Below are 68,049 nucleotides of genomic sequence, written 5' to 3'. Positions count from 1 at the left end.
TTAACAGTATTCATATGAGGAATTAAATATTCAGCCTTCACAATTACTACGTCTTTATTTGTAACTTTTACCGTTGTTATAGAAAAATCTAAAATATGGAATAGTCGTCCCACTGGCAGCTCGTTTGGTTAACCAATTCATTGGCCAAGTCATTTTTGTAAAAAGGATTCACTAAAAAGGGTCACTTGGGGAAAAATCCTTCAGAGTGATCTGAAGTGAGGATAAAACCCAGAGTTGAAATCACTTTTTCAAAGCAAAATTCCACTGTAAATGTCCAGCTCTACAAATTGTCCATAAGCCTAAGTACTGGGCATAGCCACATCCTGTACCCGCATACTGAGGGCCATCTTGTCCTGCCCTCTATGTTTCTAATTGCCATTTAACCAATTCCACAAAACATTTGCTTAGATTAGCCTCTTGTATGATACCAAAACCTCCCATCACTGCTGTAGAACCCAAGACATTTCATGGAAGAGCTCACCCATTTTACAGGTTGAACCACAGTTGTCTTTTCCAGACCTGTCTCAACACCATCATCCTTAAACATGTCACAAACTTCCCCAACACTGGTAAAACAAGTCCCCTTGGACTGTATACATGACCACACTACCAAGGCCCTCCTTTGCTACATACATAGCCCATTTAGTGATGTGCCATTGTGTGTCGGATGCGCTTTGTCAGCTCCTTTAGGAGACATTCTTTACGAGGCACTGGCCTTTGAATATTAACTGTGTGATCACCCTTGCCACACAAGGAGGCTCCTCTGAGCCCTCAGTCAAAATAGGCAAGCTTCAGCCAAGCACTCTGCTTGGCCTATTGTGCTCCCTCTGAAGCCTGCATGGTTAATTATAAAGGAGTCCTTGAGTTTACTCAGTGGTCTGCAGCAAGCTTCAGTTTTTCTGCTTCTACCATTGTAAAAAATTACATTTTATTTTGGCAGATGTTAGATTATGAGCAAGCGGATAATACATCAGATTAATTAAACTGGATATGTATTTGTGTGATATTATATAATCCAGCCAAACAGCCATAGCAACTAGGCTGGGAGGAGACTTTCATGTTTCTAATATATGAATAGTCCAATAATCCCTTTTACCGACATTCAGGAAATCCTAATAATAAAAGTTGGAAGCATCTTGTCAGAACCAGATGTGCTAAAGGAAACATTTTGGAGACAAAGGCAATAGCTCCTTAGGGTATACATGAAAAAATCTCATCACTGTCATACCAAAAACATTAAGTTCCCAAATTTTTCTTTTTGCAGCCTTTGGAAATCAATCACTAATGTATTATAATTGTATGAATTATTCTATGTCAAATCTTCTAATAAAATATGTGACTCTGTGTCAAATTTTTTATATCAATACAACATATGTATTATCTCTCTAATTTGTTGTATGTCTTGCACTGTAAATCTACATTTATAGGCTCTGAGGAAAAGTCTTATGTCCTTTATTAGGCAGGGTCACATGAAGTGTTGAATGACATATAATAGGTCTTAAATATATGGCTATTTTTCAAAACAGAGTACAATACACAAGAGTCTAAATGACTTTCAAGGACTTCTAATAAAAAGGATGTATATTTTGGACACACAAGCATCAGGTGATGCTTTTTAAAATGAAAAAAAGTGATCATTTTGTGACAAATGGATGGCAGTCCAGCAAAACGAGGCATGCCAGATCTTGTTTGTAAAAGTGTGGGATATAATGCCTGTAACATCTGTGGCACAATAGGGAGGAGAATAGGAACTCCTTCTTTATCAGCAACATGACTCTGGGCTTTGGGCCAAGAACAGCTTAGTAGAATAACAGCCGAGTATGAAAAAGCTACTAAACACTGAGGGATTGGCAGATTCTGAAGCCTTCTGACGTCCCAAGCATTTTGGTCCTTACTTCGGCAGCAGTGGTTTATTTGTCCAGTTGTCTGTCTACTGTTCTCTGGTATTGAGTCCCTCCCTATATATTTGTATCTCTGCCTGAAGGCCTGTCTGTGAACCCAATAGTGACTGTTGATTATATGGTCTTTTATATCCACAGTTTATATTTGTGCTATACATGAGGTCGTAAAGTTTGTAGACCTCTGCCTGATGTTTCTTATGGAATGTATTTTAGCGATTCTGTCCCTTCGGCTGCAGTAAATATCTACTCTTCTTAGAAGGTTTATTGCTAAACACCTATGCTAACACATTGCACTGGGCATTTTGACATAAAGTTGCTTTTAATAGCTTATTTTACCACCTCACATTATCTCTTATTTTGTAATTAGTTACTCACACTTTACAATAAATATGACTGATTACAGAGCAAGACTTTCCATTAGTTAATTATATGTGAGGTTTTTTAGAAGGTACTTACTAACACATTTACAAAATCATACACTTCCAGGGAAGTCCTGTTCCCAACAAACCCAACACAGAGGGAATGTAGCCCAAGATGGAATCCAAACAGCCACCAGAAGATCAGCTGTTTTACATTTACTCCTAATGTGATTATTCTGATGATTCTCAACCCTCATCCAAGGGCTTTGATCAGGCAAGCAGCACAAAGCACAAACTGTCTGAATTGAACAGGAATGTGTTTCACCTATGCTAAGGGGCAATTATATATGCACAAATTTTCATCGTTTTCAATTCCTGGGGTTAAAACATGCCTAATAATCATCTTCTCCTACAGATCTCTTTTAAGTTAAAAAGGCTTTTCTGTCTAATATCTGTTAGCTTATCCAGTTATGGGTTGCAGTGTAATCACTGGGTGTGAAGCACTAACACATTCCAGATGGGGCACTAGTCCTTTGCAAGGCATCACGCACTCACTCACACATTCAAACCTACAGACACTTTTGAATAACCAGTTCACTTACTAGCATGTGTTCTGGATTGTAGGAGAAAACTGGAGCATCTGGATGAAACCCACACAGACACTGGGTGAATACACCAAACTCCTCACAGTGACCTGACATAACCATGCTGAACCCCAGAACCCTGGAGCTTGTGCAGCTTTTCATGGTCTTTGAACAAGATCTAGGGAACTGTCACCAATTCTGCAATTTGTGATTAGTGGGTGCTGCTTTGGCAGGGTTGTAAAATAATTACATTTAGCAGTAAGACTGCTCAATCAATACTCATAACTTACTAACGTTTTATCTAATTACAACAGTGGCTGACAGCAATTCTTCCTGATTGTCTTTGTTTTGGCCTGTGTCACCATTTAAAATTGATAATGTGTAAACCAATGAAAAAGGTGACTTAACTGGAATAACCAGTTGTATCGTTAGCAACGGATGTTCACTCTCTTACGCCCTCCCTCTACTCTTTCTGTCTGTTTTTCTTTTCTTTCTTATGACTGATACACTGCAGTGGGTCTAAGGGGCATTAATGGGCTCACCTTTATATAACCCTCCCAGTACTTCAAAGTGAGATTAAGATTTCAAAAGAGCTGCACTGGCGTAATCCACTGCCCCAGACCCTGAAAGGCAGCCTCTCAGGGCTAAGTCATTGGCCACTTAGCCACTATGTGCGTAATTGGAGGTGGGAAAGTTGGGTTCTTCTCCAAAAACATTCTCACGCTCAAATGGTTTCTCCCACACTCGCAGTGTGCCCCTCTGACTGCAGGCTCCCATCTCTTACTTTACCAACAGCTTGCAGAGAGTCGTCATTATCACTTACACCAAGTACTGTTTATACCCGAGCGCTTGGATCAAATAAAAGAAGACATTAACTCCTTTTCACAGTAACCATAACATGCAATTTTCAAGTGTGTTGGGAATTATTTTTTAACATTGATACAATATGATTAGATAATTAGAAATGTATATAATATAGAAAACTGAAAAGAAACTACTTCTGGTTAAAGCTCATTTTTCTGGCAGCTATACCTATATTTTAAAGGCTGCAGTTTGCTGCGTCTTTTATCTCGACATTAGCCTAGGGAGCTATGAACAGTGTTCACAGCAGAGAGTTTTACCACTCCCATTTGTTTTTAAAGTTAAAAAATTAAAAATTAAAGTTGCAAGGGATATATAGTGTATATATAAAGGTGTTTACTATAACTGTATTTTACAGCTAAGAACCAGTTTGGGACTTTTATTTTCAACATTTTTTGCTCATTGTTTTGTTCAGTAGGAACCACAAATATAAGACCCTCAGTATCTGCTGCTGACTACTGAACTTATTAGTGACTGTGTCCTAATTCTAACCATATGTGAAATGCAATGAAAGATTACTTACTTCACCACGGGTGCAATGAAATGATCAAAGTTGTACTAAAAAAAAGATATTTTTAAAACAAATTTGTTCAAATTGTTATGATCCTGTTGCTGTAGCCAATACTAAACACTTTTTCCTCAACTCTCTTATTTCCTTGCGTTCTGAGTACAGTGGCCTAATAGAAGAGATGATTAGCATAAAATATGATAAAATATGTTCTGGCACTTGTGTTCTAATATCTTTATATAAGAGAGTCACAGAACTGAAAGACACAGGGGCATGACCTTATTCTGTTGATGTGACCAAGTATTTCAATCTGAGAGCTAAGCTAGCGTGGCACATTCGCACCTCCAGTGCTTTCAATGAATAGACTGTGTCATGACTCAACACTTGCACTGTTATGTGATAGTTTCCCTTGTCCACACTTTGCTTTATATCAGAGATCTTGGCTTTCCTAGGCTTCTTATTTCTCATGAAATATCTCGAGTTTGAATGTTTCTCATTAGTTTCCCAGGATCAGACATATCTGATACTTAAATGACTCTCATCACAGCACAGATCAAGGCCTTCATCACCAGAGAGGAAAACTGCAGGCCTGGTTTACACTGATAAAGCTGAAAAAGAACCTCTTAGCTGGTTGAGTGAAAGCTAATGATCTTCTCATCGTGGTTCCTCCATGGACAAAGTACAGCCTGTTTTATCATGCATGGGCATTTCAAAGTTAATACAGACATATGTTGACAGTAAGACTGATAAACTCTCATATGCGTAAGACCACATAAGAACATGGTGATAAATTAGTGTCGAACACAGCAGCACTACTGGTGTGGAGTGACAGACTTTGAAGAATTTGAAGGGTGTGTGTACTAATTAACCAGGCCTTTAGTTTTGCCCTTGTGTTATTCTCACAAAACATGACATTTGGACATATGTACATTTCTGTTGAAATTAATTAATTTATTCTTTTTAAATATATTCAGTTTGTCACATTTTTCAAATAACCAAAATGAAGCAAATTTTCATTACTGTAGTAAAGTGAATTAAAAACGTATTTAAATAGAGCATTTTACAACCTGAAGCAGCTTACAGAAATCAAAATTAAAACAAAAACAAAAGAACCCTATCTGAGCAAACTAAAGGCGAAAAAAAGGCAAGGAAAATTCCCCTCACAGCTGGAGAAACAACCCTTGGGATCAACCAGGAAAACTTCTATATCCTATTTATTCACTTTTTTTTATCTGTTCTGAATGGATGCCCTGGATTGTGACTAATTCAGAAAGTAGTGTAGGGTGAGACATACTCCTTGTAAGTTTAGCACAAATGGGAAGGCCAAAACTGCTGAATACACCAAAACACTGATGTGGAATCCTCTATATTTATAATCTCTAACATTATTGCCTCCCCTTGATTCTACAATCATTGTCCATTCTGAGCTTTTAATCCTCTCAGAGTCACTGCTGGACTAAGAATTGTCCACCAACCAAAAATATCCAGCCAAAAGCATCCTGTGGGCAAGATGAAGACTAAAGTTGTATAATGCTACAAAGCAAAAGCTAACTGGCAATTGCTCAGTGTCATTATTGGTAAAGTATAACATTTCTCAAATTAAAATATTAAAGAACTTGGGTATTGTAGATGTAGTTTAGTTGTAATGATGTTTGTTTTTGTGTGTGTGTGTGTGAGTAGGTGGTTGGTGTGGTTAGAGGGTGTGTGAGCCTGCTCACCCTTTTCTAGGTGTGTGAGGTGAGGGATGAGGCTCACCTCACTCTTGCTGCACAACCATGCTAATCTGTTGTGTGTTTTCTTGCTCACTATACTCTGTTAAGTGTTTATTTAAGACCACACTAAAGCACAATGGCTTTATCTCTAGCCTCCTTCGTAGATGCTCACTACAGTGGTGTCAGAAGTGGGATTGTGTCCCCTACCAGTCCAGAACGTTATTTCTGCTAACCTGGAAGAACAGTTACAGCAAAACAGCAACACCTGCAGCATTGGAGGAAGATGGAATAGACTCCTGTAAGAAATTAGCTTTAAGCCACGGTCACACTGGGTTTTCTCCTTGAATTTGTGCGTGTGGAATTCCATTTATTTCAACAGGATTTACTGTGACAGGCAGATTTTGCCTATAAAAGAATTTACCAACAAATACATTTCGCCTGTGAAATTGTGTCAAAATTCACCAAAGATGAACTAGAATGTGTGTCCTCGACAAACTTTACAGCATCTCCAGCTGTGTGGCCTTTGATATATTTGTACTGTCTCTGGTCTTTCTGTGCCAACATGATGGAAGCATTGACTGTTGCGGTTTCAAAACAGGAGTTATTATACAACCCTTTGGTGCACATCACAAACTACAAAAAAGAGAGAGTAGCAGTAACAGTTAGAGATAACTAAATTCTTTCCTAAAAACTCCTAATCTTCACCACTGTTGCTACACAAGTGCTCTTCAGATATGAACAGTTGAACCAAAAAGGAAAACCGATTTCCCTCCTTTCCCAATTACACGAGGCAAAGCAAATGCAAAAACCCAGTGTGATTTGAGCTTTCAGCACAATGCAAGCTCCTAACCCAGCCAAGTGAAGGACTTCACTGCAAAGGAACAATGCTCAGTGGCAAGAACACACTAGCAGGGCTAAAAGTGGGGTTTATATCAAGCCAAGAATGGGTAGCATTGTAGGTTGTGCATATTTGTTTTGTTGTAACAACATTTGTGTTTGTGTGTGTATGTGAGTGGGTGGCTCGTGTGTGGCAAGAGTGTGTGTTTGAGCATGTTTATCCTCTTATAGGAGTGTGAGGCATCGGATGTGTCTCACCTCTCTCTTGCTGCACACCAGTGCTCCTGGTCTGTTCCCTTGTTTACTCTGCCCTGTAAAGTGTATACTAAAAAGGACCTACCAGAATGGCTGTCTTTGATTGTATACTAAACTATCAGTGGATTAGGAACACCTACCCTATATCTGCACTTATTTTCAATTTTATCAGCTCCAATTACTTTAGTCACTTCGTAGTTCTACCGTTAAAACTATGAGGGCAAAAACGTTTTTTACAAACTGACAATGTGAAGAAACACTCTGGTCTCTACGATTTTAGGAGAATTAAATAGGAGAATAAGGAATAAGGTAGGGGTACATTTCCAAATATCTACGGAATGGCCCCACAACTGAGAAAAATCTGAAAACAAACCTCTCTCGCTCTCTCTCTTTCTCTCTCACTGTGCGTTCGTTGTGCGCGTGCGCGTGTGTGGAGCGCGCTCTGATGGTCACCGGCCGTTTTTTTTGGGGGGGGGAGACTTTCCCCTCAATTTCTCTCAGTACAGAAAGAGAAAGAGCACTCGGGATTCAGTGAGACGGTAAACCCCGTGATTTCTGGATTTCTAGAGGAACGCTGGCTTGAAGAATGCTTGGACCTTTACGTATCAAAGCGTGAGTGTGTCGTTTTGAGTTGGTTGTCTTCTGTTTTTAGACGTTTTGGGAAGTTTTGAGCCGTACTTCATTGAAAACTTCAGTAAGACGTTTGGGGTGAGAAATTCGCGTTTTCGTTTTAAGATAAATGAAAACTAATTTTAGCATTTGCTCAACGTTTAATGTGTTAAATTGTAAACTGAACCTTGAAGACCCTTTCCATTACAATTAACAGTGCCACAGGGATTGGTGAAACAAGTGTTTACTACTAGTTATGAGTTATTTTCTCTCAACCGTCAATATTAACATCACATTTTACCGGGAGAATGCGATCAAAAGTTCAACAAATTCGCGTCTTTTGTTGTCTATGACTTTTCTTACGATTTGTGGAGTTTTCCTATTTCATGCAGTAACCTATTTAAGCTCTGAACATTGAGCTTAATCATTAAAAAGTGTTACTCTCTTTTAATTGATGAAGCTTCGCTTTTCTAAATGAAAAACATATTTTAAACATCGCTGTTCCTTCAGTCGGGTTAGCGCCCTCCTGTGGAGGTTGTGTGTGTTTGGCAATCCCCCTTTTACGACATATTAAAGTTGCATTAGGCAATAACCATTACACTGTCTAAAACATAAACTGTAAAGTATGAAGAATCTGTTTTAATCATTTAAAAAAAGTAATTTTAGTAATGACATTAAAACACAGTGCTCTGTGCTTGAGGAAAAATGGTTGAAAAATGACACTCTGGACCCGAACGGCTGTCTTTGTTGTTGTGGTGTGTCTTCTTTGTGGCTGGAGGTCCACTTGACAAATGCACTAGTCCATTGCCTGGAATTTGGGATGCACAAACTTCAGTAACACACACAGGCACTCTGGTGAAACTGACTCTTGTCCTTTCTAAAGACTCAAGATATTTAATGGCCTAAAGGCTATTAAAGTGAGCTATGGGCCAGAAGGTTGCTGTAACCTTGACTGTCAGGAAATTGGGGGTGGGGGCAGTAAAAGAACAACACTTTCTTTTCCGTCAACATCCATGGCCGAGGTCCCATTAACCAAGGTACCCATCAACCAACTGCTCCCTAGGCGCTGGGATGTGTGCTCACTTTCCCTAGTCCATAGGTGGGCGTGTGTCTATGTGTGTTTTCACATCCACAGATGGGTTAAATATGGAGGTATATTTTCATTGTAAGTTACAGAATGACAATAACAAGCATGTATACCTTTTTTCCCTTCATAGGCAGTAACCTCATTTCCACTAAACATGAAATTCTTTTTTTGCATTACTTCCATTCAGGCTAGCAAAAGTATAAATGTAAAAAAAGCAGTGGGACTTCTTGTGCAGAAATCAAAGGTACAGAGTCATGTGCAAGTTGCATTCCACGAAACGACAGATTTTTATGTCAGTGTTGGCCGTTAACAAATCTGATCGCCTGTGTATAAAAGCTGTTCCTGAGTCTTATGGTTCTGGATTTCCAGTTCTGTAAGCATGTTTAGAGATTGTGTGTGAGGTGGGTTGTGTCCCTGATATGTGCTTTTTGAGGAACCTGGAGGGGTAAGTGTTCTCCAGTCATTGTAAGGCTGTTCCTGTGATGTTTCTAGCAGTCTTCACCCCTGAAGAGCCTTGGAGTCCTGTGTAGTACAGTTCCTTACACATAGTGCAGACTCACTCATTGCTATGAACTATATTTATTTCTCTATGATTATTTTATAGGAATCAAATAATTGCAATGTAAACAATGCAAATTTAGCCATTTCTTATACAACCCCAAGTCAAACACTGAACCTACATATATTTATGTAATGTTTGTAATGTTAATATAGTGGGAAATCATACACAGAATTATACTGAGTGTGATTTTAAAAATGTATACATACCTTTTAATAAATATATTTTGCAAAATTTTTGTATAATTCTCTTTGGATCATTCCATCAATATGTGAGGCTTCACTATTATTCCCTTAGAAGTCATTAATACAGAAAACATTAGTGAAACTACCTATCCTTCAGTTTCTTCCTCTGGAATATTTCAGTAGATTATTGTCCATCGGAAAAACAAAGCTTTGGTGTTGTTTAAAGTTTATCAGTTTCCGCTCTGCTGTTGCAGGATTCAATAGATTTTTATTCCCATCTGTTCTGGTCTGAGCTCATTCTCTTCAAACCTATTGTTTATCAAATAAGCTGTGGAATTCCTAATCTCTGCCAGAAAACTTCTGAAACTGTGTCAGTAGACCATTTATCTGTTCTCTTTCACGTTAATTAAAGAGCAGAGTTGGGAGAAGGCACTTGTCTTAGTAGAACTGAGCAGGACTAAACACGCCACTGAAAGAGGGGAGCATGGGGTCTGAACACTCTCCCTTGTGCTGTACATTCTCCAACACCTTGAACTTCTCAGAAAGTTTAACCCCAGGTGAAGGAGATGGAGAGCTTGATCTTCTGCTGGCTGCAGCGTGAGGCGATACATGTGTACTCATTACTGTTCCTCTCATCCTAAATTAGAGGAGAAGAGTTGCCAGGTGTTGGAGCACTCCAGGCAGCGTCACAGCAGTAAACAACCTGAATGGCATGCTGACCTTTACTTAGAAAACACACAGGCAGAGAGCATGATGTCATCTCTACTCTTTTCCAGGCTTTTGTTCACTGGTAGTGGTAGTTCATTACAAACTGGCTGTAAACAAATCCGGTCTTGATCTGTCTATAGTGAAACGGCTGCTAAGACAGAAGGGGGAAGACTGGATTATTCTGTCATAGATTTTATGTAACACAATTTGATATCTGTCTATTTTGCCAAAGTTCTCAATCTCATGCTCTCTTACCCTTTCAGATAAGCATCAGAAACTTAATAGGAGACAGCCTCAAAGAGAGAGCGCTGTGTAGAGTTAGCGTGGAGACACTGGCTGCTTTGTGAGCCCCTTCAGCCACACCAGACCTCTATGCGCATCTCCCTCTGTGTGGACCCCAAGGAGTCTCTGGCCTTTCATGGAACGCTGTTTGGCAGCATTGGCAGCCAGGCATCGGAAGTGACAGCCATGAATGCCACTCCTGTCCCGGCACCACCACCAATTCCCCCTCCTCCACCCCCACCTCCCCCTCCTCCGCCCCCACCAGCCCCTGCCACCTCCTTCAGCCAGCTGGACTCAGCACGCCGGCAACGTCTCCGCAACCTCAACTGGGAACGGATACCCAAGGAGCGCGTGGAAGGCCGAAAGAGCGTGTGGAGCTTCTCTCCAGCTGACGATGATGACTTCCCCATCGACTTACACTCTCTGGATGAGCTCTTTGGCCAAAAGGAGGCTCGCAAGCCGGACAGAGCGGACAGCTTCAGGCACAGCCTAAGCCGCAGCAGAACCCCTCAGGAGAACTGTGCTGACAAGGTAAGAGGATCAATTTACTATTACGGTAATTCATAAAGACTGTGACCTATGGCTTTTTATACAACAGTTAGTCCTGTTCAAACATTAACAGCACATTTTTTTCACAACCACGGTATCACAAAATTCAGGGTGGTCCAAATGGGAGTCTGTGTACTTTTTGGTGAATTAAAGCATTCAGGATATCCAACTAATCTTAATAATTTTGGACCAACATAAAAAGAATCCTCCTGTTACAACATGTAGCGGTATAATCAGAGTGTGGCATTCTGTCAGTTAATGTACAGTACTAACCCTATTCACAATCCATAATCCCCTGTGAGATCATTCAGGATTATTAGGATTAGCTGTTACATAGGTTTTGCTGACTTTCAAGAGTCAATGAAATCTGAGAAATCTATCTCAGTGACCTTTCCCGTAAAGGCATAAGCTGCCAGCTGACGTAGATTTTCAAATGTCTAAAGTCATTGATAACTGTATCTGTCAGTGAATATTGAGCTCAGTAACAAATGACTGTAGATTAAAAGGATTTGTTAGGATGAAGTGACTCAGATTAACTGATGTAGTAGCCAACATGCATAGTGACTCATTGGTTTCCTGAAAAAAATCTTTTTTCTCTCTGTCTGTCTATTTGCAGGTGACCCTGCTTGACTCAAAGCGTAGCATGAATGTTGGGATTTTTCTACGGCAGTTCAAAATGTAAGGATGCAGTTTTTAACACCTTCTCACTTCAAAATGTTCTCAGACCTTGAAAATACAAACTTTAAATGTGAAGGTGGTCATGTTCATTCTGCAAGAGTAAGAGGAAATGGAGGTGTCCCGTATTGCCCTATAAAAGGAAGCTCTTAATACTTCCTTCACTGGCAGCAGAGCTTTCTGTTTATTTTGGGTTTTGGATTGCCCTCTTGAGGAGAGTTGGGGGTGTGAAATGTAGGGGGTAGAAGGGAAGAAGTGGACAGCTGTTGAGGGGAACAGCTGGCTTTAATGGCCAGTGAGCTGGTTGAAGGTCACGTCTGCTTTAAACACCAAACAGATTGTCTGAAGGGTCTGCTCCCCTGCAGAGAATAGCAGGAAAGTTGTAACCTGTTCATTAAGCAGCTTTGAGAGTTTTTTGCTATTTGTCTACACATAATGTCCAGTCCTAATAGTTATGAATGTCTGTGCCTTCAAAGAAATTAATCTCTCTATTTTGTGTAAGTGCTGTACAAAACTCAACCCAAATTTAAGTCAGCACTGTCACAGGAATCCATGACATGATACGACTCACTGTAGTAATAATGATGTGGCTTTAATGGCATGAGTGCATATAAAATCGTTAATTGATTATGTACCACATAAAGGATATTATATTCCAGACCTAATATTCAACCTGTAAAATAGATGCCTAGGAATTTTTGAATGGGCATTGTTAAAGGCTAAGCACTTGATGGACCTTCATGAATATTTCACATTATTTTAGTTACTGACATATATAAGTATGAATTAAAATGACAATAGCATGTTTAATTTGGTTTAAAACTGACAATTTTTTTAAATTGACGGAAAAACCCGAGCTCGCTACGGAAATTCTTGAACGCAGCCGTGACGTCACTGGTGGACAACAGCTGAACAACGCCGCAGTAAGCTAAACTCAAATTTAGAGGTACCGTTATTCTTGTAAATGTGATCGAAGTCGAACTCGAATTCATCCGACACTATAAACCTCCGTAATGCAGCTACGTAGCCGAGTATAATCTGAGCCACCGAGTTTAGCTAACGTTAACTAACACCAACTAAAACAGGCGAAGTGAGTGTCCTTACCCTGTTTACCTCCATGTTACAGAGGACTTGAACACCTTTCATTGGAGTCCTTACATGCCCATATTGTTGGAAAAGCGCCAGTGAAATGAGCTACAGATAACGGAGTGAGCGGAGGGTCCTTTCCAAAGTGCCCGTTTAAAGTGGACAAATTTAGTCAATTTTCTGGATATTTTGGGATCTCTGGGCCATTTGTGCACAGATGTCCCACTGTACATTGAATTATTGCAGCCAAACACAACACACCTTTTCGTCATTTTGCGTTAAATTAGTAAGAAATAGCATGTTTTCTGACTATCAAACACAAGTTAGGAACTCAAATTCCACTGTATTTATTTGTTTGACACTTTCATATAGCCGGTGCTTAGCCTTTAATGGAAGTATGGGTGTAGCATAGAGTGACTCTATTTTCACAGAAAACTTCTAAGAGTGATAAACTTTACATTTTTATACCTATGTAAATAGCTCATTTAAAACACTTGCTATTGATGTGGAAATGTTTATTCTTGAAATGAAGCAATTACACATACTTATTATTTAAATTCAGACCAAAGACAGAATTTTTAGCTCTATTACTAGTAGTAATGCCTAATGACTTAATGCATAGTAATGGTAATCTTTTCACCTGGGCCTTCACCATCTAGACAAATGCTGGCCTTGGAATTGAACAGTAATGGATCAATGGTTGTACTGTCAAAAAGGTCAATACTCCTATTGGAGGATGTTTTTGGGCCAGTAGTGACGGGCCGTTGTGAGTAGTAGATATTGTGAATGTCACAGGGCTTCATGTATATTTATTGTTATAAGCTTGTGTGCCTTCATGTCAGCACTTGTGCTCTGAATGTGAATATGGTTTCAATTGACCACGTCAAAGCTTAAATGAAGAGCAACTTACTGAGACTGATCTCTGCCAGAACTTGCTCGAAGTAACATTGTGAAGGAGTGCTCGTGCCGTCCAAAACGTTTGTTTCCACTCTGCCTATTTATCTACCGTGACCGCACAGAGTTTTGTGTAGCAAAAGTTTTTTGAGGAGGGGAAGTGCTATGAATTGCATTCACTCATAACCAGCAAAAGGCTCTTTTGTATTCTGTTCTTGTACCTTTTCATTATTTCATATTACCGGCTTCTTGGGGCCAGCAGTATTCTCTTACATAAACAATTACAAACAGGGAGGTAAAAAAGGTGAGCTAACGTCTTTCAGAAGTCTCTGGGGAGCAAAGCAAAAGAGCCTCTTCTATGTAGTGCACCATGTAGGAAATTTTGTTAAGAATAAGACTAACTAAAATCCTTTGGCAAACCTATGGTGACATTTCTCTAGTGTTAAAATTTAATAAATGTTTTAATTTAAATAGTTTTTTTTATATCAAGATGGCTGCTCAGTGCCCTCTCAACTTTGCAGCTTTTTTGTTGTGTCCTTATTCACACATCATTGTGAAGTCTGTCGAGATATTTGGACAGGAAACCTTTTTTTGTTTGTATAGTACCGGTATCTTCTTTTTAGTCGCCATTGTGGCGTCTAAGAGCTTGTTTGCATATGCCACCCAGATAACTTTGATAAGTCTGTCTGGGATCCGAATAGAACAAAGCGAGTGAAATGTCAAGGTGCTATTTTGCCTTTTTTCATTTAGCTAGGTCTATGTTGTGCTTTTTTTGCCTCTTGATAATACTTGCTCTGAAGGTTGAGATAGTGTCATTATCCTGGGGTTATGGGCAGAACTGTAGAGTGCTCAGTTTGCAATGACCCCTGCTTTGATACTGCAGCTGCATAAGATTGCATGCCTCAGGGATATTGTCAAAAATGATGTCATTCTTACGTGGGGTGTTTTCTTTCTCCACAGTCCGGCCAAGGATATTGTGGAGGATGTGAGGCATGGGGCCGGAGAGCGCTATGGGTCCGAAAAACTGTCTGAGCTCTGCAAGCTGCTGCCTGACAGTGAAGAGGTGAGGCATTGTCATTTTCTGTCCTGTCTGCCATGTGATATTCTCACAGCAGTCTCCACTTTCTACTTAGTTGGTGTACAAACACACACACATTTACTGTCCAGTTTTTTTTATTATTATTCTATTAGTTTTACTAGTCCTATTAGTGACTTAATTATGTAAGGGGTGGATGTAAACAATTATTAGATATTCAAATAATAGTGGGGCAATAAAACAAACACAAACTACAAAATGTTAACGAAGGGGGTAAGAAGAAAAATGATAAGATGAAAAGAAAGTAGAAAGTAAAGACTGTAGTTCATCTGTTGCTCTGCATACCTGAATAATATTATGGTTGTTTGGGAAAATATATATATTTTGTATCCGTTATTTTTTCCCAGGAAACACGGTTGAAAAATTTTATTGGAAAGCGTAGCATGCTTGGAGAACCAGACCTCTTCATGCTCCTATTGGTGGAAGTACCAAAGTAAGTAATGAAGTCCTCCAGACTAGCTATTCCGGTATTCCTCTTCCCCATCGTTAGCACATTCTTGCCATTTACCTTAGTAACTGTATACCCCTCCCATTAATTGCAATCTCTTGTGCTCCTAGCCATCTCATTTGACTCTTTTCAAGACCCCCTCCCCAGTATAAACAAAGGCAAAGTAAAGGCACATTGCAATGACTGCTGATTGATCAGTCCTTCTTTCCTCCCATCGTTGCCTGTCTCCATTAGCGTTCGCCTGCGTCTGGATGCCATGATCCTGCAGCAGGAGTTCGACCTTGCTGTGACCTCTCTCTGTGTGGCGGCCAGATGTCTGGGGGAGGCAGCCCGAGGTAAAACCATCCACAGGGGGGCTACAACTCTTTCCTTTCAACACACTCTGTTTGCTCCTGTTGCCACTTCCAATCACTTTAGCTTGCCTCATAAATCACCTTCTCGTGCCCTTCCTCATCACAAAGCATCAGAGCTGTTCTCCACTATTATGTTCTTTGGAGTTGCAATGATGAATGCATGGATACAACCTTATAGAAGAAACATTTCAATGTGGCTAATTTGGTGCATACGTTTTTGCAGAGTTGCTCAGCTGCCACAAGCTTCATTCAATCTTGCGTCTGGTGCTCAAAGCAGGGAACTACATGAATGCTGTAAGTGTTTGCTGTTTTGTCCGTCAAAGCTTGCAAAAGTGTAGAAATGTTTGAGGGGTGTCTTTTACTGTGTTCTAGTGCTGCTCTGTCAGCATAATGACTGTTTGTTTAAGAAGTCACTCACAATGGAACAAATTTGCACTGACCTTACTTGTGCCTACAGGGAGGTTATGCAGGAAATGCAGCTGGGTTTAGGATTGCTTCTCTCCTTAAGCTGGCTGATACCAAAGCCAACAAACCAGGAATGAACCTCCTCCATTTTGTGGCCATGGTACGTATCATACGGTTTAAGATGCTAGCCTACAAATGTCCAACACTAATTTCAGTGATAAATAAACCTAGATAAGGAGAGCTTTCATTTTTTAGTGTGTTATAACACTTCCATGTATCTTAATGGAATTTACAGGTCTATATATATATCATACTTTTTATTTAAGATTGTTGCAGTCGTTTTTAGTAGATATTGGGGTTTTGGTTTTTTCTTTTATTAATTTAACATATTTTTTTAACTTGAACTTACTTATACAAACTCGCATTTTGTGTCATCATTAACAGTTGAGTCCATTCATATTTTTATAGATCACCAACTGAATGTTTCTAATTTATGCTCCTTTTTAATTTATGCTGTTTTAGGAGGTGGTAAAAAAGGACGAGGACTTGCTGACATTTCCAAGCCAGTTGAGTCATGTCAGTTCAGCCTCAAGGTCAGAAACCTGTTAATTATAATTAACTCCAGTTAGTTGTAACAGTTTGTATGCTGTGCATATTTTCACTAGTTTAGTATTTTATTCTGCTCATATATTTACTTTGCTTTAACTGTCAGAAAGAAGTTTGCTTTTGCAGTTCAATAATAAAAATGATTCTCAAAATCAGTATTATCAATAGCTGTTTTTGTTCTAAAATGGTTGTACTTATTTGTGCCTTAATTAAACATATTTTATGTTTTAAAAAGGAAGCTTAAGCCTTGCTAAATATATATATATATATATATATATATATATATATATATTAGAGGTTGTTAGCTATACACCTATATACCTCTTTAATTTATTCTCTGCAGATTATTGTTTAGTAAAGCAAATTATAATCAGATTAATTTATTATTCTAATTACATAAGAAATCACAGTCATAAAACATTTAAAAATGCTTTTCTTCATGACAGTCAAGGTATTCCTGCCAATGTACAGTATACGCTCAACTTTTGTGGCTCTTACTTTTGGTGCAGTGGCAGCAGGACAGATTTTCAGGTTTTCATTGGTTTAAAAGAAACAAAATTGACCCACAAAAATGCACTGAATGCAGATTTTGTTTGGTTGCTTACCAACTTGACATATAAGCACCTTTCACACGTGCACGGTAAGCCAGAAATTTACAGAAATTTACCCAGAGGAGCAGTATGTGTAAATGCAAATTTTGTCCTTGACTTTACACTGATTTTATCCTGCTAGCACCCTATTAAAATCTCTGGGAAAAGTAAGAGTATCTCTGCACAGGAGCTAGCTCATGCCTACAGCATGCAGCACATTTCCCACTGAATACAATGGCAGTATAAACATCTAGATGCTTTACTCTCCTTGAATGCCTTTTTATGAATAGTAGGGTTGACAAAGTCATTACAATGAACATGTTGAGACTGCATCAACAGAGGGTTAAGTGTAGTTTGTGTAATATGGAATTTGCAATCAAATTAGGCCCAATGGGATTGGGGCAACTTTAACTAGTTTTTAAAACAATTTAAACGAGTCTCTGAATTGAATTTAGACATGTTTAAAAAGCCTCTGATGTGAAAAACATTTGAACTTCCACGTTTAATATAAAATTAGTTAATCTATTCTTTTTGGAAGAATACAAATTATATTCTGATGTCTTTTTTAGGCTATCAGAAGAGTCTGTGCTTGAGGATCTGTGCAGGTTACAGAACCGAGTAGAAGCACTGAGAATCAGCGCTCAGGAGGATGCTGAGATTGAACGGCAAACAAGACGTTTCCTGGAGGTTAGTGCAAGTTCATTATTATTTGCTCTTATTTCAGTGTTTCTCTTAACAATATATGTAAAGTAATGCTATACATTTATGAATGATAGCAAATGATGTATTTAAATTTGTTCTCCATCAGATTGCAGCGGTGAGGCTAAAGGAAGCTCAAGATGAAATGGATAGTTTATGTAAGACTAGCCAGGCTTTGGTGGAATTTTTCTGTGAGGATGAAAAATCTTTCAAGTTGGCAGAAGCCTGCAGCATCTTTCACTGCTTCTGCTATCGCTTCCAAAAGGCTGTGAGGGTGAGAGGACTTTGTAACAAAATTTAATTACATGCTGAAACTGGATTTACTAGTTTTGTTGTTGTTATTGTTGTTATTTTTGAGGGAACTTTAAAAGAAGTTTTTCTATTTTATGGACATTTCTGTCCTAAACCAGCTTGTATAGACAATTTTTGTTTAACTTAATTAAAGACCAGACTTACCTGGATAATTCTAATGGTGTATTCCACAGGAACATTTTTCAATCTTTTGTTAATTTGCATGTCCTGTCCTTCAATGTGTGTTTCAGGAGAATGCTGAACGGGTGCGGCAGGAGCAAAGGCGTGCAGAGCGAGAGCGGGAGAACGTAGAGAAGCGGCGTTCACTGGCTCTGTGTGGTGGCCCTGAGCTGGGTCGACAACCTGATGATCTGGAGCGCACGCTGGAGAGGAACCTGAGCTACACATGGAGCCGTCGCAGCCTCCGCAGACAATCACAATATGTCCTCAACTTGGAGTACAAAAGCTCAGACTCAAACTCTCAGAGGCCTCTTTGTTCTGAAGGACAAGAACTTCAACAAGTCCTCGGTTTAGAGGATTACAGTAGAAACTCTGTGCTTAGCAGGAACAAACTATCTATGGACACTGTTGAGAAGTCAAAAAGCCTGAATGGAGTTAAAATGGATTGTACAAAAAGAGAATGTGTGTTAAGGACGGACTCAGCATATGGCAATCACAAAAACACAGAAGTCGTTCACAACAGTGTGAATAGCCAAGCTGATGCTACTGTGAGGTTTAGTCAAGGGAGAGTGCCCAGTGAAGATGCACTTATTTTTTCAATGGAGAATACTATATTAAAGCAACAGGAGGCAACAGACCTCTCATCTCTCACAGGAATGTCTCCTAAGAAGGTGTTGAAAGTTGAGAGGCAGGTTCATGATGTCTCTGAAAGGTTAGCCGATATAAAGACGAATGTTTTAGAAGAAGTAGAGAAGCAGGACAGCGCCGATGCTGCTGAAGCTAGGTCTCAGCCTCATCTCTGTGAAAGAAACATGGCCCCTGAGGCAGACGCTAAGACACTAGGTCGAGCTACAGAGATTTGGCTGGGGTCCTGTCCTCCTGATATGGCTCCGCAGCTTGGACATGAACCTGAGCCAGCCAGCCCGGATAGAGAGCGTGTATATCCTCAGGTGGGCGAGACCGTAGAGTGTCACACTCTAGTTAAAGGCCTTAGATCGTATGATTCCCTTTCTCCAACTGGGCAACGGCCAGCACCTAGTCACTGCTCCAAGTGGAGGAAAGAGCTGGAGGCTGAAGAGAGGGATGGAGCTAGTTCACCTCAGGCCAAGGAAGAGCTGCGTGCTGGAAAGAATTTAACGCGAGGACCCAACAAAAGAGGGATGACACCCCGAAGTTTGCTCTCTAACAACACTGGTGTTACAAAAGTGCGAGCCAAAGCTGAATCAAGCCTTTCTGAGGGTTCTTCAACTCCTCGTACTTCACGCCTAACCCCGCCACGCACCTCCTCGGTGCGTCTGTCGCCAATCACTCGGCCCATCAGCATCCAGAGTGAGCTAAAGCGCAGTAGCAGTACACGGGACAAGGCCAGTGGTCAGTCTGACACTCTGGTAAAACAAAACCGCCGACCTGCAGAGAAAGCCAGTCAGGAGAAGGAGAAGGTGCTTCCCATTCATGAGCCTTTTGTCAGGGGCTCCCCGTTACGAGTGTCCAAACGGCTTGCCTCCAATTTTGAGTGCCAGACTCGCACAGTCCATAGCCCAACAGCAGCCACTAATGCAAAGACTATTAGAACTGCTGTCATCAATGCAGCCAAAGCCAAAACTGCCAAGAATGCAGAAAATGTCTCAACAAAGGTGACACCAGGCTCGAGAACAACAGGCCCCAAAATTCCACGACCTGCTGCTCAACCAATGTGGAGATGATGTTTGATCACCTGAAGTTTTTTCTTAGTAGACGCATCTCTGACTTGTTTGTGTATCTATATGTGTGTGTGCATACATGAATATTTAAGGGCATTCCTAGGGTCTTCACCAGCATTTGAATGAATAGTGTAAAGGGATTTAAAGTGCCCATATTCCTTTTTTGACTGAAGTTTCTTTGACAAGTTTTGTTGTGTAATCCATCAATTCAGTCCTATCACCTAGCTCTGTCTCCGTCCAGAATGCCATTAGATAAAAGGGCCTTTCATTCTTGTTAGCTAGAAAGGGCCTGAGACCAGGGCACTGAAATGGATCCTGAGGAGGACAGCCACTCCTCTCAGAGTCTTCCACTTGGTAAGGTATCACAGTGCAATTTATCCTTTTCAAATCACTGTAACTGGTAATGATGTGGAAAGCATTCACAAAGCTGGATGTAGCACTGCCTTAAGTTTTGGACACTACCTCTGCACTAGTGTGTTCTGCAGGCTATAGAGCACATCTGGAAGAAAATCTAATACAATTCCTGACAGAAACTATAATATATTAGCCCCTTTTGGACACTACAGCTTTGTTCTTAACTTTGCACCTCTTAATTTGGAACTTCCTCATTCAAAGTGTCCGTATGTTTTATTTTTAGTGTATCACGTGACATTACGAAAATGTTGAGCGGTCAAAATGAGACAAGGCACTTTGGTGTAAGGACCTGCAGTGAGTGAGTTAAATGTATTTATATGTCTTTGTCTACAGAGAACATACTGCTGTACAAATGGTCCTTATACCAGTTGAAAGTGACTGAGTAGTTCAGATTAGGTACAAAGACATTCCTTTAATATGGAACAAAATCACTAGCCTAGGTTATTTGAAGTTGTATGTAGGTCTTAATTCAAAGTCAAAAAGCTTTGTGTGAGATATACCGCCATGTTAGTGATTTTATAATCACTGTCTATGGGTACGCAGCTTGCCTTTTTTTTATACATGTTGGTTCTCCTCAACCTGATGCACTTTACAGACTTGAGAGATTAATAATGTCTGCTGGATTTTGTGTTTTGTGTTGAAGAAGAAAATTTTATTTAATGAATATGTCCATTGTCATATTTGTAAATATAATATCATGAAATAAAGGTTAATATGACTTGAACATATATTTGTTTGGTGTAAGACGATTTCTGTGGTGAATGGGAGTGGAACATTTCCCTACATATCGTGTAATTATGGAAACTGAAAATACATGGCTTTTATTCAGTCAGTCAGTCAATTTTGGTTACCTGTTATCCAGTTCAGGGTTGTGGTTCTGTCTAAAGCACACTCAGAATCACTGGGTGCAAGGCAGGAGCTCACTCTGGATAGGGCACCAGCCATGGCTTTTTATTCTCATGTGTATAAAGCGATATGTATTACTGATTATAATACTTAATGCAGATTGTAACATGACATAGAATCTAAATTAAAATGTGTAATTTATGTAAGCCCATAATAACCCCTTCACTGAAAATATTGCTACCTCCTTCCATCAGAATCGGGAATGAAGAAAAGCACACTTCTTATACAAGTAGGCCTAATAGCTTGGGCCTAATGTTATTTTGTGGTTTGTGCATAATTTAGAAAATAATTTACAATACTGAATGCTATGATACATTCATGCATTCATTCATTCATTATCTGTAACCCTTATCCAGTGCAGGGTCGCGATGGGTCCAGAGCCTACCTGGAATCATTGGGCGCAAGGCGGATTACACCCTGGAAGCGGCGCCAGTCCTTCACAGGGCTGCTATGATACACTATGAAAATAAATGTTTAGTATAATATTTTAAGGCACATACAGTTGAATATTTTTATATTTGAAAATATGCTTTGTTGCATCCCTTTCCAAAGTACAGTAGGTGTTGATAAAATTTAATGAAATATTTGAATAACTTTCTTAAATTTTGCAAAAAACTGGTCAGCTGATAGAGCAGACTAATTCATTTCCAAATACCTTAGATTTCTTCTTTCATGGTCATCTTTTTTCATCAGCCTTCTGTGCGTTGCCCTTCAGCTCTGCTCATCATCTCCTTTGCTCTCCCCAAGTTCTACCTCCGTACGGTGACCCCCACAGTTACCCCCTGAGTTGTAAACGTTCCCATGGAGATGCTCGGGCCATTATGGAGAATCTCTCCCCTGTAGAAAAAGGGCTGAAGTCAGGCGTCCCAGTGGGAAAGTTCCTTTTATAGGACAGAGTGACGCCAGATCTCTTGGGAAAGGCAATAAAACCTGGTGCCTCTTTGTGTCTCAAAGCGCTGTCATCAGTCAGTGTGTTGTCCCTGGTTTTGAACGGTCTGACAGAAAGTGAATGGAGTATAATGATGCCATGGTAGACAAACATACTGTTTTGAATTTATAGAACCCTGAGTTATCCACGACAGTCCTGGCACTTTAAGTACAATGTTGTGAAATTGTTGAGGTCATCCATATACTGATCCAGTGTAAAGTATACTTACTTGGAGACCAAAGTATGACATTGTTAAAAGATCTATGGAGCCTGTGACTGAGAACATAACATCTAGACTTCTCCCTTTAAAATACCTTTACAATGTCCTTTAGCAGCAAGGTGACAAACAACAGGACAGTTTTAATTTTTAATAGTATATCAATTTTTACTAGAGACCAGGAGGTCATACTATAGTTTTTGCATTCTCAAAGAAAGAAAATATGTATTACAGAATGGGATGACTGCCAATATTACACCAGAGGTTATCAGTCTATAAGGGGTCAGTATACTTAGCACATTTTGGGGCCATTCATAAAAAAAACCCCACTTTATTCCACTTGATAAATTAATTCACCTTAGTCTTATGCTAGTGATTTGCTACACAACATTCTTGGTTGGAATTAAATTTGTAATCATATAGACACTTGCAGGAATGATGGGCCTGTTGTAAACAAATATTGCTAAATGATGTGGATAGGCTAAATGACTGTGGCACAGTGGTGCAGCAGGTAGTGTCGCAGTCACACAGGTCCAGGGGCCTGGAGATTGCGGGTTCGATTCCCGCTCACAGACAGGTGACTGGGTGACTGTCTGTGAGGAGTGTGATGTGTCTGCATGGGTGTCCTCCGGGTGCTCCGGTTTCCTCCCACAGTCCAAAAACACACATTGGTAGGTAGATTGGTGACTCAAAAGTGTCCCTAGGTGTGAGTGTGTGTGTCGCCCTGTGAAGGACTGGCGCCCCCTCCAGGGTGTGTTCTCACCTTGCGCCCAATGATTCCAGGTAGGCTCTGGACCCACTGCGACCCTGGACTAGATAAGAGTTACAGATAATGAATGAATGATGTGCTGTTTTGTGGTCAGTCACCTGGGTAAATTATTTTCACACTTTGGAGTTGTGTTTTTCTTATAATGAGCAATGTAATCCTCAGCATTATGTGACAGAAATGACTGCTCTTTTGAAGTGGTCAAACAAAAATTGACATTTTCAAGGTAAAGAGATGAATTTTCAGAATGCGGGCGTGAATGAATAAAAAAATCGAAGCTACTCTTTGGACCTGTTAAAAATGTCTAGTGATAAAATCCACTAAGGTAGACACTGACACCTGGTGGACGAAAACCTCATGGACATAATGATATGTTGAAAGGAACTTGAATTTAACCATAACTTATACATAAACGTGACTTGCATTTGAATGTAATTTTAAACATCTTTATTGATTTGATGCAGGCTTTGTTCTAGAAAAACGAAACAAGACAAATAAACTGTTCACAGTTCATGGTGATGTAAAGTAAAAGCTTATGTGTCCTGTTACTTCACATGCATTTAATATAGAATTTCTACACACATATTATTTGATGCCTGAGAAATGACATTTTACAATATATATAGAATCTTTTTCTGCACCATTGGATGAAGCAAATGAGTAGAATGGTATAGGGAGTTGGGAAAGGTTATAGGGTGTTGATGGTGTAGGGCTTACTGAGTGGGGAAGATGGCGGAAGAAGGGATGTTGTGTAGGGAAGAGGGTATAAAGGTGTTCTGAAAAAAATACAATCTAAACCTCAAATTGATGTTGACGTTTTACAGCTCTGCTATAGAGAGCGTCATCACGTATGACATCACAGCGTGGTATGCAGGTTGCTCAGTACCTGACAAAAAGGCCCTGCACAGGGTCATTAGGTCAGCTGAAAACAATCATAGGCTGATCTCTTTCCTCACTGGAGTACATTGCAGACACCCGATACTTCTCCATAGCAAAAAAAATAGTATAAAAGACTCCTCACACCCTGGCCATCACCACATTGTACTGATGCCTTGAGGAAGGCATTACAGGTCAATTAAAACACGCACCTACACACTATTATACATATTTCTTTGAAATGTAAAGTGCATTACAGATAAAATGTTATTATTATTATTATAAGTAGTAGTTTTTTCCCCAAAGCTATCCAGTCTCTCAGCAAACATACACAGTGACACCCTCTACCTGACTGGGTCCATAACCATGATGCAATATTAATATGTACTACTAGTATTTATATTCAGTGCCATATCTGTCACTCAGCACTTTATCTCTCTGTCAATGTTACCTCAAGTCTCACTTGTTCTGTATGATGATATATGTTTTTGTTATGTGGTTGTATGAGGGTTTTTTTTACATACCACTGGATTGGGCAGTTGTAATTCCATTGTAACCTGTGTACAGTGACAATAAAGTTATCTAATCTAATCTAATATGATGAGTATGAATGGAGTGTGTAATGTAGGATTTAGTATAGGGAGAAGGGTGTATGGTACATGGAATAAGGTGATTAAGGTATTAGGTATGGTGTAGGCAACAGAATGTAAAATAAGGTTTAGGGAGTAAGAATAAGGTCTAGGTAGCAGTGGGTAGGCAATATGGTGGAGGGATGGAGGAATAGGGTATAGGGAGTAGCAGTATTAAGATGTAGTGTACAGTGTAGTTGGAAAGGAGAATGTATTGTAGCAGTGTATAGGAAGAAGGGTATAGGGATTAAGGTGTAGTGTTTGTAGGGAGTAGGGAGCGAAGGGAGCACTAAAAATCTTTCAACGGATGGGAGGTATCCCAGCATTCCTTGCGCTTCTCAGAGATATAAATACGTAGCCCGGGTTTCTCTCGCTCTCTTTTTGCGGAATGGCGGACCTGGAGTTATGTGTCGGCACTGGACAACTACTGCCTCGTTACAGTGGAACAAATACAGGCCTAACGTAAAGACGGTGCGAAGGTGGGTTTGTGTTTGCATTTTATGACTTAATCAAACTCCGCAGTCGGCTCAGTACGAGCTTATACTCCACGCGGTCTCGTATCCTGTTCGTAGTGAAACGTTAGAATCCGCTGTATTTACTCGTGTGTCGCGCCCTAAGGTTTTTCTGTGCCTATACAATAGTTCGTGTGTTTAATGTTTGTATGTGTGTGTGTAAGTGGTAATTTTAGCAGGATGTTCTCCATGTTTAACTATTTGGGCCACGTGTTCACTAAAAAGGCTTGTTAACTTTTTTGCCAATAAAGTAAAGCAGTTTTTAAAAATCAAATGGGGAGCCATAAGGGCTTTTTTTATCCTAAGTTTATTGGAATGTATATTGAAACATCTCAATTTTTCTGTTGAGTTTTAAGTGTGTTGTCCCAAGGAAATCCCCCATATAATTGTTTTTGGCCCCGTTTCTGAGACACCATTTGTCATAAACTAATGGAGACCAAAGAGCACTGTAACCTAGCGTTGCATAAAGTTTCTTCAGTTTGTGTTTATGGTTTGAATTATGGGACATATTTTGTAAAGTTTTTGCATGACGTTGATGCTAAAGTTACGCATACATAATTACGATTTTCAGTAGTGCTCTTTTCTACAACGTGAGACTTTCTAGTGGTTTTAGATTTAATGACATTTCCTTTCTTGTTCCTGCAGATAACCATGTTGCTTGAATTTAAGTGGGCTCCTTGGCTTGTGTGACCCAGGTGAGTAATCTTCACTTGCAGATAAATTACATGATCAGCATCCCCAGAGTGCAGGTCAGCCAGGCAATATCTGAATTTTTCTGCTTGTACGTTTCTGATCATTCACTCAATAGAAGCATTGTGAAAGTGTAAGATGACGGTTATTATAGCAGACTAAATGCTGGGTTAAGCTGGTACCAAGCATTTAGTTTTCCAGTGCAGTACAGTTGGCTGTTGCTCAAGTCATTTTAAAGCAATTGTTCATCCCAAATTTTGATGTGAAATCTATTTAATTAAACTGGTTTTAAAATTTTGCAGTAGCATTGGCTTGCATTAAGACAGTATGAAATGTCTCTAGTAGTAGCCTGTTTTAGAATAATTATTTCTTGTGTCCACAGGGGGCAACATTAAGAAGTGTGGAATGTTTGGCTTGCAGGCTCCTGGTGAGTAGTTTTGGCCTGATTTTAAATGTGCTGTCCATCCAGTGGCAGTCAGCTGTGCAGGCCTCTACCATGCCTGAACAAGCGTTACTCTGCTGGGAAAGTAACGCACTGCCGTTGGAGCTTTGTTCAAGAGTTGCCGTTTTGGTGATTTCTTAAATCTGAGCTGTGGTAGAGCCTTACCCCTCTGAGAGTGGGCTGTTCCCTTATCAATGGGAGCTGCCCTAGTCTGTGGGTAAACAGGCTTAAACCAACAACCCCTCCAGCTGATGGTTGGGCTAAGTCATGGTCTGCTTAAGTCCATGAAATTTACTTGAACTCGTGTAATGTGAATATTTGTGTATACCATGTTGAGTATGAAATGCTCCATTACATTTCAAAGTCATTGTTAAACTTTCTAACCCAGTATATTCATTTTAAACAGGGGGTCCAGAGTAGTCCTGCCTTTCATCTATAGCCTTCTCTTGCTGTGGTAAGCTTCCCTGGAGTTGTGGCACTCTTGCTCTTTGGTTGCGGTGATGAATATATCAACACATCATTCTTACTGTGAAGTGAAGAAACATTACTGCTGAGCATAATGCATGTATTACTTGAAAATGTTCAGTATTGTCTCAGAATTAACTTTGGTTTCTCTCCACAGGAAGATGCAGAGAACTGGACTGTGAATGGCATTTGGGTAATAAACCTAAAGTTCTACATAAACCCCAAGTTGATACCATTATGACAATACCTGTTTTTGTTGTGATGCCTTTTTAAACTTGGGAGAGCATATGCAGGACTGGCACAGGTTTTAGTTGATGTGGTCTACAAAAACCTGACAAAAGATCTGCTACATTCACTCTGGAAATTCTGCTTTTTTTTTTTTAAGTAACTTTTCAGATCAATAAATCAGCTTGAGATTTACAATCCAAACTAAAGTATGCTTGTTGAAAGATGCATTCTTAAATAAAATGTAATGGATGTGGGGTGGTGGTGACACGATTTCTGGTATTGAGTTTTAATCTTAATTTTTTGCCACTTTGCAGGAAACTTCAGACTTGAAGACTAAGCCCATGTTCAAGAATTCCAAGTCACTTAATGTCCTTGTTTTCACTTGTGCTATACAAGCCTGTTAATGGATAAAGTTCCTGGAAGATTTTTCCTTGATTTTATTTTTGGCTTATAATAAATGTGAAAGGAATTTGGATGCCTTGTGTGGTTCTTATAAATGTCTGATTATGAATGTTGGGCGTTTCTAATTTTGCAGCAGCAGGTCAATGATCCCTGCTTTGGTAGTGGTATATTTGAATCCTTATGTATTTGCTCAGTTTTTTATAAATATTACAAGTAGGTGACTAAAACATTTAAAGTACAATGTTAATCCAATGCATTCACAGCTAATGCTTAGTCCTGTACATGAAACACTAATATCCCATGAATATGTATCAAGTTGCTCTGCAGCTTAAAAGCACAACTGAGATGCCATATCTGGGTTTTCAAGCTTTTTGTTATAAGAACTGCCTGATTGAATTTGCTCTTTAGAATGCTACAGAAAGTTGAATTGGTGTTTGCGACCTCGTTTGATTTTTGTAGGGTATTAAATTGCATTTTCTCAGAGGATTATGTTAAGAAGCCTCAAATTCAAATGTTGGACTTAAGTCAAGTTTGCTATACATTGCAAAGAGTGCCAACGTGGCAATGCAGAATGAGTGTTAACATGCTTGATAGCTGAATGCAACATTTCTGTACAAGATAAAGTCCAAACACTGTCTAAAAGCATGCTTTCAAGTACTTTATCTTCAACACCGATGACAGACAAAATTTGGCATGAATGTATATACACCAAGCTGCAAATTGTATACTGTTTGGTAGTGTGAAGCTGTGCTTAGGAAAATGGCAAATCTGTCATGAGACAAATTTTGCTCAAACATTTGAATTTATTGCAGTACTGTGTTTTTTTGTCTGATAGTTGCTGGTAGTGGTAAGGCCTAAACCGATTTTTAAGGTTTTATATGTACATTTTGTGGTTGAATTTGAGATCTCTTTTAGTATTATTTTTACCTTGTCTGTGTGATGTGATTTTTTTAAATAGATTATATAATGCACCAAAAGGTGAATTTCTACATTTTCTTACATCATAAACCTAAGTGAACAATCCCACGTATCCCTGCAGGCCAAAGACCAGCATGCGGGAGGGGTATACCCAGTAAGCAAGCGTTTACCATGAAGTGAGGTTGGGGTTAGGGGGTGCCTGCGACATACCAGATTTACACCGCTACCAGATTTGGACTGCGCATGCGCAGGAAGCTACTTATGTACACATTACTGATAGCTCCAACACTTTACTAATATCTTCGAACATATTTGTGAACATCTTTGGTTGAACGCAGTGTCCCCCCACATCGTTATTCGTAATGTTTTCTTTAAACAGAAGACTACCTCAACACTGATATGTTCAGCTGTAAATAAACAAACTTTACAGGTACTCCAGTTGTTTAAAACTGTAAATAACAGTGAGCAAAGGCTAACTCATGTTTAGACACACATAAAGTGCCTCACTTTTGAAGATAAAGCTCTTATTTGCTTTGGAACAGTCTTTTCTCATGAAGGCGGGGCTTTGTAGCTGCAGGGTTGGAGGGGGGGCTGAGAGATAGGGACTTATTATAGCATATTAATAGATCTGCTGGTATTACCCTGAAGTGTAAGTAGTGTAGTTGGGTCATTTTTAATTAATTAATTTAGTCATGTTTGATTTTTTTTTCTAACATTTTTAGTAAAATTTAATGTCGTTAAATGCACTATAGATGAAGGAGGCGGTACGCCGTGTCATGCATAGTTCACTACGTTTGAGGCTAGAGGCTGGCACCTGTGACGTGTAGAGTGGGGACTTTTATTTTGGCGGAGTTCATTCTCCGTTGTGTTGCTGGTGTTGAGCGGACTACCGCGGGACGGTGGCGCGGTTTATTGAACATAACGGAGGTTCGTCTCAGAGTACAGGTAAAACAACTCCAAAAACAATGTCATACTCACAGAAATACCGGCGGGACGAGGACTGCAGGACTGACGAAAACAGGTGAGAATTGGTATCGTGTTATGGAGGTTATTCTGTTTGTTTCATTGATTAAAACTCCAGTTTTGTATGTGTCTGTTTACGCGCCATTCCGTGAGCTAACGAGGGCGGCTAATGCTTCTCCCGCGAAATTCACTTAACTCTGCCGGCTCATAGCAGAGAAAATACACTACAAACGCTCCTTCGGCTTTAACTTACTAGCATAATGTACTGTATTTCTTTGTGTTGCATGCGTTTAATATAGGTTTTTTAGGTTTGGTGTCATGTCTAACAAAGTACGTTAACACAGTGCTTTATTTCAGATGTAAAATACTCTTGGTTTTCGCTTTCTTCACTACTAGTATTATAATACAATTACTATTATAATGTAGTTAATATTCAAACGTTAAAACAGCTGTAAGGGTCTGTAGTTTCTTGTTCGTCTCTTTTCCCCGGTCTTCTATTGTTGGAAGTGCCGCGCAGTCAGAATGAAACTTATACTCGGTTTACAGTGGAACTACAAAGTAGAATAAATAACAACACTAGATAAATAGCTAACTACAAAAAAGCGAATAGGAAATCAACTTAAGCGTCAGAGTCGCGAATTAACAAGACTAATATCAAGTTATTTTCCTGACGACTATAGGAAATACATAATGTATTTAGTTCTCCTTGTTTTAATTTCAAGCACGTTTATCCAACGGATCACTGATCTTTAGCCATTTTTGAATCACAATTTTTTGCATGTTCATGCTCAGGAGTATTGCTATATTGTAGAGCACTGTTATCTGATAGTACTTCTAATAGAACCATGAACAACCCCAATGGGAGGGAAGGGAGTTCTGCAGTCTTCTCACTTTGGCGCCGAAAGCTGTTTTCTTCTTGTAACAAGCTCGAGAATCCACCACGCAGACGAAGCAGTAATTTGCTTCGTTGTTTAAAGCTGATTTTAAGATATTTGTCCGTTTTTATGACTTATATTTTTTTATTATTAATTTTCAACACAGTTCTGGGTTTGTCATGACTGTAATTATATTTGTAGTGGTATTTAAGCAGTGATTTCATCTTGTTGTCATCTTATTCCACTGTGTCTTTTTAACCCTTTGTTTCTTTGTCCCTGTTAGGAACAAAGGGTCTACACGGTGGTCCCATTGCAGGAAGCGTGCTGCAGATGGAAGCGTGAGGGGGCCTCATAAACAAACTCAGTCAAATAACACAGACAACAGAGGACACAAGTCACCCAGGCCTGAGAGGTAAAGCATCTCTCTTCACTCTATCTGTATTTAATTTCCATCATCTTCACATAGAATTTGCTGTGTTTTAATGCTGTGCCTGAAGCTGCTGTGTCAAGAGAGTCAGCTGGAATATTCCTTCAAATAAAGAAAATTGATTGATGTATTAAAGCAAGATTTTTTTTCTGGACCTTCAAAAGAAGTAGCTCCCACCTCACTGGTAAAATATGCATTAAACAAAACACAATAACGGTGAGCGTATTTGTTCCCCTTGTCTAGTTTTACCACACCAGAGAGTGAAGGACCTGTTTCAAGAATAAGAGACTGGGGAGATGAGGTGGAAGCTGATGAAATGCGCACCAATGTCCGACGTGACATACAGCGGTCAGTTGCCTCTCTTGATCTTTAGACTTTAACCGTATTTGTTCCTGTGCCATACAAAACTGATGCATTTCTTTCAGATATTAATGAAAAAAAAATCTCTTTCAGTTATAGACGAAGGATACTGGCTGGAGAGTTTGTTCAACGTGAGAGAAAAGCATCATCTGGAAGGTTTGTTGTCGTATTGACTTGATGTATTTTTCTTGTAACATTTACCTTTGTCCCTCAGTAGTAATCTTTCCTATTCTGGCTGCAGTTCAGACTCCAGAGATTCCCGGGACTCTCCTGCATCTGGGGAAATTGAGACTGATGAGACAGTGTTAATGCGGAGACAAAAGCAGATCAACTATGGAAAGAACACACTCGCTTATGACAGATACATGAAGGAAGTGCCCAAGTGAGTGAAACATGTTGTTTGCACTGTTTGAGTGAACATTCACTGATGACTGGATCTCTTGAAGTGGTTAAAAATTGTAAAAGTTTAGTTTGTAATTTCACTTATCTGACTTGAGATAGCACTTGAAAATCCCAAGATTAGAATCTTATTCCTCAATAAACAACAAAAAAGTATAATTTGTTTTCTGATATGTAAATTATGTTCTTGTTATCCACTTTTGTACTTGGGAGTAAATCTGACAATGATTTGGGTTATATTTATTCAGAGATACAGAAGACTTCTAAAGACTTGGCCAACTTTCATATGGCACTGTATGTTGTCACAGCAGAGAAAATGTAGATTGTGATTCTGAATGTTGTATTGTTGGCATTGAGGACAAAATTGTTTGTTATATGTTAAATCGTCTTATTCTAGGCACACAAGACAGCCAGGAATCCATCCTAGAACGCCCAACAAATTTAAGAAATATAGCCGTCGCTCTTGGGATCAGCAAATAAAACTATGGAAAGTCAAACTTCATGAATGGGACCCCCCTACTCAAGAGGGCAGTGATTTGCAAGCAGTGTATGTATTTTTCTAATTGTTTATGTGGGGGATATTATTTTGGCTTTATATTTAACACATTTGTATTTCGGGTATATGAATAATAATTTTCAGAGACATTTTAAAATGGCCTTTATATACTTTAGAGGAATTTTAAGTTTAAAAAAGAATAAATAAAATATATAGTATTTTTGCTCCTGGGAGTGTTACGACACTGTCCCAAAAATTTTAAAGTACTACATAGTCTTCCTAAAAGTCTTTAGATTTTTAAAACAGGATTTTTATAGTCATTCTTGGGTAATTTCATTAAGTAAATACAGTGAACAATTCATACTTTATATTTGCCCACATTCATTACCATAACATGAAAATGAGACAAATGTGTTGTATCCTGTATTTAATACTGGAGAATATTAACAGTACAAGCCTCGTCACTGAACTGTGAGGGGCAAAAATACAACAAAATAATCATTCATTAATCGTGGTAAAATGTACAATTAATCATGATATTGATTTGCACTCATCGCCCAACACCAGAAAGAGCTGTGATTGGGGTTTGTCACTGCCGATATCAATTTTAATCTCAATATCTGTTCTATTTTCTGTTCTTCAGAGAGGAGCTTGACCTTGGTGAGATCATGGATTTGGATTTGGATTTTGAGTGCTCAGTAGATGCCGAAGCTGAACCACAGTATCCAAAATCGACCAATGCTTCATCATTGCCTCAGGTGACTTGCTTGAAAGCAACATACTAGAATACATGACATTATTTTGATAGTAATATTCCCTTTAAAATGTATCACATTAAAACACAAACAATATCATAATGAGTTTTCTGTTGTAAATTGACACATCTTAATTTTTGGATTTAGAGGATATATTTTGGATGTAACATTCATTGCTTATATCACGTGGTTTTAGGACTCCTGCACAGGAACCCCCAGCAAAATGATGAAGATGGATGAAACTGAAATGGCTTGAGCTCTCATTGATGCTTCAGTGGTAAAAGAGAGAACTGTCTGTTGTAATGCACTGTTTGGGTTTTTTATTTTGTTGTTTTCTCTGTAAATAAATGTGGGTAATTTCAAGAAACATTTTTTTTTATTAATCAGAAAAAAACTGCAGGTTTTGTTTTTGTTTTTTTCCACCTCATTCAAGTTTATTGGTATCAGTTTGTTCAATGTGTAATTAGTATTGTGTAATAATTTTTAAATGCGTTGCATCTGCTTTTATCTTGTGTACAGGCTGTTTTCTGTTCAATAATCTCTCAGGAGTTTTATTAGGACCATTTTGAGATAAATAAATAAATAAAACTGGAAATATCAAGTTGTTTTTATTACCTGTGTCCAATTCAAGATCACTCCCAAAGGAAACCCTGTATAAAATGAACATCCTTACATTTCAGCATAAGTTGATGCAGCATTTTTATTTAATTTTAGATATCTAATCCTCATGGAGCAATGTTTCAACAATTGCTTTAATTTGACCTAACTCTAAACAAGGATCCTAAATAGGGCTTTATAAGATGTGGTAGGGGTGGCGCAGCAGGTAGTGTTGCAGTCACACAGCTTCAGGACCTGGAGGTAGTGGGTTCGATTCCCTCTCCGGGTGACTGAGGAGTGTGATGTGTTCTCTCTGTGCCTGCGTGGGTTTCCTCCAGGTGCTCCAGTTTCCTCCCACAGTCCACACGTTGGTAGGCGGATTGCCGACTCAAAAGTGTCCGTAGGTGTGAGTGTGTGTGTGAGGGGACTGGCGCCCCCTCCAGGGTGTATTCCCGCCTTGCGCCCAATGATTCCAGGTAGGCTCTGGACCCACAGCGACCCTGAACTGGATAAGCGCTTATAGATAATGAATGAATGAACAATAGGTTATAGGAAGACTAAATTCCACTAAATAAAATGTATTTGATGGTCAGTATCATATGTACAAGTATTCTAATTACAATTTGCATGGTGTTTTGTTAAACTGAGAAATAAAGCCAACCAGTGCTTTTTATTTATTCGTTCATCGTCTGTATGTGCAGAAAGCATGAACATGTCCTTGAGGGGGCGCTGGTCATTCACAGGGTGACACACACTGTCTGTGTTGCCCTGTGAAGGACTGGCGCCCCCTCCAGGGTGTATTCCTGCCTTGTGCCCATTGATTCCAGGTAGACTTGAGGGGGTGCCAGTCCTTCACAGGGCAACACACACTCACCTATACGGACACATTTGAGTCGCCAAGCCACCTACCAACCTGTGCTTTTTGGACTGTGCGAGGAAACCGACGGGGAGAGCACAATCTTAATATTGTTATTTAAACATTTTACATTGCAGTATATAATAATAATTGTCCAAATCTATTGATCTGAATATACATTCTTTTAGAAAAAGGGTTAATTATTCTTCCTTGTTTGTAGAAATAACACACACCCTATTTTAATAAAAATTGTTAAAATGCAGAATGACTGAACTTTTATGTTGAACAAGCTCAGTCCTGTGATGTCTTGCTGATCCAATCCCGTGCTGGAGCTCTGTGTCTGAGCAGCTCTGCAGTCTCATTGGTTTCTCCGAGTCTGAGATTCAGGACGCAAGCTCAGCTAATTTTAGTCCGTGTTTTCTGCCTCTCAGTGTGGGGTGATGGATTAGAGCGGTAGCGCTTACAGGGATAATCATAGTTCTCGTTAAAAAACAAGTATTCAGTTTAAATGTCGATCGCTGTGTTAATGGTCCGGGTTTTTTCCCCATGTGGACGGTTGTAACGGGACGGACTGTGGTGATTAGCTGCTGCAGGTTCATGGAATAGATCTGATAAAGCTTCGAGCTAACCCTGCTAGCTACAGTAACTGTTACCTGGACACTGAAACGACAACATGCACCGATTTGGGTGGATGTGAGCTAGCTATGTTGTTTTATTTGTAGTTAATATTTTATTTGGGTATAAGAGCAAGAAGGACTCATGGTGAAATGGCTGCTTAACGGTAACGGTTAGCTGAGCTGGTGAGTTAGCATAAGTAACTTTAATGAACAATTATTTATATCCTAGACACATATCTAAAACGAGGAAAACATATAAATATGGTATACATCCAGTGACTTACCAGGCACTACACATAGACGTATTGTATGCTTGATATTACAAGTATAGTAACGTTATAGAAAATGTTTAAAACATTTAAACACTGAAAATGTGTCCACTAAATGGCCATAACTGAAGATAACTGCTCTACATGGAGCTATAAGAGAAGTTTCTGTTCTTTCTGTGTATCATTGCAGGAGAATGAGAGAGCTGATTTAACGGACTCATGGCTCAGACGTCTGGCAGCACTCAGGAGGGACAAAATGGGACCGAGCCAAACGCAAGTGGACAAGCAGTCCCTCAGAATGCAGGTTTTTCACTTTTTGGATGAGTTGTAGAGACTTAATTTAATTTTAGTGGGTCTTACTTAGTTTTAAGCAGGTTCAACACTATTGGTTAGGGTGACCAGATCTGAGATGGTGAAAAAGAGGTCACGTCTCGGGGCTGCCGTTGTATGCTTAGCTGTGTGCTTTTAGGTCCTTTACATCTTTATTTGCTACGCAAAATTTCTTTTTTAATTCATCCGAGAACTCACATTTACGTTTAAGCTGCTCGAGATGAGGGTGGGTACATGAGCTTTGCCTGACGTAAACAAGGACTACTGACGTGCAGACTGACCAATTAAATGTTTACAGAGAAGGTTATCGACCAATAACGGTAGCTCTACAGTCAGACCGTCCAATCAGAAGATTTTAGGCTACTTCACCACGCCCCCTTCTCACTCAAGCGAACCAAACGGAGTAGGGGAGGGCGGGAATAGTTTGTGAACGAAACGCTTCTCGAAGTTCTATGTAAGCTCTAGAAAAACAAAATCCCGGACGTTTGTGAAATTCCACCCGGACATTTTTTAAGTCTAAAAAAGAGGACATGTCCGGGTAAAAGAGGACGTCTGGTCACCCTACTATTGGTGAGATTTGTTAAGCAGTTACAGAGGCACTGTGAATACAGTGTGTTCTCATGATGAATTTTATTCATTAGGTCATTCACAAATGAAGGGTCTTGGTCGTCCAGAGCCTACTCACAGTCACTGGACATATGGCAGGAACACACCCTGCACAGGGCTCCAATCAATTGCAGGGATTCACACACTCACCTAGCTAGATGTGCACAATCTTACACCCATCCTCTCCCAGACTCACCTGTGGACATACATATGTGTTTTAAGACTGTGGGAGGAAAGCCACACAAACACCAGGAGAACACACCAAACTCCTCGCTGACAGTGACTTGAGGCAAGGATCACAGTCAACAAGCTTGTGTTGTTGAGGGCAGCCATGGCCTAATGTTTAAAGAAGTGACCATGGGACCAAAATGTCACCATCTCAGTTCCCACACCAGGAGGAAAATGCACTGCTTAAGCTCCCTTGAGTAAAGCATCTAAGCCCTAGAATGCCTTCCGGGTGCCGTGGTTGGCTGCTTGCTACTGTGTGTGTTCATTTATATATAACTTAATTTGATTTAGCATGCTTTTATGATTTTTTCACCCACACAGATAGAGCAGAGCAGTCTCCTGTGGTTGAGAATTCAGAGCCTTCATGTCCTGATGATGAACAGGTACCACCCATAATTTCAGATGTTTACAAGAAATTATTTTAAGTATTAAGATTTGGGAATTGTTTTATAAAATGAATAATTAGAACTAAAATATGCTCTAAAATATAGATTATTTCAGAGTTTCCAGTGTGATAGTAATTTTGCTGCAGTGTATTTTCTTTTGATTGATATAACTTTAATATTTTTACCACAGAGAAAGCCAGGTGTCTGTCCAGAAATACTTCAAGAGGAGTATCTCTTAAGGGACAAGTATGATGGTATGCTTTGGTTGAGGTTCGATTAGGATGTATTTCTTGTGTGTGTGTTTGATTTAAAGGAAGGGGTCAGTGTTTGGACTGCAGCTTAAACAAAATGTTAATTTGTTTTTAAATAGCTTTGCTCTTTGTCTCTTGGCTTATGCAACTTTTCTTTTGTTGTGTTTGAAGAGTTTATTTTAGCCAGTTTAGCCAATTTTAGCCAGTTAGTTAGGATGTGGAATTTATTTTAAAATCCCCACTTTTTATATATGTGGCCTAATTTAGAAAACATTTTAATGAACAGATCTGAATTTTAAATTATCCTTTGTGAAAATTCTGGTAAATACAAGTTACAGAGTCTGCTACAGACATTTAGGAGCATGATTCTTAATGTGTCATTATAAAAAGTAGTCATAGACAAATGATGAGAACTTTAGAAAATGGAATTATGCTTAATGTAATTTAGAATTAAATCCAAGTTGTATAAACAAGGCCCATGATGATAGTCTTTGGGTGTCCTTGTACTTGTAGGTGCATAAATAAGTCATGCAGGAGTTCATATTCATAAAGACATTTTTATGTTTCCTCAGGGTTTCGATACCAGTGTCCATTTACCAAGTCCATTCAGAAAGCAGAGGCTCTATTTAGGATACGCTTCAACCCCAGCCTTAAATGGCTTCTGCGACAGAAGAGTGATGGTGGTGGCTGGGACTATGAAAACGAAGATAACTTTGTTGCTTGCCAAAATCTCACTTCACGCTCTTCTATGCGTATCCTGCGCCTTGAGCAAAATTTGTTGAGCCTCAGTTCTCAGTGCCATTTACTACGTGGTTTGGGAGGCTGCTTACGAGGATGCATAACAGGGCTTTCAGCTTCAGAGGAACCAGAGTTTTACCATCATCCTCAGGCAGCAGCTTTCAGCCAGCATTATGTACAGCTTCATCAGCTTTTAGAACAACGGGCTCAGCTCCTCTTTCTTCATGAATATGGCCGCCGGTGTCGTGTGGCCAACTGCTTTGTGACACGACTGAGTGATGTCCTGCAGAGTGCACGCTTGTTGTCCACCAGAGGTCAAGCCTCAGAGCAGTCCAACTCTACCTGGAACCTTGGCCTCCGAGCTATGTGTGAGGAGCTGCAGCTTCATGTGAACCACTGGGACCTTATGTGTGCCAGAGCACGCTCAGACCCGTACTTGCGACCTGTTCTTTTCAGTTGCACCAAAATGCTGATGTCTATGCGGAAAGCCCTTTGGTTGTTGGGACTGCAAGCATTGCTAATGATGGAGCTTTGTATTCACACAGCCCTTGTAGCTCTTGCTGCTGCCCAGCTTGGACATATATCCAGAGATGCCTTAGAGGACTTGTTGGCTGCTGTGGAACTCTATAACCATATTGTGGCATACAGGAGGTCCCAGCAAAGAGCTGCATCCTGGAGCTCACAGACTTTATTCCACGCTGACTGGTCTCAGATGTGGTCATGCTTACCCAGCAAAAGTGCCAGGCCTGCCCAATTCCCAGTGGTCCAACTAATGACAATTCTGGCCCAGCTGCGAGCGCAGATAGCAGCAGAACAGCTTTACAACTGGACCTGTCAGCAAACTGACCTCATTTCTCTTGCAGGGCATTCCGGCACAGAATGGACACACTTGAGTCCCCCTCATCCTCTTCAACCTTCATCATTTAGTCCAGCCTTGGCTACAGTGGAAAATGTACCTAACACCATCCTGGAAAAGCCCTCCAAAAAACCACTCCACAATTTCTGGTCTTCTAATGTGCCCTTTTCTATGTTTGTTCGACATGATAAAGAAAATCTAGAAATTCTCTTTCAAGTCTTGGTATCCACAACAGAACTCTTAGCTCCACACATTTCGAAAAGACCTCCATTAGACAGGATGGACACTGCAGAGGGTTCTATGGGAGCTAATGAAGGAGAGGAAAGACTTGTAAACAAACACAAACTGGCCTCCAGTAGACATAAGGCTATTCAGTGGATGGACCTGAGCAATTCTGATGCCTGTGTTGAGCTTTTCTCTCAATATAGGAACATGCTGTGGAGGGAATTTGATCGAATGGTTATCAGTAAATTTTATCATCAGTCTCACAATGCTTGTTTGGGTTCTGTGAACCAGTGGAATTACCAGATGATGTTTCTCTTAGTCAGATGGCTAAAACATGCTTCTGAGGAAGGTAAGACAAAAGATGCTAAAGAAACTATGTAATTATAAAAAGCTGTAGCAATAAATAGGTTTTATTACATAGAATTGTATTTATATAGTTGGTTGAGTATTAACATACTGCATTTTTATAATTTATTCATAATAAGTTTATGATTTTGTTTTAATCTTAAATACATTAGGGCTCTAAAATTTCAAAAAATTGTTACAGAATGGTTTATTTATGCTTTAGTAATGAACAGCATAAGTACTGAGACTTTTGGTTTTTTCATTCCTCTTTTCAGAACTCATACCTGCAGAATGCAAAGAGAACTTGAATAAATTCTGCTCCCATATTTTATCTACTGCTGCCTTCATGCGTTGGGATGAAAGTGAGTGACTTTTTGAAAAGGAAAACTGTGATTGGCTAATACCGTTACATTTACATTACATCAGTTTAATTTGTATTGCATTCATATATTTTGTATGTAAAATATGTAAACTCTGAGAGGTATCATATTTTGTTGGAGTTTGCCATTCAACAATTGATAGAGCTCAGTGTATACCACTATGTTCTTATCTTAAGAAACATCATCGTGTGAAATCTGAGTACTGAACTGATTCATATATTGCCATAAGCATTTCTTGGCCTGTATCTTTGTGTGCTTATCTAAATTTATTCATTGGTTTAGAGTTACAAGTGTTGAATTTGTATTTGTGTGTTCCAGTGATGTGTGCGTCACTAGGTTTGGGGGTAAATGATAAGTGTTTACCTAGACCTGTGCTGGAAAACTCTGATGTGAGGACCACAACAATGGATCTCACACTCCAACTATTCCCTCCATTGCTCTCTGTGCTTCAGCTACTGCAAAGCCAAAAGCCACAAACAGGTCCCAAACTCATTTCTATAATATTCCCAAAATGTCCATGCTCTTATTCTGAATTTTTGGCATGTTTTAATGATTCAAATTTAAATAGTTTTCTGGAGGACACACTTACTCAATCATTGTTGGAGGCCTTGTTGACACAATTCATTTTGTTTAATTTTCTCATTATAGGGGAGAAGGAAACCAGAAACATCAGTCTGTATAATTTAGGATTGTTGAGGAGGGCAGTAACCACTGTCCAATCCTCTACATTCTGGGTTATGAGTAAGGCCTACCAGTTTCTGGCTTCTTGGTCTCTTAATAAGTTCCTGTTGGTCACACAAGGAGATCTTAAGGTACAAAAGAATTTTGTTTAGTCTTTTTTATGCATAAAACTAGGACTGCTCTAATTTTAGTGAAGAGTCACAAGAAACAAAATAACATCCAAAACATTATTCCTTTGAATGCTAATTTAAAGGGCCAATTCACATGAAATATGTTTGAATTACCTTGTTTATATTGCTGTTTATATTTACAACACTGATATGCAAGTTATTTCATTACTTTTCTACAGGTTCTCAGGGGAACAGTGGAGAGCTTTGCCAAGCAGCTGGAAGTTATCAGCGCAGGTGCTGAACATCATCTCATTGTGCAGCATGGACTCCATTTAACTCAGGCTGTCTCACATCTACAAGTAAGGTTGCAATTTTTGCTGCAAGAATTATTCTCTCTCCCCCCCACTTGCTTTTACTTTGCCACTAAATTCCATGTGAGTATGACATGCAGGGAGTTAATTTGTCATTCAATAAGCTGTCTTCCATTCCTTTGGTAAATTAATTGAGAAATATAAAGTAGTAGTGGTTTATTTGGGGTAATGAAACAGGATGTTTTTGTGTCACAGGCTTTCTCTGAGCTTGTCCTAAGGATCTTTTCAATGGATTGCAAGAAAATGTCTGTGGAGATATTTGAGCAAACAATGCCATCTGCAAAACATTGGAGAGTCAACTACAAAGCAGGTCAGCAGATAGTTCACTGGAACTGGAACTGGGTGTGTATTTTTTTAAATCAGTACTTTTGCCTCCTGCATGTAAGAACCCAAATTTGTGCCCTCTTTAAGAATTACCCAGCAGCCCAAGTGAGTATGCAGCCTGTGCAGCTCAAAGTGTGATTGGCCAGGTGTTAGAAGGAGTGCAGCCTCTCCCAGATGAAGCTCGCATTCCAGCCCTGGCTGAAGCCATGACTGCCTTTATGGAGGCCTGGATGGAACACATCCTTAAACAGAAAATCAAGTTCAGGTTGGTGGATATATTCTTTGTATTGTTACAGAAAGTTCTCCACTGTCTTTAGTGTTTTAGACTTCCTGTGTTGACGCTGATGGAAGTAACATGAGGCCAGAAGTTATCTTGTGACAGTAATGTTCAGGTACAGCAGCAGAAATATTAAGACTTAATGTTAACTTAACACCAGTTCAGCGTTCTGTACGAGCAATGTATTGCTCATGGGACATTTGTCTTCATCTTCTGCACCTGGTTAATAGTTTCAATATTTACAGTAATTATTAAAGTGACCTGGCATGGAATGACCCATATATACAGTAAGTTATGGGAACTTTTTGTAACAGCATCCAGGGAGCTCTGCAACTGAAGCAGGATTTTGACCTGATTCGGGACTTGATTCGTTCAGAACAGTACAGCCTCTCAGAAGAGCTGCACAACAGACTCCTCTCTCTTCGTGTTTTTCACCAAGTAGACAGCGCTATTGTGTGCCTGCTGCAGCAGCCTATGTCCAAACCGTATGTTCTCTCTCGAGGATGGGATCCTTTCAGACGTTGCTGTAAGTTGATGCAAAAGACAAGTTCTGATTACACATTAATTAATCCATTGTTTTGGCAACAGTCTCTGAGCTTTTATTTTCTTTAAGTTGGAGAAAATTGTTCCATTCGCCAGACTGTAGTTGATCTACTATGACATGCTTTGTCTCATAAAAAACGTACAAACATACTGTATACTTTTTAGAGAGTTGATGTTATTTGTCACTTCCTTAGGTCAGAAACTGAATTAAGCCAGAAACTTTGTAATGATTTCATGACATGGAGTTTGAATGATGCAAATTACAAGGTTTCATTGAATATTAGTTACATTAACAAACTTTGAATGTCATGTGTATGCTGATTGACCACATTTGGGGCTAGAGGAAAAAAATGTGCGTTTAAATGCCTCCTGATTTAAAACTTTAATACATTTTTTAGACCATATTTTATTGTGACAACAACTAATGTATTATGTTGTAAACCTGCATATATTGCTTTATCAGGTCCAAAACGTGACCAGGTGGTGGATCAGGCTGCTGGCAGCCTCAATAATTTGGAGACTATGGACATTCAGCCAGCATGTCACCAGGCTTTGACCAAAGCGGAAGGCTCTGTGACCCCAGAACTTGTCTCCACAGCTCCTCCTGAGTCCTACTTGGCTGTGGCCCAGCAGGAGTGGCTGGACCTACGCATCCACAGTGGCTCTAGGTGGAAACTTCCTGGCTTGCAGTGTTTCTCTAAATCTGAGTCCTAAAACACTGACCTGAGTCATTTGGTGCCATGTGGATTAGTGTCATGTCATCCAGCCAGCACTGTGATCAAGAATGTAGGACAGAATTTAACCTCTCCTGACATTTATATTAAATGGAAATTCCTGTAATAGTTCATTTAAGGACACTGAGAGAACATTTCAGTAATAATATGACTCAGACTGACCATTTGAATGTACCAAATATCATATGTTAGACAAAGTGAACAATTGTTCTTACATAATGTCTTGCATAAGTGCCCCAGTTGGCTCTACTTGTAGTCTGAGGTACATACCTTTTTATTTTATTTTTTTTCTGTAGGTTTCTCTTTTCTATAAAAATGCCTTTTGGAGCAAGAATGTGAAACCAGGGCCTTTATTTCAAAGGACTATTTTGCTAAATGTGTAGCTATTTTTGTATGTTGTTCCCAGATATGTTAACTAATATAAAATGTTTACAAACTGTAGGGCATATTAAATGCGTTTGTGTTCTGTAGTTTATCTACACTCTCAGAAAAACTGTCACTTTTTGTGGTACATTATGCTGTCACTGATTAAGGGTAGATATTCAGTATTATTTTTAGGGAACATAATGGTACCATCTTCTACATTCATTGTAGATTTTTAAGTGTTAATCTCATAAGCCCGTTTAATCTCCAGGACTTTATACATTATATTATACTGTTATATATTACATATTATATATTTTTATTTTATTTTGTTATATAATAAAAGGTTATAAATATGCATTCTCCTTCTGTAGAAGAGAATGTAATGTATATTTAGGGAACACAACTGGACTTGAAAAACATTGTTGTACCTTTTTAGGTATATTTACACTGTTTGTTCCTGTAGAGAAAATAATGTACGCGTTCAGTGACTTTACACCTACATCTAGGTTTCAATTTTTCACAACAGCACAGGTTGGTACGTGGATTGGCGACTCAAAAGTGTCTGTAGGTGTGAGTGTGTGTTGCCCTGTGAAGGACTGGCTCCCCCCAGGGTGTATTCCTGCCTTGCGCCTTATGTAAACACGAATACCCCAGCCAACTTGGCAAAATATACACAGTGACAATGTGTGGAGTTAGACACATTGAGTATTACTGTCTTAGTCAAGGTGTAAAGGTTAGGTAAATGGTGTCCTAGAGGATAGTTTTATTTATGACTTATTTCAAACAGAACACAAGTCTGGTAGGCTGTGCTTTTGGAAGAAAAAAAAATACATTTACGAAGTAAAACAGACATTTAAAGTCTATATACTAACAAATGGAAGGTTTCTCTTTTAATTTCTTCACTTTGAGTTAAAAAGCAAGATATTTATAATGCTAAAGGAAATTCTAACTTCAGTGTTGACTTCTGCTTCTATAATAAAATTGAAATAACTTATTTATAATAAGTATTGCATATATCTTTTGACAGGAATAGGTCAGTAGCCTAATTTAGTGGAAGAAACCCCTTTCTAACTCCACAATTTTTAATTTCCTAAAGAAAGAATAGGGCCACATCTAATCTCAACACATACTAAATAGCTTTGATCAAACTAGCCAGATAACTAACTACCTATGGAATTTATTACCTCAATCATATATTTATTAATTTATTGGTGCTATAATAAGCAACAAAAATCAATATATCAAGATAATTCACGTCATGAGTCACTGCTATTTCTGTTGTGGATGAAAAGTGTACATTTTCTACGTGGTGTTCACCCAAGAGTCTGAAAATGAAGAACATGTTGAACCTCACTCACTCACAAGATGGCGACAAGACACCGTGCACCGTCTCCTCAGAAACAGTCCGTTGGTGACATTTGAACTGGCTTCGCGGTTCAATAAAAGCGGTTTTTGGGTGAAGTGAGAATGTTTCCTTCTTTATAAAACGTATAGCTTTAATTCTGAGACGTTTACACATTTCATACTCTTTGTTTATTATTTATTTTTGTTTATTTATCTAGCTAATGTTTTGAGTTCCGAGCTATTATTGTTATTCGCCGTTAAGGTGCTCTGCTGCTGTTGTACGTTTAGGCCTACAATTATGTTTAAAAGAAAGCACAGTGTTAAACCAACGTTGAACTAGTCCATTATAGTTGTTTTGAAATTTTGCAGCTTAGTATTTGCTTACTAGCGCTACGTTTGCTGGAACATTATTTTTAGATTTATATATTTATTTTTGCTAGGTTTTATATGTTTTGTTCACCTTACATGTTATGATAAAAATGTATTTATATTTTATCATGTTTTTAACAATTTAATGTTTGTCACGTGTCTTTTCCAGAAATTTTGTCAGCCTAGAGACAAGGTGAGTTAAACGTGGTGTTTCAGCCTAAACTTCAATTTGTATTAGGCACATTGTGAACGGCCTATATATGCTACGTTAATTAAAAAAAAAAACAGTAGTAAAATAAAAACAGCATCTTTAGGATTCATATAACAATTATTAATAAAAATGCTTGTAATTGGACCTGGAATCGAGCCAATGCTGCAAACCTTTCACAAATAAGTGCTGGTACTTTAGGTGATTCCAGTATTTCACCCAGTTCAAGTTTTGTCTGCTACAAAACAGTTGAATCATTTTATTGTGTAATCATGATGACTATGATTAACAGGTTTAAAGTTGTAACATGCAAACAAATAAGATATATTTAATAGATAGTTAACTATAAAGGAGTCCGGAGGGGCTGCTTTTAACCATACCTCAGCTCAGATTTCACTGCCTAACCCATCAGAGTCTCCTTCTGCATCACAGCAATTAATTAATTTAAGTTGACCATTAAGGCAGCACAGGGAACTTATGATTAATTTTTCCAATATCAGACGCTCCCCAGAAGGCCTGTCGCACACCTGGGAAATGTATGATAATGTCCGATTGGCCAGGAGGGGTTCCTGGGCATTGTCGAGCTCTCCTCCCTGTGTGCACTGTGGCTGAGTTATAGCCACCAAGACCACCTTACTGTTTGGTGGGGTGTAATTTGAATACAGATTAGTTGGCCCCAGTGTTCCAGTGCTTTGGCATTACCATTACCGGGACAGTAATTTGACTGATGAACACACAGGTTATCACAAGGTCATCACCTTCATTGAGGCAGGAGGGGAAAGCACACAGGCTGACCCCCTTTTGGAGCCACCAGCTAAGTCTTTCGATAGCATAATTAGTTCCTTTAATTAAGAGGTGAGCTAGCTGATTGAATAAATCCGCTCTTAATGGAGCATCTGATCACCCATTCCCATACCGCATTTGTAGAACTTTCACCTTTTTTTTTCATCTCTCTCTCTCTCTCTCTTGCTCTCTCTCGCTGTCTCTCTTTCCTTCAATTTTCTCTATTTTCCTGTGAGTAACTGAAAATTTGGTCATATTATTGAAGAATAATTAAAATAATTTTAACAAGGTTTTTCCTCAGTCTACCAACTGAAACAAAAGAAAACTAGAGCTATGACAGGATGCTTGGAAGGTGGGTTGCAGGAGATGCATTTTATGTCCAAATGTTTGTAGACATGCCTCACAGTCTGTGAAGTCAAAAGTCAGTTTTTGTGCTGTTGTGCAAATACAGATTTGGTTATACATATTAAAAATACGAAAGCAAGTGGGACACTAGCAGCTGGACATGAAACTGTGATAAATGCCAAGCATTGGCTAGAGGTGTATAAAGCCCCTAAGCACTGAGATTTGGAGTAGAGCGACTGTTTTCTTTGATGGAGCGTCACCCTTAACAATCCTTTACGATCCAATCTTAACTTGTACATGTAGTCAAATGCCCAGAATAATAGGGTTTCCAAGTTGTTCACAAGTGTTTGGTCATGTTGTGTCCATTTTATTAATTAATTCATACATTCATGCATTGTCTCCAACCGGTTATCCAGTTCAGGGTCACAGTGTGTTCTGAGCCTACCTGGAATCACTGGGTTCAAGGTGGGGGACACACCCTGGATGGAGCACCAGTGTTTATGTTTTAGTTTACACATTTTATATATGCATCAAATTTCCAGAACAGCTATTAAGTCTCTACAAACATGTATTATAATTTCACTTTAAAGCAAGATGTCATAACCCTGTGTGCCTTACCTTCTCAGTTACTCATCAAGTATTGCACTCTGTGTATCTTCCCTAATCATTTCTGCATTTCATAGTCTTTAACACACCTCTTGACTCAGGTGATCTTTTAATCCCCTTGGGCCATTATGTGTGCAGTGGAGCCTCTCCCTCTCAGCCTTTTGATTATTTCATCAATAGCTTTATCAGTTCAAAGACTAATATACTTTTATGAAGGCTCTAAGCTATCATCTGCAGATTTTCTACATCCTTTTGTACTGTTTTCACATTTATTTTTTAAGAACATTGTGTTTTTTAAGATAAAAAATCATTAAAATATTTGGAACATTGGCAATCTAAGCATCTAGAATAGGGCTTTATCTTTTGATATCCTTTCTATCCTTCTTACTTGGAGATAACAGCTTGTTATCTACTCCAAAATCCACCCCACATAATTAAACAGAAATGATCAACTGATAGAATAAAAAAAGTGGCCTCCTTGAGAAGTCTGCCCTTCAGTGCCACTGAAGTGAGACATCCCTTTTCTGTTTTTTTGCTGTGTGGCTGAGTGAGAAAAAACCTCCAATCCCAAGTGACCTTTTTGCATCAATTACATGATTAGAGCTCAAAATTGATATCATCGTCCATTACGTTTTGACCAATAGCCGTTTAGCTTCAAAATGAGTAGCCTCACAACCTGGCTAAGTTGATAAATTACGTATTTCAATTATTTATCAGTAGAAATCAGTTTTAAATGTTGTTTAACATTCTATGCTATCATGTTTTCTTTGCCATATGTACATAGAGTGTGTAATTGGTTTTTGTGATGGAACAAATAAAGATGGACAAGTGCTTTATGCAATTAGCATGTTCTGCAGCTTTTTGGTAGTTCATTTTCCTTTCATTCAGGCATGTTAAAAGTTACAAGAATGTAGCTGTGGTAGGAAAACTAATTTGAAAATATTTTTTAACTAGCATTGTTGTCTTTTACTTTGTCAGCTGCAGTTGCTTGAAACTTCTAATCTTTCAGGATTCATGTAACTAGCTCCATGGTAATGCGTAAAGCTCAGTGCTAGACTTGAAGATGGAAAGACCTTGCTTCATGAGAGTTATGTCCCCTATATTGTTCTCAGTAAAATGCACTTATGATTTATTTAACAGTCCTCTCATTGCATTGAAAATCTCATTTCAATCATAAATGGCAGAGTGTGATTTAAGAATGCGTTCTTTAATGGGCTTGCAGTGGTCAAATTTACACTAACTCAATTAATCAGGAAAACACTCAATACACCCTGTCTGAAACTCACTTAAGCAAACAAAGGTCTTTTAATATAAATTTTCCACAAGATTTCTTTATTGATTTGGTGCAAAATGATTTGTGTGATACATTCTCTGCAATCAATAAAGGCCAAGTCAATAATGTATATAAAAAATCATGGCTCCATGGATGAAGTGTCAACCAACTTCAGCTTAGCATTGACCTGGAGTGTATACTACATAAGAAAATCTAGTCATAAAAATCCAGCTGGCACACAATTTCCTGAATGACCTGTTTGATGGGTTTGACCAATACACTGCATTTATTGGTTAACTAATAATGCAGACTTTTTATAGCCATGATCTTCATTATACTGAAGCTACAATGGAAAATGCTTGACTTCCGTCCAGTATTCTGAGAATCCAGGTCAGAATGACAGATAGTGGGTCTGTCAGATATCTTTCACTTCAAGACAGACATGTCTTGCCAAGTTTGTTCAGGAATGTAGCCTTACAAAGTTTACAATATACAGTTTAAACAGAGACACTGTGTGGCACAAGACTGGGACTGTTTTTGTTTTGGAAACATACACTTCAATTTTATAACATTCAATGAAGTTATTTCATCAAACAGTGCTATTCCGTTATTCCTTGGTTGTTCTGTTGCTTTTAATTTGGAAGTGGTCACATTTTCCAGTCATGTGTCATAATGTTTCATGACCTATAGGAAAAAACAGTAGGTAGGAAGGTTGCCAAAAAAGGAAGCGTACCATAATTATGACAGCAGCAAGTTGAGCTGTATTTCGGACAGTGTTTGAGCCTTTGATCCATTTCTGTATATTCGTTTTTCATTGGCCGGTAGTTGTATTGAATGCCATTGGGTGGTCTGAGGCAAGTGGAAGTCCCTTTTGGGGTCAGAGCATGGCCACTGAGCCAGTTGAATTGTGCCTGCTTGGTTGGCTGTGCTAGGGTAAAGTAATGTCAACGTGAGGAGGATGATAAATTGCGTTTGTTTAAGCCATCATTACATTGCGCTTTTCTTTATGGAGGTCACTATTTAATAACACTTGAAGTTGATTGAGGAACGGGTGCGACCCACCAGGCGTCCCCACTGGTCAGCTAGGGTGACAGGCCATGACTGCAAACATGGAGATATTACAGAACCAAGACTGCTCCAGGATGTTGTCGTAATCTCACACAATCTGGTGCCTGCTCTAGTGTGTAATATCCTGCTGAAAACTTTCGCTGAGGGAGGCCTTTGAAAGTCTTGGGGAGGGGGTGGCCTTAGGAACAAATCCGGGGGGCTAGTTGTTTTAAATTACAGCTGACCGGCACACTAAGTGAATAACCTTTTCACCCTGGCACTTTATACACTTGTCAGGATTATTTGCTCCAGGCCCAAATGAATGCAACCATCACTGCCCTCAGCATCACTTAGGGGCATACACTGAAGACCTTAGTTGCATTTTTTTTTTCTTTCAAACATATAATGCATAATCTAACTACTCCAATGAAATTGCAATGCATTATTGAGGATTTTCAGAGGAAAGTTATGGATTAATGCAGGTAATTAAGATTACTACATCAGTAAATATGTTAGACTAGTTAGGTTTAAGAATAATTACGGCCTAAGATAAACCATATTAAAACACAAGCAGCTGTCCTCTTAAAGCATTTTGCAAAAATTAACTATAGTTATAAATGGCATTCCCTGTATAACGTTAAGTTGACAAATACATAGACATAAAGGACTTATTTATCTTTTAATACAAACTGAAATTATGAAAGTTATATTAAGCAAATATCCAGTGCACCTGTCAAGACATTGTATGAATGATTCTTAATTTATTCACAGCCTAATTTGTTGACAGTTGATTTTCTTTTGCCTAAGTTTTTATTGTAATTTTTAAAATCCCATGGCTTATAACTCTCTTGATTAGAAAAAGTTGCAACTTACTGCTGAATCAAACCTGGCATCAGAAAATCTATTGTATATACATTGAAAGTATAAAAAAAAGTAATTTGGGCTTATTTATGTGGTGACATTTGCATCATTTGCTACAGTTCATGTGTTGACCCAGCATTTATTTGCAACACGATGTGATAAAATTACACAATAGTTGGCCCATTGTTCATCTTGACCTTGGCTGATCCTGGTCATTCAATTCTAATTCAATGGTACCAATGATATTGGCTTGTCTTTAATAGTAGAAGTTTAACCTAAATGGTTAAAAATGTTATTTGCAGTCATTGTATTTGTCTTTAAATGCAAACGTGGTTTACAATGGCATTAGTACCTACCCTCTTCTTACAGTGTACTGTATCAATGCAAACACAAGTAACGGGGTAACGGGGGACTAATAGAGGCATCTCCTCAGGAAACGACTGTCAGTGGCCTGTCACCTGCTCTCGATTCCATCACCATCTAAACAGTGCACCTCGGCTGAGGACATATTCTCCGCCTGAGTGGAGGTTGATGGAGATCTAACCGAGTCATCAACCTCCCTAGAATAACGTGACCTGCAAGATATCCTGTAGTACCTCCACGAAAGGGCCTCACATAATGGTCATCTGCCAGCTACCAAATAAACAAAGAGATATCAAGCTGTGTTAGAAGAGTGATTGGTTTGGTTTTAGTGCAGGAAAGTGATTTCCTTGAGCTGTCAGAAGAAATCAGTGTTAGTACCTTACGACCCAACTGCCAGCATACCCTTTATTTATGGTTTATGTGAAATAAAGTACTGAAAGAGATTTTGATTACATTTATACATTAATGAAGTCAACACCCTGTACATCACTTTACCATCAGCCTATAAGCCAGTGATGTGTTGATCAAGTGCATAGATTAACTCTGATGTTGACTTATCACTAGCCATTGGTTTCAGTGTGTGATGACAGATATGCATCTACGTAAAGAAAACACTTTTTACATAATTCAAATTATGTTTCTTCACCATTTCATACCTCTCCAGTCTGTTTGTGGTAATGTGTTTATGAAGCCCAAGTGCCTGTAAATGAGTAAAACAACAAACTATTTTGATTTGGTATACTAGGTTCTTTCTCTCGCTCTCTCTGCTTATGGCAGAGACCTCTGCAGTTTTTAGACAACAGAAAAAAAACTCCAAACGTTGAAAAGCACAACCCGAAATGAGGATATTGCTCTATTCCTGCTCTGGGTAATATTGACTTATTTTTGCTGTTTCAGATCACTTGGTGGACAGGTGGAATTGTCTCCAAACACGGGAGACAGCTACCTGCATTGCTGAAAGTTCTACAAAACTAAACAACTCAAGTTACAAATGAGCATCTGTGGGATTTCAAACAGTGGATAACTTACAGAAAAGTTAAACTTAGACATGTACGACCAACAGTCATTCTTCCCCTCAAACATGCCATTCCACCCATTAACCTGCAGTGATTCTGGATGTAAACAAACAGAGAAAACTGCATTTTTTGTAGGCATTTCCTTTAATTTATCAATTTGTTCTTGTTCAGGAACCAAGGTATTCCAAATGCGTATACCTTGTGTATACGAAGTAAAAATGTTACAAATGGGAAAGATCCACAGAACTTGCCCCACATTTACTAGGGTGCTTATTTTATTGGGCATCTCCAGCATTTGACAAATTTATTTTAATCTGTACATTACAGTGTCTTCTAGCAACTTGGATTCCCTCTGGGCCATTGTGTGAAAAGGAATAATACTGTCTATTGTTCACAGTTTAACCTGTGGATGTTGTATGACAGGACAATCCAGTATAATAAATAGTTAGTATTTTAAGTCATATTAACTCAATTACAGCTGTATGTTTTACGTTTACCGGCTTCACATTTATCACAGTGCATTTATTGCCCTGGTGAGTGAGGTTATGTCAAACACAAGGCGGTGAAACTATGGCACTTCATTAAACTGCTCCCATAGCAGGGTACTCAATCCCAATACACGAGAGACTGCACGATTTTATCAAAAGCCCTGGAAATTGAAGCCATCACTATAAGGTGTCTGGGAATTAAAGCAGTTGAGCCAGCCAAGGAGATAGACCTCCTACAACATACATCTGTTTTTTTTGTTTTTTTTTTTTAAAGGCATTATGCATTAAAGGAGAGGCATCCTATCTTGAAAGATACCGCTGAGTTTAGAAAAATCTGTTCTGAGAAATGTCTAGTCCAAAAAGGGTTAGAAAAGGCTTCAGTGTGATAATGTGTGTTCCTGCCCCCACTTTGTCGAATGTGCTCCTGTGTCTAGGGAGCAGACTTGGATCTGTAACCCTCAGATTTATATAATCAAGTTGGATATTATTTATTTTATTACTTTCACAGTATTGCACTAGTTTCTTTGCTATATCTTCATGCTAATTTGATTAAGATATCATTATAATAATGACATGTGAACCAAACAGCATGTTTAGACATCTAACATGTCACAATTAATATATTTAAAAAACACAAATGTGCTTACTGTTCTGTGGTTTGGAGGCTCATTGGTACAACTTAAGACAAGCATTCACAAAAGGACATAAAATAAGCCCTGTCATTAAGTAAAGGGAAGATATTTTTCAAGGACCTGCCTGTTGTTTTATTAGTGAGATTTAAGTATTGGCAGTGAGAGAGGGGGAGCTTTAGTCTAATTTCTTCATGAATATTGAATTTATATACTCCATTTATATTAGCTGTCCTTCTTAGTCCTGCAGTGAATGTTAAGGGAAATCTCAGCAAGCAGCTGTTTGGATTAGTTATTTGCCCATTTGGATTTTTGTAATATTGGCTGTCATATTTAAACAATCAAATTTGTTCTTGTAATGATAGAGCATGATGTTAAAATCTACTGTCAGGTTTAAAGTTTGCTATCTGTTGCAAAAATTACCCTTCAAAATAGTAGTAAAACAGTTTTACATAGAATGGTTTACTGCATTCCAAGCATTATCTGCATTAAAGAATGCCCGGGCATTTGCAAATAAGTGATATGACATGCCATAATTAACAGATATGCTACATTACATCACACTTTTGGTCATGCAATTTTTTTTATCTAACACTGATATAAAATGTTTACACTACCACAATGTAGTGTACTTACAAATTTGCAGATAGTTTAGTTTTCACACTTATCCATTACAGGAATTGACCTAGGTCCTGATGTGTTGTATTGGATGAAGTTTGTAGAAAAGTAACTTGCCTCGAGCCAATCTGATGTCATAAAAAAAATAAATAATAATGTATATATATATATATATATATAAATTAAGGAGTAGAATTTTTTTAGGGTAGGCTAAATAATTCAACTTATTGTCTAATATGTGAAAGGTATTGCATGTATTGGTAGTTGTACTGTTGCTTTTATTTCTCAAAATGTTCTTGGTTGTGGCTTTGAAGTGTTAAAGCATAGTGGTTGAATATACAGATACTAAATGTTAAATTATAAACTCAGGATTAAAGTGTTAAAATTTACAGTATCCTTGAGCTAAACCTTCACAGCAAGTGTTTATTTGTAATAATAACTGAAAACTAATTTCAATATTCTGTTTCTATTCACATTGTCTCTATAGAAGTGTTAATTATTGTGGTGTTGGTCTTCTGTTTGTTCTGTTTTCCACACTCTAGCCATAATTATTCAACAGCATCATCCTTATTGCCAAAAACAGACATGAAAATAAGATAAATGGCTCTTTTTCCAGTCTTCTGATTTTTAAGGATATCACAAGGTCATGACAAATTAATAAAATAACAGACATAAAGCCTTTCTTTTATGACATCTCATGCAATAAGGATTCAGTTTAATACTTTATAATGTGTTGCTTGTCTTGGCTGAGAAGGTTACAGTGTACTCCATTGATTTAACTACCTGACCTAAATGAATACAACCATAACCCAGGACATACATGTAAATTGAGATCAAGGCGATGATGCATAAAACCATCATGCAGAAAACAAATCTGCCCATAGTGTTTCGCCAGGGTATGAGATCCTCTTTCCGGAACAATGGCAAGGAAAATTTTTTTAAATGGGAAGTATTATATTTCTCATCTATATGAAGAATGTCCAGAGATTCATAGGTTGAAGCATCAATTCATGTTAGAAAATATACATCAGAATATTTAGATTTATGGCTCATTATTAATTGCTGGGTTTAACTTATTCATATTTTATGGGGCGGAAAGATAATAACCTAATAAGTTTCATCCGTCTGGGTAAGGTCAGACTGATGTGGAATTTTCTATTTGATATTCAAAGTAGATATAAAGCTTTGTAGTGGCATTGTTGTAGTTCTTATGTTTACATGTCTAAATATGTTCATGTTTATTCTGCAATGTACATGAAAATTGGGTAATAAAAAAAACTACAAACCTATATTAATCTGTACAGGTATTACATTGCATTAAATATGCATTATATTTAAATCAGTCAGAAATCATTGTCATATCAATTTGGTCTTCACAAATTTCCCCTGGAAAGTGATTTTCTTCTTGTAAACACTTGTACACATGACATGACATTTTTGAGAACCCACTGAGCCTTTTTAAAAAAATAAAAAAAAAACATAATAACATTTAGCTTCCTGTGATAGAAACACAAAGTTCTGTTTACTTAGCACAACCCCTGAGTAATAAAGTTGGCTGGCTGTTTTCTGACATTCTTGTTCTCCAGGAGTCTTAATCTCAGTTTAGATATGTGTTATGTGTATCCGTTGCACTATCCATTAAACAGTGAATATCTAGAAAGGTGATGTATATTTTTGTTGTTCAGAACTTAACTATTGTATGATGTAGGAGCCAGAAATTGTAAGCCACTATTTCTGGAGGTCGTACTCCTAAATTCTCTTTGGAATTTAATTGTTCCATCTCTCTGCCCCCACCCTTTTTAAACGGATTGGTAAAACTGTTAATTTGATCAATACTTAATTTTTTTCACCTGTCTCTTTTTTCTCTGCTAAGCAGTGATAAGCAGTGGTGGGGTGGCGGGCGGAGTGAATTGTCAGATTTTTTTTTTTGCTCTCGGCGGGCCCCTCTGCCATTTGGAGTGATGTAATTTATACCACAGTAGTGGCTCTGCAATTACCCTGTCTATTGCTGTCGACAGTATCTCACTATCTTTTAAATGGATCCAGCTTGACTCGTCCAGCCAGGCAAACAGTACAAATGATGCCATTCCTCATGCTGCAAGTCCTAAAGAGATAAGTTCCTTAAAGACCGGCCCATTTATCAGCTGATACAAGCAGGATACTTACAAGCCTACTCTATTGTTTAGGCGTTTTGACAGTCAGGCGTTTTTTGGGGGGTTGGGGCAAGCATCTTTTTTTTTTTGTAATCATCCCATTGGGGGTGTCAATAATAGGGCTGAGTTGTTTGGTAAGCGAGGGGTCTTTGGCAGACGGAGACCTATGGCCTTATTGTTGTCTCTGGTCTGATTGTTTTCTTTTGAAACCTGGCTAAAATGTTACTAAATATGTTATAGATTGTAACCCAAAATAACAGTATGTCCATAAACACTTTAACATTGTTTTAAAAAATACTTGTATACATCTAAAATTATTGTTACATACATGCTAGAAGTGCATTAAAATGATGTAGATGATCTATCTGAGTAGGACTAAAATCAACATTATGTGGGACATAAACATATTTTTGTCATTATATATGTAGTTTAACATGCCCAAGTAGAAAATGATTTTAGATTTCCTTTAGGCATTTCTCTGATACTGATTGTCTGTAATTGTTCATAGATTTAAAAATATTTTTCAATCTCTATGTTGTGGAGTGTTTAAGACAAAAATTAATTTTTGACTATTTTCTTTTTAATTATTGTGAAACAATGTCATATTTTACACAGCATCATTTCACATATAACATTTATTTTTATGTATTTAGTTATGTATATAGTTTGAAAACATATTTGTCTCAACTTATAATTTATTAATTTAATATTATTAATATCAATTTACCAATGGCATATAAGTACAGGTAACACTCCCTATGGGTTAAGAGGTTATAAAGTTTGCATTCATTCTGCAGCTACTAAATGTTCATAATTAGTAGGCACTTTGAACAAAGTTGTGCAGGTTGCATTATGTTATATTTAAAATTCTAGCTAATCAAATCTGTCAGTATCAATTCTGCATCTGCCAAAGCCTTATACTACTTATCGTTTAATTGTGTGAGAGGTTTATCTTTTATTCATGCATGACTGTATCAATATTATGCCATAACCTGCTGCATCTGATTGAGAAAGCTGTAAAATATTGAGAATAAGTTTAAAATAAATGAAAATAGACTTTGCATTTGATAGTTAGGAATGAAATTACTTGCAGATTACCTATGAAAAACGGCTAAAAACTCAATTCTGGCTATCTGAAAGGTGCCAAAACACTTGCATATGGGCCTGTATCATCACAGATTATGCAGAGTGCTCATGTCCACTACCAAAATTACCTACACTAGATAGACATTTGATCATCAGAATTGGACCATGGACCTATGGAAGAAGATATCCTGAAGTGATGAATCACATTTGTTTTACAACATGTCAAATGGTGGTATGCATGTGCATCACTTACCTGGAAGAGATGGATCCAAGTTCTTTTGGAAGAAGACAAGCTGGTGGAGGCAATGAGATACTACACTACAAATACACTCATAGTATAAAGTTCACAGAATACAAGTTTATTGCAATGTTACTCAGAATAATTACCTAATGTTCTAAACCTCAAATTCAATACCCAGAGCCTGTGGAAATGTTTGAGAATGTTTAATCAGTTAGTTACATGGATTAAAGCCTAGACCTGCTAGTGATACAAATGGCTTGGCTAATTTGCCTACAATGAAGTGGTCAGTAGTCTCTCTTTAAATTTCTGCAGTGAAGACTATGGTCTTGACTGCAATTTAGCCTCTATTTTCCCTAAGCTTAATGTGGCTGCAGTTTTTATTTTTCTTCAAATTAAACTATGGCCAGCAGGCATTTAATCCACAGATTAGGATATTTCTCATTGATAGCCTTTGATTCTGCTTGTCACCAAAGCGCTAGCTGTTGTCTCTCATACTTTCAGTGGGTTTTAATATCTCCCTGAGTGAGAAAAGTGAATTCTCCAGCCGTCCGTCAGCGGATAGCCACAATGGCCTCTCTCCATTATAGTTAATTGAGTTTGTCCCTCCATGTCATCGAATGGGCTTTCTTATCGGAGTCAACAGGGATCTGAAAGTAGACTACCTCTGCTGCAGTCCCACCGTGTTAATCTCACATGTCAGTCTCACTTGTGTAGCTGCAGCATGCGGAAACTTTATAGCTTCATAGTTCATGTCCTGTACACACTTAAAAATAAGAGGAAACAAGTTTTCAGAGACTTTTTGTTTTGTCATGTCATATAGTCCCTGTGGATATATTCACATCAAGTTCTCATATATAATATTTTTTAAAACTTGTTTATTAATGTTGTTTATTAAGTTGTAAACACATTAGAAATTACATTAATAATCATTAATAACACATCGATAGAAAAGTTAACATTGACCTGTTATTTGACAAATATTGAACCCACATCCATCTACACAGTTAAACAAGTTGAATCAATTAACCACTGATAGAATGTATTTTTAGACATTGGTAATAAGGTGGGAAATTATTAAATTTACATTCTCAGGTCTTAGTTTATTCTTTACCTTAACATTTTCAGTAAGTTATCTGACACTTTCAGTATTAAAAAAAAAGAGGTCACTCTTGCCCTTGACCTGTTTTAAAAATTATTATTAATGACCTTTAATGTACTTACAGCCTAATTAATAACCATGTCTTAAACAGGTCTTAAATCTTTATAAATAGTTTATAAGTGTAGTCTTATTTTAAAGTGGTACTGATATATGTTTTGCAAGTTCAACTGGTGGTGTGATGCAAATTACTTATTTTTCATTGACATATCGAATAAATACAATTTGCATAAAATAACTTAGAATAAATGATACCACTATAGGACAAACCTGTAGAAAGATATTCTTCTGCTCTTTATTTTCAGCTTTACTGGAATGGTTATGTGGGTTCGATTCCCGCTCCAGGTGACTGTCTGTGAGGAGTTGGTGTGTTCTCCCCATGTCCACGTGGGTTTCCTCCTGGTGCTCTGGTTTCCTCCCACAGTCCAAAAACACACGTTGGTAAGTGGATTGGCGACTCAAAAGTGTCGGTAGGTGTGAGTGAATGTGTGTGTGTGTCTGTGTTGTCCTGTGAAGGACTGGCGCCCCCTCCAGGGTGTGTTCCTGCCTTGCGCCCAATGATTTCAGGTAGGCTCTGGACCCACCGTGACCCTGAATTGGATAAGCAGTTACAGATAATGAATGAATGAATGAATGGAATGGTTATGTTCCTCTATTTTCTACTTCAAACCTGTTTAATGTTTTATAGGATTCTTGTCAGGTGACACACATGCTGTGTGATGGTTTTCACTCCTGTGTTCTATAAAAACTGATGTCTTATTATTATTAGTAATTTGCACAAAGACACTAGCATGTTGCCATGCTCCTACATTCCTTCACCTGCTGAACTTGCATAACAGTTCATAACAGTCTGCCTGTCCCATGTATCACAGTTTTCTCTGTGCAGTCACTGTGGTACTCTTGACCAGGTCCACACCAAACATGCTTAACCCCATTTTAATCAGACATGTCAATCTTGTTTTCATCTGACCAGAGGTAAACTGATAATGCTTGTCAAGTTTCATTTTTCTTTTGCAAACCCTAGTTTTACAGTTTTGTTTTAGTTTGTTAGCAATGTGTCTCTATAGAGGCTTAAAGTGTAAACTGTCAGTGTACTCACTGTGAAGTCAAATCCTGCATATAAATCACTGGCCCTAATTTTATTTTAGGTTTGTTTATGCAAGATATTTTAAAACAGCATATTGTGTGCTGTGTCATGTTTATTGTCTTGATTCGTCACTATTTGTGGAGAATTTGAAATTGCAAATCACTAAACTAGAATGAATGTAAAATATTAATATGCATATTTTTACTTGCATTGTCAATTTGTGATTTCAGTTTTTATATTTTTATTGTTTCATTTTTATTTGTGTGGTCTTTTCCTTCATAATTAGTTCCAAGGAGTGGGTGTTTGGAGCTTTCTGCTCAGAATATCTGGCTCTTCTCCACAACCCCTTTCTCGCTCCAACATTAGCATCCATGATTTGCATGCAGTGTTTGTCTTTGCTAATCACACCATGCTCTTCCAACAAGATTTGCAACATCAGAACATGGCTGTTCATCTAATTAAGGTGCTAATTGAATTAAATGGCTCTGGTAATGAGCAGATGAGCAGCATAAAAAGCAAAGAGTCAGAACAGGCTAATTAACAAAAGAGCCTGGCTTAATTATAACACTTAAAATACATGCAGCTCTGCCCTCCCATATTGTTAATTGGTGCAGGGGGAAATTTATGATAATTGGCGTAATAATAATTGTGTGAGGAGACATATCGGAGCCTGCAGGCATAATTACAAAATACGACAGACTATCAAGGGCTGGTATTAATAAATACTCTGGGTATTTTAGTCCCTATCTCTACAGGTTTTATGATTTCTTTTTTGTAGTCTCTTTCTGCTGCTGTTGTATTATAATATAATTTACTAATTTGTAATTGAGAATATCTTTGGTGAGAACATATCGTTTTGTGATTACACTGTTGTAGTAGACTACAGTCTTGCTTTTTGTGGGAAATTAGACGCAATGCAATTATTTTTCTTACTTACCTATTTCTATAAGTTAATGTTTAATTTTGTTTGAGCTTAACCGTACTCATCTTCTGTCTTAATAAGAACATGTCTATTTAACATATCTATAGAGTGTATCAGCTGTTATTCTTTTGGGCTGGGTGTTGCAGCCCACACACTTGGCACTATAATGTCCCATTGTATTTCCAAGTCACAATATAAAAATTCTTAATGCTCACAAAATACAGGATCATGCCTCATTTACAAATGTAATTTGGATTTAGGACAGTGCTCCAATCTCCCTCTCATTTTGGCTCCAACTACCTTCCCTATTTCTCCATCTCTCTCTCACCCCCCTTTGGCTGATGGAGTGATTAGAGGTTATGAGAGCTGTTGGAGATTAGTCAAGCAGAGAGAGTGTAAATTGGCAAGGATGTTTTATCAGTGCATGTCACAATATATGAAAGCAGATGTGCATGCTTGGAGCTGCTCTCCCACATTACGCTTGCAGAATAATTGAGATCTTTTTTATTCCCACAGATTACTGCTCTCACTGATCCTGCTGTCACATCAAAGTGAGCACTTCATTCGCCTTGTATGCACGCCAGATCTATTTTGCTTTCATAATGGGCTGATATTACCGCTGCACAAAGAGGATGAAGACATCACTGTGATAGATAGGCAAAAGATTAAATGGGATCTTTATGACTTCTTTGATCATCAGTTTTGACTGCATGATAAGATGAGCCAAGTTGGCCGCTGATTTGTTCTTTATTGGACGCAAACATTAGCCAGGGGGAACCAAGCTTGCTCTGATGCTCCTCATTTAAGGTGGAATTCAGCAGTCAGCTCCTGCACCTTTTTCCTCATGAGAAAACACATGGCAAACACATGCCTCTTGCTACATAGTCATAATTTTTTTTTTTTTGTCAGTGCAAGATAGACGTGCTGAAATGATGTCATGTTTTACGTTGTAATCATTACATAAAGGCATTTTTGAGGATGAGGAATTGCTAGAATTGGAAATTAGAAACACTTATGATTAATATACACAGTTGTGATTGTTTTTATTTATTTATGTTTTTAATCTATTCTTTTGACAATACTTGTACTCATCAATTTTCAGAGAGCTAAAACGTGTTACGAGGGTATGGATACCAAGGGTAATTTAAAAAAATATATACATTTTTTTTCCATTGACAGAATTACCACAGGGGTTCTTTCAGGTGAGTCTCTGCCTTAAACTACATACAGTCATACAAATATATCTCCAAACATGATTCACACAGATGGAGCATGCTCTCAAACATCCACTGGCTTCTGAAAATTCCACCTTAAAACAGGGCAGATTAAATGAGATTTTTTTTCTGCTATGCAGATCAAGGCTTGGGCACTCTGCACTGACAGATACTAATGTCTAAATCAGCGTCCCAGACCAAACTGGGCCGTTGCTCTTGTTCGCCGTCGAAATGTCACCTGTTCCCATCCACCGATTTGCATAATGCAAAGTTTCTCACTCGTAAAATACAGATTAAGAGGGGAGATGGGGAGCCATTCGTAAAGCAGAGAGTCATTTCAGAGCTGTAGCCCCTAGTGATTAACTCACTCACCACCATGGCTGCTGAAATGTTAATGCTACAGTATTAATTACATGCCTACAAACTGGTCGGCCACGCCATTATGACCTCTGCTTGCTGGAGTGCATGAGTGCATGTGTCATAATCACGGTGTGAAACAGTGCCTCGCATGTGAGTCCTACCTGCTTTGAATTGTGTTGCCTTTCCTCATGGAAAGTCTTTAAGGTAACCCGTTAAGAAGGTTGATTTATATATTTGTTTATTTATTTTGTGGCAGTACTGCACACAGGAGAATCTATGTCTTATGTATTTAAGATTTAGATAAACTCTATTGCTATAACTTTAGAGCTCCAAGTATTCAATTCCATGTGCCTCCCTTGGCCAAACGTCTTTGTAAGTGCTGTGTTCTCGTCTCACTTGATTCTTCAGACATCTGTTCTCATCTGATCTCATCTTAACTCCCAAAGGCAGAAATTCTCTTTAAAAATAGGAAAAGTGAAAAAAAGGAGATGTGAACTATGCAGTGGGATGCTTTTGAAATTTTCAGGTTTAATGTACAGAGGGTGCAATGCTACTAACTGTTTTTCAGTACAAGTAACTATACTGATATGTTTGAAATAGTCTAATAACAATTTGGTTTGCAGTGGTTTGTGGTTTTATAATCCAAGAGATTCATTTCAAGAGCCTCGCTTTCCCCTGTCAGTCAGTGAGATGTTGGTAAGCACCTGCGTTTGGTAGCCGGCATAAGAGAATTGGCATATTAGTGCTCTCTTCTAATAGTGTTGAGCTATCAATTGATGTTGGCTAAGACTAAACTGGGGAGAAACTTGCTTAATCACTTAAGATTAGTATGTAAAGTATTTATTACTGGAATATATATACTGAAAAATATGTAAGTGTGGTATTTCATGCAAGACTGGAGAAGATTCTGAAAGGTGTTTTTAGTGCATTACTAATACTCAGCACTGAGTTGGCACTAGTTTAATTCTTTGAAATGTCCCCTTGACAATTGACATGGAGACTCAGAAGTCAGTGTATCAGCTGATAAATCTGGGTATCTTTTAACTATGGAATGTATGTGGAATATAATGGAAGGTTTTGCTGTAGCAGAAAAATCTGATTTATAATCTCACTGTTTCATTCAGATCTCGGAGAAATTATGCTGTCAGATCTAATCATGGTGTGAACCTCTGAGGTACTTATGAGGCGTCGTCCCAAAAGTGCCGTAGTGGGACCTCACTTGTCTTCTTGACAGCCTAACAATGGCCTCATTCAGGACTCCCATGGTTGGCCCGCTACATACTAAATGCACAGAAAAGAGGGTGGAAGAGGAATCATGAGGAATGGAGCACGGCTTTGTGCTTGATAGTGCCCATTACAAACGTTCTTCCTTGTGACTTAAGTGCAGCAGTGGTGGGCAGCTTAACGTGACTAACTTCGAGTGCTAAGTGACACCTGACCACAGACTTCTGAAATGGTAGCCTTATTAAGGCACAGGGACACCTACCATCCCTGCTACTGCATGCAAGGATTGCTGCCGCTGCAGCGATAACGCTTGGTGACTGATAAAGTCGAGCAGTAATGGCTTTTTACTAATGAGAAAAGTGTCGCTGATTATGACGAATAGCCTTGGACCAACAGGCTAAGCTGCTACACAGGCCTCCAATTGTTAGCCAGGCGGGGTTTTGCATTTCATTATGGCTTCACTGATGTACAGCCGCTGCCTGCTCTATGTTTTGTTCACTAACAGCTTGCAAACTGTTTTTCCACCATTCATCTGATCTCATAATTTATTAATCTTGTATTTCTGATAAATATAATTATTAATAAATGTATAAGTAATTTTGTAAAGCTGTTTCATTATGAAGAATTTTGGCTGCTTTTTAACCCCATCTCCTTAGTGTATGTACATACCTAGGAGGTTAAATCACAAGTTGGCTTCATGGCAATATTAATAGTAACTGTTAAGTTAGTTGCACTTGTAGAGGTACACTAAGCAGTATTTTAACTAATACATGATGTCATAGTGTGATCATGAATGGACTTCTTTTATTACGTAAATACTGGTGAAATTTAGAGCATTTAATGTATTAATTTGAGCAGATCATGAAAGTTTATTTTTGCTTAAACTGTGACTTCAAGTGTGATATTCATTTAAAAGCTTGATCTATTTAAACAAATGGGCCTTTTGAGCAGTAGTTCCGTTTATTAAGATCACTTAGCCTTTTGTGACCTACTCACTCTCTTGGAATTTGTGCAAAGCTAGTTCTATGCAAGTTTAGCATGAAATAATAAATGACTCTTTGAAAATATGTGATAAATCAATTAATCACACAGAGCCAAGCAACAATTAATCATGCTTAGGTGTCATGGCAAGTTTTTGCAATATAAATCATATACTTATGCATATTGTGACTGATAAGTATACATATAGGGCCAGGTTCCAAAACCTAGACTGAGACCAAGATAGAAATTTTCAGTGGTGGTTTACTATTTGCACAGCAATCTAGTCTAAAGTTTTGGGTCTTGAAGAATTTTATTCTAAGGCTTTATATATATATATATATATATATACTTTTAATATATAAATTTACCAAGATTTTGATTTGGAGCTTGATGTCAGTGTTTTTGACAATTTAAAACAATATGCAAGAAATTTTGAATCAGTAACAGTAACACATAAGTAACACTTTCAAAAATGATCCAATGATCCAATATCTAATGTTTGTTGTGTGTGTGTCTATTATTTTTCCCTGAACAAACACAAAAAGACCCTAGTTATAATACATTTTCCAATGGCAACAAAACATGATAATATACTTGCTAACATAGTATTAGAAGTTCAAACCTCAAGCTAAATAAACACTTGGATCCAAAAAAGGAACATGTAGCATCATCAGTGGCATCCAACCTGGAGTGTTTGCTCACACTTCATCACCATGGGCATGCACCATATATACGTAGCCTATGAGCCCCCTGTGGAGATGACATCTTGTTCATCTGCTTGTTTTGACCAGCACTTCATACAACGGGTATTTTGTTATGCAAGTATCGTGGCTTGCTGTGTGTCTTCTGACCTGGAGGGGTATTTGAACAGATTGGAGTAACCCTGTTGGGGAGCCCCTCAAACCCCAGGGTTAAACAAATGCTCAGTTTAAGAGCATGCTGCTGTTTGAGAGATCACTCTTGGCGGTTAACCAATGCATACATTACGACTGCATTAGGAATATGTGCCTGTCGTTGCCATTACAGGCTTGCACTTTGGGGAGCGTGTGTGCGTGTGCGTTTATGGTGAGGGTCAGAGCAGAGGGCAAAGCTCATAAACGTCCCTGAAAGAAGGCAAATAATGGGATCCCTGATGTGGAACGGCCATTGAAAAGCTTACTTATGTAAATAAGGCTGAGATGTTGAAATCCATTATCCTGCTCATTTGCATAAGCAGTTTCAAATAGTGTGTGTGTGTGTGTGTGTATGGAAGGGGGGCTGTCTCATACGAATGACACCGCCCCACAAACACCCAACACCTTTCACTTACAGTATGCGCTCTTGTACATTATAAAACATATGATGCTTTGAAAAGTCTAACGCTCTTAACCTCAGTAACTCCTCATATACACATTCCTGCACATGGGCACTATCGTAACTTTCATTGTGTTCCCATTTCATGTGCTCCTGAAGGTTTTGACTTTCTCTCTTCTCACCCCTTGTGATCTCCCTATCACCTCCAACAGAAGCAACACAATATTAGCCAATCATCTTTGATAGATGAAGCATGGAAATTAGTGCCACAGTTAAAGTGATAACTGCAACCACACACTAACATCCCATTATGGCAGGCTTAATTGATGAGCTCATTAGGATCATTATTAGAGAAATTGATTTCAAATAGGCACTTAAATCCAGCCTGCTAAAAAGGTGGAGGGGAAGCCATCCACAGTGCCCACTAAAGTAGCTAAAATACATAATGGAGCAAGTAATTTAATAGGCTTTCTTTAATTAATTATTTGCGATGGTAGAGTACGGTCATATAATAAGATGCCACATATGTAGTTAAAACATTTACGCACCAAATCAACCTTCCAACAGCTTAGCAACATTAATGACTCTTCATTGTGTGTGTCCTCCTATAATTAATTAATTAACCCTAATCTTGGACATTCAATTACTCATGTGAAGTGGTTAATTTAAAGGTCTACAAAGTATTTCTTGATTACGGCTGTGAAAAAGAACCTTTCTTTTTGTTGTCTTCTTGGTCATTTTCTAGTGTTTCTAAAGAGAAAAAACCCACTTTACACCTGCTGTACAAATTTCAATACCCATTCCCCATACTATGTCTTTATCTCATTTCTTCATCTGTAATTTTCTCTTTCTCTGATCTCTGATTCCATACAGGCTCCATTTTACAATACCCTTTTAGTTTTATTACTCAGTTAAAGGGTGGACACTCTCCATAAACTCTGTTATTGAAGCAATTATAGCGGCTTTTAGATTCCCTTTTTATTGTCTTTGGACCCTGAATTTGTGTTTCTTTCACTAGTTTATGATGATGTCAGTCATACAGTGAAGATCTCATTTTGAATTCTCTTTATAAAGTCAAATATAGAATTCAGATTGTTTTTGCCATTTGATTTTGGTTTTAAAGTAAATTCTTTTGTGTACTTTTTATACACGTTTTATCATTAGGTTTCTAGTATTATACGTCATTAAAACACAAAGGCTCATATAAGATGAGAAATACTTTACTATACAAAGTATGCTATATTTTGGCACTGTTTTTGCATGATTTTTCAAATGTTCAATAAGTAAATAAATAAATAACACATGTATGTTCCCTAGTGTTTTGGAAAACCATTAACTACATTTGGTTGTTACTAAACACAATCAGCATTAAATGCAACTGTCATGAATTTTAATGACTGGCTTTGTTTACAGTCTAATTGCTCAGTGACCAGTTTTGTTTTTTTTGACACCCCTTTGGGTGCATTACCAGTATATTTTATTACCAAAATGCTATTGTTCATTTGCTCTTTAATTAGTAAGAAGTTTCACTGCTCTGACATTTCTGAGGTTGGTTTCAGATGATTGTTGATGCATCTGTCAGTTGCAGTTCTCTTTCTCTGTTATTATACTCACATTAAAACAACATGTGGACATGACGGAGTGGTCTAGATTAGTGGATAGTCCACATCATCTTGCCTTTCAAACAAAAACAAAATATGTACATTATAACTCAGTCTGTATATCTTTAGCTACAATGAGATATTGTAAATCTGTTAGTATAAAAACTACATTAAATCATGTTTTTATGTCGGTGAATTTGACTAAATTGTGGAGATAACTTCCTCAGCACTAAAATATCAGTATTCCTACGTCTGTACCAAACTGATTTTGTGGACTATCAGCAAATGTATTTATTTATTTTTACATTTATTTTACTATATGAAACTGTCAGCACGCATTTTAGAAGTGTGGCTTTTTAACTGTCTGTGAACAGTCTTAAGTTTCTTACATTTTTTAAACTTTGTATCTTTGTATAGAAAGATACTGAAGTCTGTAGTGGTATAATAGAGTGTGTTTGCCACCAGTGGGGCATGGGCTATTATTAAAGCTTTACCCCCTTTTCAAGGAGCACCACTAAATCTTGTGTGGGCTTCTCTAAGCCACAGGAAGTCCATCTTCAACTGTCCCCCTCAGTTGATTCGATGTGTTTAAATTGGATCCCGGGTGCATTGATATTTCAGCTATCCATATTGTGCTCTGAGTAAGGATTACACGTTTAGAGGGAGCAGATCGTTCGCCGGCATAAAGGTGGTCTCAGCTTGGCGGCGCCCTTATCAGCCGAGCAAAGACTCCAACGCATTCAGAACACTAAAATCCCATTTAATTGAATTTCTTTTTAGACATACAAGCTTAGAGTTTTTTGGCATTCAATTTAACTCGGCCTTTCGTGGCTCTTAAATTCCTCCCATCATAAAAGGGCAGGCCACAAAGGAACTTGCAAATACCTTATTTATCAAATTGCTTTTTTTGCAGTGTCTACCCCTTCCGTGTCAGTTATTATATCATTTCAATGAATACTTGCTTGAAATGGGGTTATCACTGAAAATATATATATATTTCTTTCAAGGACTGATTTAGTGTGTTTAAAAAACTCGCTGGTGGGAGGCTATTCAGAGCAACACTACCATGCTGACAAGCAGCACATCATGAACGAGTGCTATAGCCGATGCTATCTCCCTGCTCTGATGTATGTAATGCATTGGCAGTGAGGGCTTTAGGAGTGTGCCGGGGCTTCTGCTGAATGTAAGACTCTTACAAATGTGGAGTGGGTCACAGCGTGGCGTCAGCCAAGGCAGTTTATTCAGCAAGGCAATGCTATTCATAATCTGTATCTCACATTCACATACCTGGGGAGGAATGTCATTTTTTTGGGGTTTCTTAAATGATAAAGAACATACAGAAGTGGTGAGGGCCGGTTGCTGTCCTACATTTGAATTAGTCTGAAATCACAAATCTATGCTCTCACTTAGACCACCAGACATATTGCCTGTTTAGAACGATTTGTCATGCTTTAGGGGTCAAAAACCTCTTTGATCTGTGGGAAGTAGAAGAAACGTCTAGAATTTACATGTTGTCCTCACACTATTAAAGTTTTTGAATGGAATATGCAGGTTTATTTGTATGTGTGTGTGTATGTGTATGTATATATAGACACACACCAGCTATGTGATACATTGGTGACAGCAGACTGGATTATTCATCTATATATTCAACAGATACTCTTCTATTTTTCCTTGTATTTTTTAGGATCATAAGTGGCAGTTTAATTGCAAAGGCAGCAATATGTGTCAACACCTCTCCACTATGGTCCATTTTGTTGATGTTTTCTCTCCCTCCATTTTGAAAGTATTTGTCTTGCTGAATGACTTCCTCTTTAATGAAACCCTTGACTGCTTTAGTGCAGAATGTGATTTAAACACATTGCGGACAGCTATGATTCAAAAACTTGGTTCTGCATCAGCACTGCGCCTTATCTGAAGGTTCTTCATGCACAGTTGCCCAAATGACACTTTAATGGCCCACTGTAAAAGCTACTTATTTGATATCTGTATCCACTGGCTAAT

General features: G+C 38.3%; 3 protein-coding genes, 1 long non-coding RNA gene and 2 other non-coding genes across 6 annotated transcripts; all 6 read left to right on the top strand.

Moving 5' to 3' along the window:
* Positions 1-7,489: 7,489 nt before the first annotated feature.
* On the top strand, positions 7,490-21,099 carry fhdc2 (FH2 domain containing 2). The gene is made up of 12 exons (XM_066649393.1): positions 7,490-7,629; positions 10,429-10,978; positions 11,613-11,674; positions 14,612-14,714; positions 15,095-15,180; positions 15,430-15,530; positions 15,772-15,842; positions 16,006-16,113; positions 16,476-16,546; positions 17,719-17,836; positions 17,958-18,122; positions 18,391-21,099. The coding sequence occupies exons 2-12, from the start codon at positions 10,538-10,540 to the stop codon at positions 20,020-20,022; spliced, it is 2,958 nt and encodes a 985-aa protein (XP_066505490.1). The 5' UTR covers positions 7,490-7,629; positions 10,429-10,537; the 3' UTR covers positions 20,023-21,099.
* A 4,016-nt stretch (positions 21,100-25,115) lies between these two features.
* Positions 25,116-27,554, top strand: LOC136674143 (uncharacterized). Its single transcript, XR_010796000.1, has 6 exons — positions 25,116-25,234; positions 25,913-25,962; positions 26,340-26,384; positions 26,806-26,853; positions 27,022-27,057; positions 27,407-27,554. It is a non-coding gene; the product is annotated as an uncharacterized lncRNA (long non-coding RNA).
* Positions 26,422-26,625, top strand: LOC136674222 (small nucleolar RNA SNORA74). Its single transcript, XR_010796024.1, has one exon. It is a non-coding gene; the product is annotated as a small nucleolar RNA SNORA74 (small nucleolar RNA).
* On the top strand, positions 26,892-26,958 carry LOC136674211 (small nucleolar RNA SNORD63). Its single transcript, XR_010796015.1, has one exon. It is a non-coding gene; the product is annotated as a small nucleolar RNA SNORD63 (small nucleolar RNA).
* Positions 27,555-29,235: 1,681 nt separating the features above from the next.
* slbp (stem-loop histone mRNA binding protein) lies at positions 29,236-33,247 on the top strand. Its single transcript, XM_066649749.1, has 8 exons — positions 29,236-29,433; positions 30,534-30,662; positions 30,921-31,025; positions 31,131-31,193; positions 31,279-31,419; positions 31,834-31,983; positions 32,576-32,690; positions 32,884-33,247. The coding sequence occupies exons 1-8, from the start codon at positions 29,378-29,380 to the stop codon at positions 32,941-32,943; spliced, it is 819 nt and encodes a 272-aa protein (XP_066505846.1). The 5' UTR covers positions 29,236-29,377; the 3' UTR covers positions 32,944-33,247.
* Positions 33,248-34,527: 1,280 nt separating this feature from the next.
* ccdc142 (coiled-coil domain containing 142) lies at positions 34,528-43,066 on the top strand. The gene is made up of 13 exons (XM_066648479.1): positions 34,528-34,940; positions 35,217-35,330; positions 36,512-36,573; positions 36,767-36,830; positions 37,400-38,995; positions 39,267-39,353; positions 39,690-39,851; positions 40,020-40,183; positions 40,402-40,521; positions 40,729-40,843; positions 40,945-41,122; positions 41,449-41,660; positions 42,141-43,066. The coding sequence occupies exons 2-13, from the start codon at positions 35,246-35,248 to the stop codon at positions 42,389-42,391; spliced, it is 3,096 nt and encodes a 1,031-aa protein (XP_066504576.1). The 5' UTR covers positions 34,528-34,940; positions 35,217-35,245; the 3' UTR covers positions 42,392-43,066.
* The last annotated feature ends 24,983 nt before the right edge of the window (positions 43,067-68,049 follow it).

This window comes from Hoplias malabaricus, chromosome 17 (assembly GCF_029633855.1).
Source record: "Hoplias malabaricus isolate fHopMal1 chromosome 17, fHopMal1.hap1, whole genome shotgun sequence".
NCBI classification, from domain to species: Eukaryota; Metazoa; Chordata; class Actinopteri; order Characiformes; family Erythrinidae; genus Hoplias; species Hoplias malabaricus.
This window is presented reverse-complemented; position numbering and strand designations above follow the sequence as displayed.

Bases quoted from the DNA above. Each gene is read 5' to 3' on its own strand.
- fhdc2 (XM_066649393.1), top strand. From the start codon at position 10,538: ATGCGCATCTCCCTCTGTGTGGACCCCAAGGAGTCTCTGGCCTTTCAT. The intron at 15,181-15,429 runs GTAAGTAATGAA...TGTCTCCATTAG, and splicing joins CTATTGGTGGAAGTACCAAA to CGTTCGCCTGCGTCTGGATG. The intron at 18,123-18,390 runs GTGAGAGGACTT...TGTGTGTTTCAG, and splicing joins GCTTCCAAAAGGCTGTGAGG to GAGAATGCTGAACGGGTGCG.
- slbp (XM_066649749.1), top strand. From the start codon at position 29,378: ATGTCATACTCACAGAAATACCGGCGGGACGAGGACTGCAGGACTGAC. The intron at 29,434-30,533 runs GTGAGAATTGGT...TGTCCCTGTTAG, and splicing joins TGCAGGACTGACGAAAACAG to GAACAAAGGGTCTACACGGT. The intron at 31,194-31,278 runs GTTTGTTGTCGT...TTCTGGCTGCAG, and splicing joins AGAAAAGCATCATCTGGAAG to TTCAGACTCCAGAGATTCCC.
- ccdc142 (XM_066648479.1), top strand. From the start codon at position 35,246: ATGGCTCAGACGTCTGGCAGCACTCAGGAGGGACAAAATGGGACCGAG. The intron at 36,831-37,399 runs GTATGCTTTGGT...ATGTTTCCTCAG, and splicing joins CTTAAGGGACAAGTATGATG to GGTTTCGATACCAGTGTCCA. The intron at 40,522-40,728 runs GTAAGGTTGCAA...TTTGTGTCACAG, and splicing joins AGGCTGTCTCACATCTACAA to GCTTTCTCTGAGCTTGTCCT.